Source organism: Acanthochromis polyacanthus, chromosome 13 (genome assembly GCF_021347895.1).
Source record: "Acanthochromis polyacanthus isolate Apoly-LR-REF ecotype Palm Island chromosome 13, KAUST_Apoly_ChrSc, whole genome shotgun sequence".
In the NCBI taxonomy this organism is placed as follows: domain Eukaryota; kingdom Metazoa; phylum Chordata; class Actinopteri; family Pomacentridae; genus Acanthochromis; species Acanthochromis polyacanthus.
This window is the reverse complement of record NC_067125.1, coordinates 26,825,048-26,897,136: the sequence shown is the minus strand read 5'-3', so window position 1 is coordinate 26,897,136 and position 72,089 is coordinate 26,825,048. Positions and strand designations below refer to the sequence as shown.

At 41.9% G+C, this 72,089-nt stretch overlaps 1 protein-coding gene across 2 annotated transcripts; it reads right to left on the bottom strand.

The window, feature by feature from the left end:
• Nucleotides 1-21,710: 21,710 nt before the first annotated feature.
• cdon (cell adhesion associated, oncogene regulated) lies at nucleotides 21,711-63,717 on the bottom strand. Of its 2 annotated transcripts, none has more exons than XM_022202775.2 (19): nucleotides 63,181-63,717; nucleotides 50,590-50,728; nucleotides 48,869-49,147; nucleotides 48,224-48,370; nucleotides 46,941-47,084; nucleotides 46,562-46,858; nucleotides 46,211-46,477; nucleotides 41,116-41,390; nucleotides 40,575-40,749; nucleotides 36,380-36,496; nucleotides 35,056-35,259; nucleotides 33,531-33,712; nucleotides 32,105-32,210; nucleotides 29,123-29,245; nucleotides 28,742-28,933; nucleotides 26,677-26,972; nucleotides 26,469-26,548; nucleotides 25,372-25,634; nucleotides 21,711-22,338 (listed from the first exon to the last, which is right to left on the bottom strand). In XM_022202775.2, exons 2-19 carry the CDS (start codon nucleotides 50,660-50,662, stop codon nucleotides 22,184-22,186), a joined length of 3,375 nt encoding a protein of 1,124 aa, XP_022058467.2. In that variant the 5' UTR covers nucleotides 50,663-50,728; nucleotides 63,181-63,717; the 3' UTR covers nucleotides 21,711-22,183. The 2 variants fall into 2 exon arrangements, with proteins under 2 accessions (XP_022058467.2, XP_051813637.1); XM_051957677.1 differs by lacking the exon at nucleotides 63,181-63,717 and adding an exon at nucleotides 50,949-51,093.
• Between the last annotated feature and the right edge of the window lie 8,372 nt (nucleotides 63,718-72,089).

Here is a 72,089-nt window from a genome sequence, read left to right as displayed (position 1 = left end):
TCCTCCTCCTCCCGCTTCATTTTAAGCGTCCCACAATGCATTTCGTCGAGACTGCTGGGCAGATGTGTTGCATATGAATTCTGGACGCAGAAATGTTGGAAAAATTTGGACACCGAACATAAAGCTGGCAAACAGTCCTTCAAATTGGATCGCTGGGTTGTTTTTTGTGACTTTGGTGTGCCTTAGAAAAGAGCTGTTAAAGAGGCAAACGGTTTATTCTACTGATCCAAGCAGAGAAGTCTTTGCCCCAACCCACATGACAGAGCAGCTGGCTGAGAGCGGCCTCATCTGGAACTGCCATCAGTCGCTTGTTAAATGCAGTGTGCGAGTGGGGCGGGAACGTGGCAGTATGCGGTCTCAGCCAATCCACAACCAGACACTGGGAACTGCAGGTCACACAGCAGCGTTTTTAGTGTGTGTGTGTGGGTGTATATGTGGGCTACAAGCTGGACCCGACCATGATATAGAATCTGAGCTCCCTCCTCTTTCCCTGAATCCTGTCTATGTAATTGATCCCAGACTGGACATTTGAGTTGCCAGCAGCGATTCATATCATTTTTATCTTTTAGACAAGCCCTGTACTGCTTCCAGATGGGGAAGGCACTCCGGGGTTCAAGTTTGTTTTTTGAAAAAAAAAGAAAGCTGTAATGCTTTAATGTCTTTACCTTACAAAAAGCACGCAGCAAGTGGAGAAAGCGACACCAGTGAGATGCAGCCGGCGGTAGAAATGTGTGCACTGGAGGTCATTTGGTGTTTACCTTTTTTGGTGTTTGCTCTCGTAGCCACTGTATGTATGTGACTGAAGCTTTGTGTCTGTGGTTTAACACTGTGGAAAGGCAGCTTGTGGAGAAACAGTATGGCTCCATGTCAGACATTTGTTCTGATTTCCTTTTATTCTTCATCTTCTAGAGCGCACTAGACATACAAACAAGATGTGGTTGTGCCTGTTCTCCAGTGTGCACGTCCAGATTTACTGCATAGATTCAAACACGGCATACATGAAAAATCTGACAGATCAAACATCTTTAGGTCAGTTTCTGACTGCATATAAATGGTAGAACCCAACTAAGAATAGCCAAGTCAATATATAGGAAGCTTGTAAAGCAGCTGAAGGGACAAGAAGACAGAAAGAAGCAGTTTCTAGTGGATGGTGGATTTTACTGTCGTCTAAAACATCGGCACAGGAAGTTACAAGAAGGAAGCCCAGGAGTATGTATGGGATGTATGGAAAAGCACTGTACTCTATTTAATGTGCAAGTAACTTTTTATAACGCAAATGTATTTCAAATAGTCGTAATCAATCATAACAATTAAACTACTGACTGGTGAAGTAAATAACTCTAAAGCATCCATGATGTTACAATGCAATGTTCTGTTGGGAAAATTTGAATTCTGTTTTTAATGTTGGTGTTATTTGTTGAGGCCTGAGCTGTTATGGCAGCAGGACGGGGACTTGCACAATAGTGGTTTTAATGTTGTGGCTGTAAAGGATTCACTGAAATGAGTGGGAAACGAAGTGTATTTCAGCTGTATAAATCTGTAGTTTCAGGTGTATAAAAGGAGGACTGGTTTTCTTATGGCCTTATTGTAGCAGAAAATAAAAAGTTAGTGGTTTAATGTAAGTCAGTAAGTGATGTAGACTTAGCACGTATAATATACTGCAGTAAATCAGACTTGCAGGTTCAGATTAAATTTTGTTAAATGACCACAGATACAGTAACAGAGAAAATTCACGTTTTCTTTTGTTGTCTACATACAGTGAAGTAAAAAAGTGTTTTCCCCTTTCTCAAATTCTTATTTTTTTTGCATATTTTCCTTACTTTAATGTTTAAGATCATCAAACAAATGTAAATATCCAAGATAACCCAAGTGAACACAAAATGCAGTTTTTAAATTACGATTTTATTTAGTAAGAAAAAAAACTATTCAAAGAATTCAAGAAGAGGGCAAATACTTTTTCACGGCACGGTGCGCAAGTCCTCTGAAATTAATTAATTCATTTCCCCTCTGTTCAGTTCAGTTATTCCAGTTCTTTTCCGTTCAATTAAACTCAGTTTAACTGAATTCAATTCACTGCAGTTTAACTCAAATTCTGTTCAGTTCACTTTAGTTCAGTTCAACTTAATTCAATTCCAATTCAGTATAAACGGCTTTATTGGCATAGAAGTTTCAAGAAGCAATATTTGACCAATGCACAATAATGCCATTTTAAACACTAATATAATATTAAAATAAATATATAACAGTTATACAGTATCTATTCTTTGCATGTGTGTGAGTAAGCTCTGTAGTTATGCCCTACCTCCTTCTCTTGGGAATATTTTTAATTCTGAGAGCCCATTAAGCTCTCAAGAGTCGAATTTGTGAAGGTAAATATTTCTCATTTCCTTGGATGCTTTACGTTGTAGGAGGAAGTGCATCTCAGTCTCACCCTCACCTGTCAAACACTCGCCACATATTCACTTTTCTTTGGTTGAAGTGAATTTTTTTGTTTAGTCCTGGCAGTTTGTGGTTTCTGAGTCTGGGCTTGTTTAGGATCCTTCTCGGGTTTCTATCTCTGTCAGCAGAGAGAGATTCTGCCAGCTCTTAATCCCTTTTTTTTTAGGGTCAGATTACATTCTAAGCTGCTTTGGCTTTTAGTTTCTCTTTCCAGGGATCTAAATATGTTTCTCGATGTCGCGTTGTAATTTGATTTGCTCTGATTTGTGCTGGAAGACGGATATGAGTGAGCGAACCTGGATCAGAAAAGATGATACCGCGTTCACAGAAGTGGTAATTTTATGGAAACATTAGTGTGCAAGTCGAGTTGTTGCTTGTTCTGGTGATTCATAGTTGAGTCAGCAGATAAATGGTGCTGAATTTACTGTCTATTGAAAGAGAATACAGGGATTCAATGAAATTATTATTCTAAAGGATCATTTTATAGTTTATAAAAGGTTATATTAAACATAGTGCCAACATACCATAAGAAAAAAACACAGTTTGACACACAGTTGCTTGATTATATCGATAAAATGCAGAATATTTAGTGTGATTCATTTTTTTAGGCCATGATAGCGACATGGTCCTAGTGATGGAAATGCCGGTTTTGTTTGTGGTCTTAACATCCATGAGAAACTGGATGGATTGGAGATAAAAAGCTTAATTTTATGGAGACTAGATGATTAATTACCTGCAGTTTCATTTTGTTCCTTTTCAGCAATAACTCAACAACTATAGGACTGACAGCCATGATAAAAAAAAAAAACACACAGATAACATCTTTCTTGGCAATAAATTCTCCAGATTTTAGCAGTCTGTTGAATTCTTCTCAAGCCGCTAAATGTGACTGATTTCATGAAGCAGTTTAGTCCGTTAAGGTTTTATTGTTTTCTCGCCTGAAGACGAATTGTTCCAGAAATTCACACAAACTCATAATCAGCGTTTCCATTTGATTTGTGCCTTTCATATATGAGGATGTAAGGAGCTCTAAACCTTACTGTTTATATATGAAAACATCTGTAAAATCTAAGACCAGCATCTCAGAAACTAATCCAAACTGCACTCTGACAGACCTCATGTGGGATCCTGACCAAAGCTGACAAACTCTGCAGTAAGAACTATCAGACTTCCTCTCTGGCTGCGATTTCTGCCAGTTTTGAATCAGGGAGCATCGTGCCAACCGGCATCATGCACGTTCACACCCCTGCTAGCGCAAATTAGTGGTACGCTCGTAAATTACACGCAGGATATATAGAGTTTTTTCAGAAGACAAAGGAGTTAAACCATGTTTGACAAGCCCATTACGCCAGCGGAAACAAAATACTAATTTTACTGTCATGTTAGAAGCCGTTTTTGAAGCTAATTTTTGGTTTCACAGAAACGTCTCAACTCTGACATGCCACAGCTCTGTGCTTCTGTTCAAAGATAATTTACTGTCGTACATCTGGTGATAAATTGGATAATCATACAAAGTGATCCCTAAACACCGCACTGTAACAAGTTTAAACAACAAGAAAAGGGTCACACTGTCAGTGTAATATGTCATCTGACTGTAAGGGAGGGGGGGAGAAGTTAGTATCTGCCTAAAGCAATTTAAACACCCACGTTTCTGTTCGTTTGTGAAAGTGTGCCACAGTTTAAGGTTTCTGAACTGTGTTTGCACCAACTTCCCACTGATTAAACTTAATTCTGAACAGGAAAAACAGGAAAATGTTACCAACTTTGAGTTAAAACACCACAGCGAACAAGTGTTTGTTTGTGGCTTGTTTTGTTTTTACAATTGAATGCAATTCAGATATAAAATGATGAATGTTTTACACTTACACTACTGTTCAGACGTTTGGGGTCACCCAGACAATTCCATGTTTTCCATGAAAACTTACACTTTTATTCATGTGCTAACATGTTTGCACAAGGGTTTTCTAATCATCAATGAGCCTTTCAACACCATTAGCTAACACAATGTAGCATTAGAACACAGGAGTGATGGTTGCTGGAAATGTTCCTCTGTACCCCTATGGAGATATTCCATTAAAAATCAGCCGTTTCCAGCTAGAATAGTCATTTACCACATTAGCAATGTCTAGACTGGATTTCTGATTACTTTAATGTTATCTTCATTGAAAAAAAACTGCTTTTCTTTCAGAAATAAGGACATTTCTCAGTGACACCAGACTTTTGAACAGCTGTGTATACAGTGCCTTTTAACCTTAGCTAAGTTCTGCAAAGCACTTGAAAATGCATTTCTTATTCAACTATTCACACACCAGTGGCGGCAGAGCTGTTAGCAAGACCATCAGTGGCAACTTGGGGTTTAGTTTCTTTTCCAAGGAAACTTCATCATATCGAGGTTACCGTGAGCCGAACCGTCAATATTTCAATTACCTGACAAGCTGTTCTACCACCTTAGCCAAGGCCACCTCCCCAAATAGAAGCAAATTGGCAGAAAATTAAGTAATGTGCCACTTTGAATTCATTTAATAATAATAATAAATTTTATTTAAAGCGCCTTTCAAGGAACTCAAGGACACTTTACAAAGGCATAAAAATCGACAACAATAACTAAAAACTATACACAATAAAAATATCAATAACAAGAATAAAACAAAGAACAACAAAGAGGTATAATTTAGTTGATGTTTTTTAGTCAAATACAGTTTAGCAGGTAGAAATATAAGATGTCATCAAAATGCGTAAGTGCATTGCACGTACGTATCTCTATAGTTGTTGATCAAACTCATAAAAAACCATCTCTGTGCATTAAAACTGTATATTTATACTTTTTTCCCATGAAAATAATCCCTTCAGGCCTTAAAATGGATTTGGTGTAACTACACCGCTGCTCTTTACACTCCTCACCTACAGTTCTGCACAAACACTGGAAAACTACTTTATGCTGCACAATGGCGAGTCATAGAATTGTAGTAATGCAGAGAAATACATGTTCAGACCAAAAACCATTTCTATTTGTGATATATTAAACTCTGCAAGTCTGAATCCAAGTCAATCTCAAGTCATATAGAGCCTTTAAATTTATGATCAACACATAAAATCTATAAAGTATTGCAGTAGTTCTGTCTGTATTAAAGGAAAATAAATACACTGTTTGCTTCTGTACTGATTATGACATTAAAGTACTTGTGGCAACTTGAAGACAGGAGTGTAAAAGTGTCATAGCATTGAGGGGTTTTATGTGCTGAACGATTTCTTGACCTTTGCTTCCTGGAGTCTCCACCTGTTGTCTGGTGACAGCACAGCCACAAGACTTCAGGAAGTTACTGCACAGTGCCGGGAGAATATTTCAGCACATATGACCCACGTGAAACTGCTCTTTTTTATTACACTTTAGCTTTCCGGGAGCTGGTTTGCAGCTTCTGTCTGTTAGCTGATTATCCTTTTTATTAGTGTTTATGCTAAGCTAAGGTGATCCGTAACTGGAGCTTAAAGAGGTACTGATCTTGTCATCAAACATTCCACAAGAAAGAAAACCGCAAAAAATCTCAAACCATCCCTTTAAGACTTCTAACAACAATCTTTTTGCATCCTGCACCAGTTCTTGTTCACAAGATTGTTGGAATTAGATTTTACCCAAAACAAAGCTAAATACAAGGTATTTGTGACAAAAAGCAAAAGTGAAAGATCAGTTTTTTAATCACATTCATCTGATTGTTTAGCATTTTGTCAAAATGTACAAATATCTGTTTTGTGACGTGTTAAGAGTTTCTCTAAACTTTTCACTGATTTTCCAACCACACAAACTCCTTAATGAAGTCCATCTTGTTGCCTCCTTTAGAAATAAACATCTTGATGATTTTTTTGTGCTGAATATCAAAACCTACTGCCTTAAGTATGGCAATAAAGGCTTTATGCAACATAATATGAGAAACCACAAAATAAAAGACCAAACCACTGTGTCATCCTCACTCTCCCCCGCCTGATGTGATATTCCAACTAAACGAATTAAAGTGGAGAAAGCGCAGCCAGAAGAGCCTAAAGCGCCGGATTATTGCATGTTTCTCTTGTTCTCCGGCCTCAGCTGCCAGGGGAGGCTCTGGAAAACAAAGAGGCCTATGACAGACCACCTGCTCAGAGAGGATTGTGGGTACGAGCTACTGTACACTAAACAGCTGAACCAGGAGCAGCGTGAGCGTCCTGTCGGGGGAGGAAGGGAGGCTAATCCGGGCGAAGGGGGCTTGTGGAAGTGGTTGCAGAGGTCATGGCTGAATGTGGCGTATCTGGATCCTGATGGACAGTGGTCAAGTCTTCGCTCAGTACATAAATACTCCACGCTACATTAGCCACCAAAGCCTTTCCACATGTTGTTTGCAGAAGGCCTGCGTGGTGCTTAAAGCCCGATCCCCATCTGGGTCTTTCCAGGTCAGCTCGTCCAGGACTCACGGACGTGCATTCGGCTGCACTAGACTGCAGAGAACACTCCACTCTGTAGTCCTGTGTTTTACATACCCAACCAGCTCCACTCAGACCAGCACACTGCAAAAAAACGACCACAATCAGACCTTGTTTGGCAGCTGACCGAGTCTGTATTCTTGAGTCAGCGGAGCCAAACTACTCCTGTTCGATCCAGTGTTTCTTCTCCTGTTACAGGACTCTGAGTGTAAACATCTTTAAACAGGGCAGAATAAGCAGCTCTTTCCGCTGGTCTCAAGAGAACGACACTTGATTCGAGTAAATCGTTTACACAAGTTGATTTTAATTGGGAACAAGTTAAATAATCTTACCCCAGTGACAGATTTTTCTTCTTGCTTTCTGAGAAAAACAAGATGTCAAAACTGAGCATCAGACTGCAACATTAAAAACTTAAAACACTAAAAACTACAATATTATGATTAGTTTCGGGGACATACAGAGTGTATTCAGAGCTATATGCTGCAGTTTTGATAACTGTGCTCAGTGCAGAGACCTCAGTTGGAATATTTTGAGCATTATTTATAGAAAAACAAGATGTCAGCACCAGACATCAAAATATAGGATGTGCTATGAGGTAGGTTTTGTGCAGAGTTAATGCCAAAACTCCATCAAAACTACAACATTTTAGATATTTGTGACCAGTTTTGGGGTTAAAAAGAATGTATACCGTGGTGTGTGCTCTAGATTTCATGCTTCCATGTGTCCAATGCAAATGCCTTCATTGTAATATTATGAGTATATTTTACAGTAAAACAATATGTCAACACTAAAAATCTAACTACAGGACATGCTATGAAAACACTTTTGTGTAGTTTTTAAGCCAAAAAATACATTAATTAGACTATGAGCAATTATATCTACTTGAACGGCATTACAAAGGAGAACAAGTCTTAAAAATCAGGATGTTTTTGGTGAGTTTTGGGGACATCTACGCCCGCTTCAGCAAAGAGTGACCCTGTGGTTTGACATGCGCAACTTTGACTTCCGACAAGGTCAAAGTTCATTTACACCGAAGACTTTTTTATTTATTTATCTATCTATTTTATTAAATATTGTAATTTGAAATCTACATTAATGTAAGCACTTTTTATTTAAAAAAAACAGCAACTATAAGTTTTTTGAGTTAGGCTATGAGCAATGGTATCTACTTGAACGCCGTCAAAATGCAAAACAAGTAATAACTTAAAAAATTGGTTTTATTTGTAGCAATATGCAACATTGTAGAATGTTTTTGCAGTAGGGAAAAACAGATTGTAAGTCGTGGAGTGTGCTTTAATTTTAATAATTAAATTTTAATAAGCATATTTTATAGAAAAACAAGATATCAGCACTAAAAATGAAGCTACAGGGCATGCTATGACAAAGGTTTTGTGTATTGTTTAGCCAAAACTACTTTAACTTGACTATAGGAGCAAATCTCAAAGTCTTGAATCTTGAAAAAGGAGTTCAAGTCGTAAAATTTGAAGGTTTTCGTCAGCAATATGCAACATTTAGAAGGTTTTTGAGAAGTTTAATGTACAAATGAATGAATGCTATGGTGTGTGCTTTAGTTTTAATACTTGTGTTCCATGCAAATGTTTTAATTGTAATATTTTGAGCATTATTTATAGAAAAACAAGATGTCAACACTAAAAATCAAATTACAGGATGTAGTACGATATAAATTTTGTGCCATGCTAATGCCAAAAATACAATAATTTGACTATGAGCAATTATATCTACTTGCACGGCATTTAAAAAGGAGAACTAGTCCTAAAAATCAGGATGTTTTTGGGGAAAAACAGAACGTATACTGTGGTGTGTGCTCTGGTTTTGATATTGCAAATGGCTTAATTCTAATATTTTGTGCATTATTTACAGCATAAGAAGACGTCAGCACTAAACACCAAACTACAGGATATGCTATGATGTACATTTTGTGTAGTGCTAACGCCAAAATTACTCTAGTTTGACTATAAGAGCTAATAGATTGATTTGAACGTCATTAAAAAGGAGAACAAGTAATGAAAATTTGTAGATTCTTTCAGGCAATATGCAACATTTAGAAGGTTTTTGACACATTTTAGGGGCATATGAATGTATGCTGTGGTGTGTGCTTTAGTTTGAGTACGTGTTTTCAATACAAATGCCTTAATTGTAATATTTTGAGCATAATTTATGGAAAAACAAGACGTCAACACTAAACATCAAACTACAGGATCTGCTATGATGTAAGTTTTGTGCAGTGCTAATGCCAAAAGTACATCATCCATGCATCCATTCTCTATACACCGCTTTATCCTCACTAGGGTCGCGGGGGGTGCTGGAACCTATCCCAGCTGACTCGGGCGAAGGCAGGGGACACACTGGACAGGTCACCAGTCTGTCTCAGGGCTACATATACAGACAAACAATCACACTCACATTCACACCTACGGACAATTTAGAGTAAGTGCTAACCACTACGCCACTGTGCAGCCAAAAGTACATCAGTTAGAGCAAATATACCTTCTACCTGTGCTCTGGTTTTGATAATTGTGCCCAATGCGGATACCTTGATTGTAATATTCTCAGCATTATTTCAATATCTTCCATGAGTCCAGAGCTTTAGTAAGCAATCTTTCATATTTTTTTTACAAATCTGGACCTGGATATGTGCAAGACAACAAATGCACGGCAACACAACGTCTGTGGACTTTCTTTAAAACAATATTTTGTGCTGCTGGACCCCCGGGGCTGGGTTGAGGAGAAGGGCCTCTTCCTGCTGCCCTCGTCCCAAGGCCACTCAGCTGTGCTCTGCTCAGTCATTCAGGTTTCGGCCCAACAGGGAGCCCTCTGTGGCATGGTGAGGTCCTCAGGCTGTGTGATGAGAAGTGAGCCGGGAGGGAAATGGAGGTCACGGCGGGGAGGTGGGCCTCCATGTTTTACGAGCACGGGCCCGTGCACTGCTTTGCTTACCGCCTCTTTACTGCCTGCCTGGCAGATAAACGATGATAGAGCAGAAATACACGGTAGGCTGGCTAATATATGTCGGCCTGTCGAGCAGAGTAGTACAACAGATTCGCTCCACCTCCTCGCTGTGTGGTCCGTGACACAACTGTCAACTGAAGAGAAAGCAGGGAGGAGGAGGAGGAAGCGCACAGCTGCAGCCAGCATGAGATGTATGGCAAGTCTGAGGAACAGAGGACAGCTAAACTTACAAATAAGAGGAAGTAAACATTGTTGGATGCGAGACAGCTTGGAAAAAACAAACACAGTGGCTCTACAGCGCTTTCTGTCAAGGAGGAAAATGAAAGAAAATCAGAATCTCATTAGATGTAAGTGGAAACACACATCCTCACTGTAAGCCGGCACAGACTATTTTTCTCATCCAGAGACTGAATCATCTTCTGCTCAGCTTTAGTAACACATTCCAGTGCAGGTGGTCCTCAGAAATGAGAGGTTAGCTTCGCTTTCAACAATGCCAGTGGTAATGACTGATCTAATCACAGGGCATGCTCGAGGAACCCACCTGTTTTGCCAGCTTCGCTCTCACATAAAGCGCAGTCTTGCCAAGAGCTCACAGTCTGGGCGGGTGGCACATGTTGGGGTGGCAGTAATGTGCTGAGCAGATTCCTATATAGTCTCAGCTATCTGGGGCTGATTGTGTTCTGTCATCTGCTGCCAAGAACAAAAAAGAAAAGGAAAAAAAGAAGTTGCTGGAGCTTGGGCCGGCCGGATCCGCTCGATGGGGCACTGCACCTGAAAGCTTTTACAGGCTAAGCAGGTCCAGATAAGATGTTCCCTTTTGTCCCTAACTCTCCCTCCACCCCCAACACCATCCAAAACATTTTGTTTTTCAAACGGCTCACATTTTCCAGTCGCCTGGTCGTCTTCCTTCCCATTTGTTCATAAAAAGAAAGAGAGTTGCAAGCAGCCAGGCAGCAAATCAGGCAGGCAGCCAACAGATGTGGCAGGCCCTTGTGTGCAGGACTGCAGTGCTTAGAAAGGATGTGCTTCACCAGTAAAGAAATTTGGTCAGCTCCAGCTCCAGCAGAACAGTACTTACTGGTCCCATTAATGACATATCTCACTCCTCCTCTCCTTTGTCCATCCATGATATTATAGCAGCTGCACTGTGGTTGTGTTAACAGTCTAGCTGCACTGGCAAGGACTTAAATTTCTAGTGTGCATAATAATTTTATTACTTTTCCAAGATCTGATTATAGTAATCAGATGTGATATAGATTCTCCTCCTCCTGTAGTCCAAGGTTGTCTTACTCAGTGATTCCCAAAGCTTGTAAAGATGTCTATTTTCCTTTTCCTTAACTGGAAGTTGCCCAGGTGTTGTCATGTCACCTTGACCCCATTATAACAGGTATTCCATTTGTTTCCTGAAGTTTTTATGGTAAGAAAACACTATTTTTGTTAAAAAAGAATATTCATAATTCCTCCACCAAACTATGTCTTCAGTACTGTCTGGTTGTCTGTTTGCAAGATTACACAAAAACTACACAGCCGAATATTATGAAACTTGGTGGAGAGGTAGGACACATGCAGAGGAAGAATCCATGGCACTTTGGTGCAAATCTAAATAATTATCTTTTAAATTGAGAAATTGTGGCATTGATTTTTGGAGGAGGACTGCACTCTCAAAGAGAAATTTCTACTTTGCAACTATTCTTCTTGCAAAAGTTGCAAGAACTTTTCAAGTAAAGTAAAAGTAAAAACTTTTGAACTTGCACTGGAGTCCAGTCTCTCAGAGAATAGATTATAAATACTTAAAGCTCCAAATAGTTTAGGCCAGTTTATCAGTGACCTCCTTTTTACCATATGAACCATCCAGATTGCTCAGGTGCTCTGGTACGGTCTGCTCTCTATCCCCAGAGTCACAACCAAAAATGAAGAAAGCAGTTTCAGTTTTTACGCTCCACATATCTGGAACAAGTTTTCCTCAAAACTACATGTCTGCTGAAATTCTCAGCTCCTTTAAATCAAGGTTAAGGACTTCTTTATTTACTGTTGCCTTTGATTAATGACTGTCTTAATCCCAGCACTGCACTGTAACTTTTAAAGTGATTGTATTTTATCTCTCTTTAATCTTAGTTTTTAATTCCTTTGTTTTTTATTATCAGAACATTTTATGTAGATTTGATTGCTTAAATTATGTTTTATTTTCTATGTAATGCATGTTTTAATGACTATGTGTTTAAATCATCTTTGTAATTATTTGCCATTGTGCATGAATTATGCTATATAATAAATTTACTTGTCTTGCCTTCTTCCGTCCAAATTTCGTCTAAACTATTCACCTGACTATATGCTGAAATATAATACAGTTTTTATGGTACTTTATATCATACAACTTAAATCAACTCATAGTCTAACAATATACAGTATGTCGCCCTGTAATTAAGTCACTGCACCTCTACAAACTTTCCCAAACTGCACTAAAAACCATTTTATCACACTTCTAGGATACTGGCCACGCAGTTAACCTAAAACTCTTCCAACAATCAAACCATCAAGTAAAAAGTCTCTAATTTTGCTAACTCCTTGTAAACTTTGTGCTTTCTGCAGGGAAACAGGCCATCGTGCTTTCTCTTTGACCTCCACGCAAAAACATCTGGATGCTCGCATGTGATGCTCATACGCAAATCACATAGAGCCCCTCAAAATCTAGTTCGCATTACATCTTAATGCCTTTTGGAATCGCACATAATCTTCTCATCTTAGCTATCCCTAGTAAAGAAAATTAGAGGCGACCACACTCGGCTAATTCGTCTTTACAACGCTGAATCTCTCTGAATGTCAATATTTCTCTCGTCTGACGACTCTTGGCTATTTTGTCCGAAGCGTCGTTGCTCAACGTGTTTACATCCTTTTAACTTCGTCTGGCCAGTCCACCGTGCCCTCAGAAACCATGTTGTTTATGCTGCAGTTTTATCACATCTGTTTGTCTTCCAGCAATGTTCTAAATATAGTCTCCCCTCCACAAAAAAAAACGACGAAGCCCTTACTAATTAGAGCCTTCTCCTCAGTCTGGGGCTGCTTCCAGTGAGAGCAGGTTTATGGACTTCTTCCTTGCAGTGCTGAGCTTCAACCTCCACCGTTGCAGGCCCAAACATCAGCCTCTGGGAGTTTTTACTGGACGCTGCACTAATGAAGCTCACTGTTTGTCTGCTCCTAAATCTACTCAGGCTTTTATTTGGCTTTTGCATGATTGCGCTACTTCAACAACTGAATTATTTAAAAACACATCCATTTTTAGGCATTTCCATGCGTCTAAACACGGAGATGACACCACACTGAGTCATAAAAGAGCTAGTTATCAGTAGGAGCATGAGTCACCAGTGATTTTTATTCAGTTTGCATTCCCCTCGCGGGGTAAATAATAACTGGCGTGTGTTCGCTCTGGAGCCTCTGCACCAATTTTCCGACCTCGCCGGGCCCTCGTTTTCATTCGGGAGTGATGGAATTTCTAAAAAGGCTATCTCCACCGGTTTATTCAATAATATATGAAGCGATGGCATCATACTGACACCCTACACCTCTTCGCTCTCAGGTCCAGCCATTAGCCCAGTCATGAGCGGAGAGACAGGCGAAATGGAGCGAGGCCGGGGAGGTGGAAGCGTTGATGAATAATTTAAGGTGTAGTTTGAAAAGAAATCTCCCCCGTCAGTCCTCCAGCCTCTACTCAGTCACTCTCGGCGTGTACAGCAGACTGGACGCAGCATCAGCGGCTGCTTTAAATAGTCTCCTCACTTGAGATTTCCACTCGAAGCTTGGTGTCACTGCTGGGAGTCTGAGGATGATGATTCCCGTTTCCTGTTTGCTCCTCTGCTGGCTGACGCTTCCTCTGCAAGGTAAGGAGTTGAGGCAAGTAGACTTTTCCCTCTTGATCACACACTGCTGTCGTTATTTCGTCAGACTGCTGCCAGAGGGAGAGTCATATAATTTGATGCATCAAATAGGCCACAGGCAGATAAACTATGAGCGTTTAATTATGTGTTTGTCGCCCTCAAGAGCTGACGCAGTCCGTTTCCAGCGAACTGTGAGGTCTTTAAAAAGTTTTTTTGAGGGCGCTTACTGATAAATATAAATCTGTCACCAGTGAGGCTGTTCAGAAAACAACACAAGAGGGTTTTTTTTCTTTCCATGCAGTTATAGTAACTGGTTCTTGTTACAGGTCTGGAGATATTTGACCCCGAGGAGGTGGAATACATTCATTTCAATGCTACTGGAACGGTGGGAGGCTCGGTCACTCTGGATTGTGGCTCCGTTCTGCCCACCATCTTCATCTGGGGCTTCACCAAACCAGGAAATGATAACAACATGGCCGTGGCCTACAACTACGGACAAGGCCCGATGCTCCAGGCTCTGTCCACAAGTCTGGGCAACATGCAGGTTCCCGTTAACTTGTCCACTCTGGTGATAGAAGAGCTTCAGAGGGAAGCGGCCGGGACGTACACCTGCCAGGCTCTGTACAACACCACCGAAGAGGCCAGGATAACGTTTTACTTCACCAAGCTGGATGTGGAGGACGACTGATGATGCAATCTTCATCTGAAAACTGTGTTCCCTTAAGATTCATGATCACAATGTTTGTATCTTCGCAACATCTGCTTTAAAGAGTTGGTTTATCCCAATTTCTACCAAAAAGATTTTGATATCTAGTGGCGCTATTTTGGTCTCATTTACTCAGGAGCTGAGTTATCTCACTGCCATTACAAACAATAAAGATAAAGACAATTTCATCAACAAAAAAATTACATTTCAAAGGGAGACTGCTCCAGTTGTGCACGGCAAAATCTCTTCATTCTACATTTGAAGTCTTTCCAACCTCTGAAAATGTATAATTTGAATCTGGAGTTTTGTAAAATCTGGGAAAGCCTGACTCTGGGTTCAAGAGAACAAATTTCAACAAAAAGTCTGTCGATGTAGAGTTTGCAGGCATGTGGTCTTTTCTGACTTAGAGCTTGAAAGCTGTTCAGTTTCTTTGATGTAAGGATGATGACTGTTTAATTTCATTAGAATCTTCACCTACAAAACTGCTTTATTTACATTAATGGCCATCTGCCTTGAAGAATTGGCATTTCTAGCAGTTTTGGTTTCATTGACTCTGACGCTGACTTATCTGACTCCCATCACAACACAATGAATATACACAGAATTGTCAATCAAAAAACTACATTTAAAGGAAAACTTCACCAATTTTGCACAAAAAAAATCATTTTATTCGTCATAGTAAGTCTGATATGAATGTGGAGTTTTATAAGGTGTGAGAAAACCTTGACTTGGGGTTCAAGATTAGAAATTTCTACAAAAGTTTGTGTCAGTGTGGAATTTGAAAGAAGTTAATGAATGTGTTTTATACTGAAGGCAAAAAAAAATTAATTGTTTCTAAGACATGTCCCTCACAAGTCCTTTAACCGCAAAAATACAGTCTTCTAATTTGGGAGAAACATTGTTGTGAGGTTTGTTTTTTTGCAACAGACTGGATGAAAATGTGTCACAGCTTGCAAATGGCCTTCTTTGACTTAGAGAAAAAGTTAAAAATGTTGTAATTGTGACAAAATTGTAAAAATTTTGCACATTGTGCACAAAAAGTTTGGAAGCTGTTCAACAGGTGACAGTTTCTTGATATGAATGACTGATGATGACTGTTTGTTGCATCATCTCATCACCAAAAAACTGTTTCATGACCATATACACACGTGGACAAAATTGTTGGTACCCCTCAGTTAAAGAAGAAAAACCCACAATTCTCACTGAAATCACTTGAAACTCACAAAAGTAACAATAAATAAAAATTATTGAAAATTAAATAATCAAAAACAGCCATTACTTTTGAATTGTTGATTAACATAATTATTTAAAAAAACAAAACTAATGAAACAGGCCTGGACAAAAATGATGGTACCTCTATAAAAGATTGAAACTATTGACCAGAGTGACATGATTAACTCAGGTGTGTCATTTAATTGACATCACAGGTGTTTCCAAACTCATAATCAGTCAGTCTGCCTATTTAAAGGGAGGACAAGTAGTCACCTGCTGTTTGGTGATAAAGGTGTGTACCACACTGAACATGGACAACAGAAAGAGTGAAGGAGAGAATTTGTCCCAGGACATCCGAAAAAAAATTATAGACAAACATCTTAAAGGTAAAGGCTATAAGACCATCTCTAAACAGCTTGAAGTTCCTTGTGACAACAGTGGCTCATATTATTCAGAAGTTCAAGACCCACGGGACAGTAGCCAACCTCCCTGGACGTGGCCGCAAGAGGAAAATTGATGACAAATTGAAGAGACGGATCGTTGGATTGTATCCAAAGAGCCAGAGCAACCTCCAAAGAAATTAAAGGTGAACTCCAAGGCCAAGGTACATCAGTGTCAGATCGCACCATTCGTCGTTGTTTGAGCTAAAGTGGACTTCATGGGAGACGACCAAGGAGGACACCACTGCTGAAAAAACTCATAAAAAAGCCAGACTGGAATTTGCAAAAATGCATGTTGACAAGCCACAAAGCTTCTGGGAGAATGTCCTTTGGACAGATGAGACCAAACTGGAGCTTTTTGGTAAGGCACATCAACTCTATGTTCATAGACTCAAAAACCAAGCATACGAAGAAAAGAACACTGTCCCTACGGTGAAACATGGAGGAGGCTCAGTAATGTTTGGGGCTGCTTTGCTGCATCTGGCACAGGGTGTCTTGAAAGTGTGCAAGGTACCATGAAATCTGAAGACTATCAAGGCATTCTGGAGAGAAACGTGCTGCCTAGTGTCAGAAAGCTTGGTCTCAGTCGCAGGTCATGGGTCTTCCAACAGGACAACGATCCAAAACACACAGCCAAAAACACCCAAGAATGGCTGAGAGAAAGCGTTGGACTATTCTAAAGTGGCCTTCTATGAGCCCACATCTGAATCCCATTTGAACATATGTGGAAGGAGCTGAAACATGCCATTTGGAGAAGACACCCATCAAACCTGAGACAACTGGAGCTGTTTGCTCATGAGGAGTGGGTCAAAATACCTGTTGACAGCTGCAGAACGGCTCATTGACAAATACAGAATCATTTAATTGCAGTGATTGCCTCAAAAGGTTGTGCAACAAAATATTAAGTTATGGGTACCATCATTTTTGTCCAGCCCTATTTCATTAGTTTGTTTTTTTAAATAATTATGTTAATCAACAATTCAAAAGTGATGGCTGATTTGATTATTTAATTTTCAATAAATTTTTATTTATTGTTACTTTTGTGAGTTTCAAGTGATTCAGTGAGAATTGTGGGTTTTTCCTTCTTTAACTGAGGGTACCAACAATTTTGTCCACGTGTGTATGTGTATCTTCTACAACATCTGCTTTGAAGAGTTGATTCATTGAAATGATTCTGTATTATTACTACTGGCATCAGTTTTAGTCTCATTTACTCAGAAGCTGATTAGTCTTGCTCACACAACAATACAGTGAAGATACGGAAAATTGCTCTATTAAAATTACATTTAAAGGAAAACTGCACTGATATTACACCATAAATCCTTTAATTCATCACAGTAAGTCTCCTCAACCTGTGAAATAAACTGATATGAATGTGAGTTTTGTTAAAGTTTAAGAAAACCTTGACCCAGGGTTCAAGATTAGGAATTTCTTTCAAAAAGTCTGTGTTGGTGTGGAGTTAAGAGCTTTTGCATTTGGAGCTTGATTCATAATGAGGACTGGAAATCAAGTTATTATGAGGATTTTTTCCCAAAATATATCCCTTGTAAGTCCTATAACTGTGTGAAACTTGAACAAAATTCTCATAACTGTCTTTTTTATTGGAGACAAACATAGTTGTGGGAAGTTATCTTTGCAACTACACTGGATATAAATATAAACACGGCATGCAAATGAGATTTTCTGACTCAGACATGACACATTTTAAAACTTTTTTTCTGTGTTGTTACTTTAAGAAAAGGTTTAAATGTCAAATATCGTGCACAAAAGGTATCTGGTGACAAAGTCTCAACCACTGACTAAATCCACATGTCATCAGGTGAGGCTTTAAAGGATCAGATAGTGTGACCAGACGCTCCTTTGACCAGAGACTATAAAAGTCCGCCTTAAAACACAGCTTTATTCAAATGACACACCGCCACAGATGACAAGTGAAAGATGAGAATCCGCTGCTGGCATTTAAATGTCCACAACTCCACCATTCACCGTCACAGAAACTATTTCAAAGAGCTTCGTATTTACATGTCTGACAACATGATCCTGTCTCCTAAAATGTCTGCCAACTTCACCGAGCCCTTTAGAAAGACGGGACTTTTTTGAAACAGCGTCGACAAACTCACTGACTCTCTTTGTTGAGATGTGTTACTCATTACTGACTCTCTATCTGCCCTTTATCATTTCCAGTGAAGTCATACTCGGCCATTTCATGATTCCCATGCTGCTGTAAAGATGCCGTGTCTTGGAAGGACAAATACCGACTCCTCTCGGGTGAAAAGAAAGGACAGAATTTTAATAAAGCATCACAAGCTGCGTTCGGATTGTTGTTCTGCACACTACCTAATGGAGAATGATGTGCTACGGATACCCAAACTAACTTGTTTTGAGAGCGCAACACACACTGAAACACTTTGATCAGTGGAAGACTATTGTCTCCTGCAATCTTTGTAGCCGTATAAACTTACGGAGCGTGACACCGAGCAGACCTGAGGTTGCGGTTTCCATTTCAAATGCCTCTTGATCATTCGAACCACGTGGAATTTGGGCTTCATTAGGCAGGAATAATTTGTACGTTTGTTTTCCATTGGAATAAATTGTTCATTAGGAGTTTCTGTTGAATTCTAACAACCGTCCTGCTGCGCTGTTTTTTTGCTTTAACTGCAGTCGACTCTGCTCATTATCTGACTCCTGTGTGGTGTCAGTTTTAACATCCTGGTGCATCCAGAGGACACTCAGCTCGAGGCCACACGCTCTTTTTCTTTTCTCTCCGATTAATTTCTAGGGAACATTTTGACTCTTTTGAACTGGCAGAGGCCTTGACAGGAGCCTGTGCATATAAAACGGGTGTCCTCTTAAATAATTAATCCTAAAATAAATGTATCATTGCCCCTGGTGTGGTCAGAGAATGAAAATAACTCTTCTGACTTGATCAGTTCTGAAGCTTTGCTCGTTATTGATCCAGAACAGCCCGATCACACTGAAATTCAGATTTTCAGAGGAAATAAAGACCGTTTTGTGGATGCATCTTGGACAAAGATGAGACCTTTTCTTTCCCGATTGCAGCCAACAGGTGCAGCCATCAAAAGCAGCTGTTTCACCAGCATGAAAACCTCAAATAACCGACTGCATCTTCAAGACCAAAAGCCTGATCACAAATGAAGAGCAGATATCCCCAAGGGGAAATTTGATTATTAGTTTTATTGCACATGAGCTCATCTTTTTTTTTTTTTTACGAGGCCCCACTGGAATTCATCTGGACTCCATCCAAGCAAAACATGCTTCACTTGTGGCTTGTGACATCTCAAGGATAAAAAAAATAAAAAATGGAGCCAGTTAACAGCACACTGCCCGATTCATAAGAATTGCATTCATTCAGAGTGTGCTGGGGAGAGGAAGAATGGTGGGCGGAGGGAAGAGGGACCAGCGTTAACAGGTCGGCTCTGCAGCAAGGGGGCAAAAATTCCAGGGCAGACAATGAGCTTTCTTGTTCCCATGGGCTCCTTAATGAAGGGGTGTAGCTGTGTGGGTAGAGGGTGCAGGGCCAGGCCGAGGGAGAGTGCCGACTGACAGACGTGGGAGATGGAGAAGCAGCTCATCTGGAGACAACCCTGCCCTTATCTTCTCATCGGCCCCAGCTGCATCTGTCAGCATCCCCTCTCCCTCCCATTTCTCTTTCATTTCCAGCTTCATTTCCGACCCATTGTTTTGCTCTCCTTTTCTTCCAAAACAGCATAATGGACCCTTGGATGAGGATAAACTTAATGACACCGTGCAGAGGATGGCTTCTTCTGTCAGGGCCATGAGTCACTTTTTGTTTGGGTTGAACACCTCAAGAAAAAACAAATCGTCCTAAAAAGCACTCGAGGCTTGGAGTCGGAGCGACTTCTGGGAAAGTAAAAGTCATGTGAATCTAACGAAAGCCGCCAGCCTTAATGGCACAACAGCGGCTAAAAATAACAGCCGGAAGAGGCCTGTGCCACGCCTCAGCAGCAAGGCGGGCAACTCCGGGTGCCAGGAATATCCCGTATACCATCCGGAGGAGGAGGAGATGCCAGGCGAGCCGGGGCCTGAGGACTGGCAGCCCGCTCTGGCACAAAACACAAGCAGACAGGCACCAAGCATGGAAAAGGCTGCACCACAGCCATCCTCAGTGAAGCCCAGCCAGCCCTGTCATCCGCCCACTGCAATCCTATCAAGTCCAATCAGCCGCCACACCATGGAGATTATTTTAAAACCAATAGAGGAGGTTGAAGTCTTTAGAAAATGGGTTTGGCTGACGCTGGGTGAAACCTGAGGAGTGTAGTACAAGTGTTTTGTTAATGGTATCTGCAGAACCGTCACACTGATACTCATCTAATATGCCTCAAAGCTACATCAGACAACTTTGCCTGTCAGTGGAAGTTTCTGGAAGCCAACAATTCAAGATTTCTAGATATCAGAAGCTTCCACTGACCTGTAACGTTTATTATAAGCTTAAACGGTTCAAATCACACAATATTTCATGGTTTGTTGCAATCTGCTTGTTAACCAACAGAACGGAGGTGTAAAAAACATTTGTGGTTCTTGAATTACTCAAGATTTTGCTCTACAATCTCATTACCACTGCATCTTTTTTTTTAAGATTAATCTCACTGAGACCATCTTTCTCTATAAAGTAAAACAGGGGTGTATTTAAAAAAACCCACTTCATTAATAGGGTGAACCTTTCTACAATTTAAAAGTTTTGTTGTTTTTTTTAACTGTTCTGCACAGATGAGGATTGCACTTAATTGCATAGACACTACCATTCAAAAAGTTGGAGTCACCCAGACAATTTCATGTTTTCCATTAAAACTCATGCTTTTATCCATGTGCTAACATAACTGCACAAGGGTTTTCTAATCATCAATGAGCTTTTCAACACCATTAGCTAACACAATGTAGCATTAGCTCGATTAATCATTTGCCACATTAACAATGTCTAGAATCTAGTTCTGATTAATTTAATGTTACCTTCATTGAAAACTGCCTTTCTTTCAAAAATGAGGACAGTTCTAAGTGAACCCAAACTTTTGAATGGTAGTGTACAGAATGACAAAGATAAACTGATTTAATATCGACTCAGTCTCTACATGAAGCTTTGGCTGCTGTTCAGGACATTTGTGTTTAGGTTTGCTTCTCATGGAGCTAACAGTTTGCACTTTTCAATCTCTGAGAATCAGGAAGTGTCCAGTTACTTGCATCAAGGATTCCTATGAGCGGTTCTGGGCACACCTAACTTTTCTGTTTTAATGTAACTCCTCCACTTCTCTAACAGATTGGGGCCAGTAGGTCACCGGCGCCCTTGAAAGCAACGGTGCATTTTGCGCAAAGCGATGAGCTATCAAGTATTCAGTGAAGCAAAGAGCAGCAGCCTGAACGCGAACAGTGAAGGGAGTGTTCACCCCGTTCAGGGGTCACTGCAGTGGAACAGCCCATCGCTGAGCCACATCAAAGGCCTGCCAGAAATATCGATGGGGTTTGGATCGAGGCTGGGAAATTCACGATGGCAATCATTCATCGGGCGCTGCACACCAAGGCACATAGGGAAGACGTTTGGGGGGGGGGGGGGGGGGGGGGGAGAGAGAGAAAAAAAAAGTTGTTGACTCTCCCATATCTTCTCTTTATATTATTACAAAACTTTACAGACAATTGCTAATCTCCACCCTCAAGTGGAACACAGAGGGACAAAAACAACAAAAAATAGAAAGTATTTCTCATCCAAAAGGCATAAATAATATAAAAGACAAACTTTTTTCTTTAAAACAGATACATTCATATGAAATAATATTTTACTACTACAAAAAAATAAATAAGTCATCTAAAGAGTTTTTTTTGATCTTTTATGAGAGTCTTCCCTCCAGAGGGATTCAGTTTGTGTCTTTGTGTTTCGCTCCATCTGGCTGTGCTCTCGGGCTCTTTCATCCTCCCCTCGTCGCTCGTCTCATCTCGGTCCATCGACAGCTCTGTGTCCTCGTCACCGTCACGTGCAGTGTCTCTGACTATCTCCGTCCTCCTCTCTGCCTGCTTTCTGTTTCCCGTCCTCGCTGTGGGAGGCTGTGCTGGTGTGTGGGCTGCGCTCAGGCCTCCTGCGGGCCGGCCTGGATCAGCTCTCCTGCCAGGCTGCCGCTGGAGATCCACCCAGGCTTCTCGTCACAGTCCAAGTCTGGCAGCGAAGGGCTCTCCCAGCACACCACAGGCCTCTCAGTGTCCTCGCTCTCCGGCTCCTCCTCAGCTGCACAGAAAGACGAGCACAGTCCTCGGTTAGTACTTCATATTAAAAAAGACAAGCACAGAAACTTGAGAGGCCCACAGTGTAATTTGTGGGCGATGCTGCATAGTTTGTCTGCACAGAACATAATGATTGGTAATGATATAACAAAACAAAAAAAACTGCTGGTAGGACATGAAGCAGAACAACTGTAAGAGTTCAGTTTAACAATAGGGCTGAACCATGACTGTCTGGAAGCAAATGTTCTCACTTAACATTTGGGTTGATATTTTGGGAAATAGGCTTATTCACTTTCTGTCTTGTTAGAGGAAAAGATCAAAACAACTCTTGCTTTTCCCACGAAGGCTGGGGGAAAAAAATGTTTTTCTGGCTGGTTCTGAAGGTAAAAAAAAACAAAAAAAAACAAAAATGCAACTAGGGAAGCTGGTAAGGTGCAGTTTTGGGGCTACTTTTAACTTAACCCTCCAAACTCCGGGCTCTTTTTTACTCACTGTGGGCTCATATTTCACAACATAAAAGCCCTGCACCTCTATGGGAACAGCACAACCATGACAAGAAATACACACGTGGACAAAATTGTTGGTACCCCTCAGTTAAAGAAGGAAAAACCCACAATTCTCACTGAAATCACTTGAAACTCACAAAAGTAACAATAAATAAAAATTTATTGAAAATTAAATAATCAAAATCAGCCATTACTTTTGAATTGTTGATTAACATAATTATTTAAAAACAAACTAATGAAATAGGGCTGGACAAAAATGATGGTACCCATAACTTAATATTTTGTTGCACAACCTTTTGAGGCAATCACTGCAATTAAATGATTTCTGTATTTGTCAATGAGCGTTCTGCAGCTGTCAACAGGTATTTTGACCCACTCCTCATGAGCAAACAGCTCCAGTTGTCTCAGGTTTGATGGGTGTCTTCTCCAAATGGCATGTTTCAGCTCCTTCCACATATGTTCAATGGGATTCAGATGTGGGCTCATAGAAGGCCACTTTAGAATAGTCCAACGCTTTTCTCTCAGCCATTCTTGGGTGTTTTTGGCTGTGTGTTTTGGATCGTTGTCCTGTTGGAAGACCCATGACCTGCAACTGAGACCAAGCTTTCTGACACTAGGCAGCACATTTCTCTCCAGAATGCCTTGATAGTCTTCAGATTTCATCGTACCTTGCACACTTTCAAGACACCCTGTGCCAGATGCAGCAAAGCAGCCCCAAAACATTACTGAGCCTCCTCCATGCTTCACCGTAGGGACAGTGTTCTTTTCTTCGTATGCTTGCTTTTTGAGTCTATGAACATAGAGTTGATGTGCCTTACCAAAAAGCTCCAGTTTGGTCTCATCTGTCCAAAGGACATTCTCCCAGAAGCTTTGTGGCTTGTCAACATGCATTTTTGCAAATTCCAGTCTGGCTTTTTTATGAGTTTTTTCAGCAGTGGTGTCCTCCTTGGTCGTCTCCCATGAAGTCCACTTTGGCTCAAACAACGACGAATGGTGCGATCTGACACTGATGTACCTTGGCCTTGGAGTTCACCTTTAATTTCTTTGGAGGTTGCTCGGGGCTCTTTGGATACAATTCCAACGATCCGTCTCTTCAATTTGTCATCAATTTTCCTCTTGCGGCCACGTCCAGGGAGGTTGGCTACTGTCCCGTGGGTCTTGAACTTCTGAATAATATGAGCCACTGTTGTCACAGGAACTTCAAGCTGTTTAGAGATGGTCTTATAGCCTTTACCTTTAAGATGTTTGTCTATCATTTTTTTTCGGATGTCCTGGGACAATTCTCTCCTTCGCTTTCTGTTGTCCATGTTCAGTGTGGTACACACCTTTTCACCAAACAGCAGGGTGACTACTTGTCTCCCTTTAAATAGGCAGACTGACTGATTATGAGTTTGGAAACACCTGTGATGTCAATTAAATGACACACCTGAGTTAATCATGTCACTCTGGTCAAATAGTTTTCAATCTTTTATAGAGGTACCATCATTTTTGTCCAGGCCTGTTTCATTAGTTTGTTTTTTTAAATAATTATGTTAATCAACAATTCAAAAGTACTGGCTGTTTTTGATTATTTAATTTTCAATAAATTTTTATTTATTGTTACTTTTGTGAGTTTCAAGTGATTTCAGTGAGAATTGTGGGTTTTTCCTTCTTTAACTGAGGGGTACCAACAATTTTGTCCACGTGTGTACAGAGAACTTAAAACTGTCTTATCATATCAAAAATCATTATTAAAGTTGAATTTCTGCAAATATATATTTCACAAAAACTGAAAAAAGTGCCCACTGCAAAAAATGTGGCTCTTGATATTATATTTTACTCCTTAAATTTCAGGCTCCCATAACAATCTCCAACCTGCTTTTCATCGAAAAAGTCTCTGAATTTTTACCCCCTGACTGTTGGTCACAGCAAAATCAGTAATAGCTCTCCAATTCCGCCAAAGACTGCAAAATTATTTGCATTTTACAGAATCTCGTTGACCAAAATGGTATATTTTTTGCCAATTTTTAAATGAAGCACATAGAAAAATGTGTTTTCAACACCATTAGCTAACACAATGTAGCATTAGAACACAGGAATGATGGTTGCTGGAAATGTTCCTCTGTACCCCTATGGAGATACTCCATTAAAAATCAGCCGTTTCCAGATATTTACCACATTAGCAATGTCTCAACTGTATATCCAATTAATTTAATGTTATTTTCATTGAAAAAAAAAAGCTTTTCTTTCAAAAATAAAGACAGTTCCAAGTGACCCCAAACAATTTGTTTATAAGTTGCTATAAAGTTTGTGAGTCAATCTGCAGTTATCAAATATTAAAATGTGGTGTCACAATGAAAAAAAAAAAATCACATCCAAACATGATTTGCTATTGTGTGAGATTATCTGAAACAAACAAGAAGTCTCATTGCGTAACTGGGGCCAAAAAGGCACAGAGGAGTTGTAGTGTCCTGCGGTTACGAGAAAAAAAAAAAAAAAGACAAAATACTTGGAAAAAGCTTGTGGGCATTTGCTATAAGAATGTGTCTCACCAGTGTCGTCCGCTGTAGAGTTTGCATTGTTCCTGATCAGACAGCAGGAATGTTGCGAGGGCGACGACTCCGTGTGTTCGTCCGGCTGGTAGCCCACGTCGGCCTCCTGGTCGCTGGATCTCGTTTGGCTGTCGGAGCCGCGGCACGAAGAGGAAACCTGGCCAAGAGGAACCATCTCCAGCCCGTCCTGCTGGCACGATGCCACACGATGCATTAAAGGCAGAGTGCCGCTGGAGAAGGTGCCGTTGGTCTTGTTGTAACATCTGCTCGGACACAGATGGAAAGAAATTCGTTTATAAGGTGCCCGTGCGTTGGTAAGTGCTCGCCCTCATACCGCGCCGGTTCTTCCTCGCTGTGGCTTTTCCTCCAGACCCCAGAACCCTTGCGTTAATACTAACAGTGTACCAAACAATGACAGCTCCGACACAACTCACAGCTGCAGACCAGAGATTAAACGTCCACACTCGCAGCCTCTAAGTGACTGTGACACATTGTGGTTTTGCTCTTCAGTGAAACTCCCAAAAACAGACAGTTGCACGCAGCGCAGCTTCTCCGCTGTTTCCTTCCAGCTCCCCTCCTTCGGTGCACGACTGAATTTTGTGGCCACGCCCCCTCTTTTCCCAGCAGCCGGAGGTAAATAAACAGTGGGCTCATTAGGTCTGCTGGCTGGGTGCACACAGGGTAAACTGTGATGCTGGGGACCCTTAAGTACATAAACAGGACTAGCAGGAGGGCAAATGTGTGTGTTTGGGCCTCACAGGGGGCTCCAAAGCACCGCTGAAAGTTACAGCAGCGGGGAAAATTTAATATTCTCAGTCCAGCTTTTCTTTGCAATAACCATTTTTTTTTGTTTATTGTTTGCCAGCAGAAAATATCCCCATTAAGAAGCATGCTGCCTTCACCTGGATTTTATGTTCCCCACACTGATCATTATGGTTTTACTGCACATAAACTGACAGATGTGATTATTCCACTGACTTTTTTTTTGTACCTGACAACACATTCAAAGACTTTTTAAATAGAAAACAGAAACAACCAATCCAAAATACCAAAAAAAGCATTAAGAAATAGTTTATTTTATCGTGATATTCTCCTACCTGTTGTTGTTGCAGAGGTTCTGACAGCTCATACAATCAGAAGACTCCGTTTGTGGTAGAGCCGTGTACATACCTCCACCCTGAGAAAAGAGCACAAGCGCCAGATTTAGCCACACTACTAGCAAACCCCACGGTGCCTCATTTAGTACATGCTCAGCATGAATCAAGCTCGGAACAAGCATCGAGGTCTGGACTGCTTTCTGCTCACGTTATGATGGTGGTGAGGGTGCGAGTGTTCGCAGTCCCGGGCGCCGTGGGGCAGCGTGCCATCGTGGCCGTGTGGGTGGCCAGGTGAGAAGAGGCCGCCGGAGCCGTTGAGCAGCGCCAAGCCGTTGGGGAGCTTGTGGTGGAGGTGGTGGCAGCCCTGGGGCAACATCTGCCCGCCGTGCCCGTAGCCGCCGTGGATGCCCCCGTTGATGCGGCTGCTCCCTGACAGCGTCGTGTACTCCAGCATGTGGCCGTTCATCTCCGCCGGCTGGTACAGGTAGCCGGGAGGGTCATACTCTGCAAAGATGGAGGTCAGTGTAAGAGTCTGAGCTAGTCTAGGTTTAAAAAGGATTTACTGCATGAAGGAAAATAAAGTAATTATTAACTGAGCTGATCACAAACCAAAGTACTTAAAACGGACCAAAAGTTTATCACTGAATGACTTCCTGGACTTAATACTGCTTATGCAATTATCAGATATTGTGTTTTTGATTTTGTACTATTCAGCACTCATACGGACTTATACTATGATATGGAATACAGGGGGGTCTTCGGTTTACGACATCCTACATTACATTGGAACTGGTTACGTGAAACTAGTTGGCAAGCAGAACACTTTCTTCACATTCGCTGGTTGTATACCACCTTGAATTGTGCGCCACTCGCTAACTTGTATGGCGGAAAATGACTCATACATGCATAAAAGTCATTCATGTTTACATTTTCGCCAGATTTACAACCCCCTGTATACTCTTATAGTGTTGGAAGTTTTGTTAAACCGCTGAACTCCAAGACAGGTTTGAAAGACACATCACTTTTCACAAATAGCTAAAATTATACAATTTGCAAGAGCCTGAACCTATAAAAAAAAAAAAAAAAAGAATGTATTGTCAGATTGTCAACTTTCCTGCAGTCCTTAAACTACACATCTTTGACATGTTCCAATGGAAATCTGAACCAAATCTGTGCTTACACTTGTGATATTTCACCAAAATCACTCTACTCTTTAACTCTCATTTAAAATGTTGTGAAAAATCAGCTGTTAAATCCAAATACATTCTATAAAAATCATAAATTCTAAGCTCCTCGGTATAACTGGTGACTTAGCTATGACCAAAACGACTTTGTTCTGCATGTGCCATTAGGAAATTCACCAAAAATATAGTGTTTGCAGTAATAAGATTCTGCAAAAACAAAATTTTCTGTGGTCTGTGAAACAATAACTCCACCAACTGTCACGTGGGAAAAATTCAGGTTTTTTTTTTTGGCTGACCTAGGTTGAACTGCAGGCTGTTCACATACAAAATAGAGAGGAGACAAGTATGGAAACAAATTCTAAATGTAAACAGTTAAATATTTATAGCATGTGGAGCCTTTTCCTGTTTTCCAGCGCTGATGACACCCGTGGGCACTTGCAAAAAATGGTGCACATGTTTCTGGGTATTTTTAAATGTTTACAAAATGAACAATCTAGAAATGCTGCTTTTGCTTCTTCATTTTCTATGATATAGTGGTATCCATAGCGGTGCAGGATTTAACACTTCAGTGAAAAATGAGCCCCCAGTGAGGAAAAACGTGACAGGAGCAAAAAAAAAACAAAAAACACTGTAGTTTAGGAGGTTAAATGAAAGAAAAATTGTAAGAATCTCAGGTGTCACATAGTCGCTGTTTTATGAATTTCAAACCCTGCTGTCTCCAGTGAATTATTTATGAGCCTCATCCACAGAGAAAGTGGGCACCTGAGAGTTTCAGCTTTTCTCCGAAATCTTTAAATCGCAAAACTCCGGCTATTCACAGACCCGAATGGTCTGCTAAAAAGGTCCAGCGAACAATGGCCAATGCTTTTGCAAGCACTGTGGGATCTGTATATGCACTTGGAACGAACACTTGGAATATGCTTCATAAGCTGTCCCGGGGCCAATCGACGTTAAAAATGAGGCTGCTCGAACTGAGTTAACTTTTGTGCGCTTGCTGCAAAACTTGGAGGATGCACAACTTCTTTTTTTTTTTTTAACAGACACAAAATCTCACAGTTTAACGCGAGCTCGGTCTACGTGTGAACTCACTGTGCATGTTGCTCTGCTGGCGGTTCCTCCACAGACACATGGCGATGAAGGCCAGCAGGATGAGCACCATGACTCCCAGGACGCAGCCCACGATCAGGTACAGCAGACCCCCTGGTGGGCTGGGAGGCTCCTGGGGGTGGGGGCCCGACGGGGTGATGGGGTGCTGGCTGGGCGACCCCGGAGGCTGACGCGCTGCAGCGGAGGAGGGGGATTCACATCAAAGACAAAAAAAAAAAAACAGCGCCAGACCGTAAAACGTGAGCCATTGTTGCTGCGCCCATAAAAACCCTGCGCATTTACGTTGTGCAATTTTGGCGATCATTAAAATTACAGGCTTCGCAGGAACACGCCTGGATAAAGTAGAGGGTTCTTCTTTCTCACCTCTGGTCTCGCAGATCATGACGTTACTGTACTCGCTCTCTCCCCCGTCGTTAAAGCACTGCATTTTGATATCATAGGAGGTCTCGGGCTGCAGGTATCCGATCATGTGCCAGTTTTTTCCACCTGAGAAGGCAAATAAAAAATAAAAAAAAGCAGGACAAAGGTGAGAAACTACCTCCAAATCCTGTGTAAGCTCACAACCAGTCAGTGTTTCTTTTCTTATCATCCTTCTCCTCATGCCTCTCACTTTTTTTCCTCTTTCCAGGAGGTCATGTTCTTTCACGCTCTCCCCCCTCCACTCTTTCTCCGTCAGTCCCACGAGGGCCCAGACAGTTGCTTTACTCTAGTCGAGCTCCATATATGGCAGCTTCGTGTTTGTCCTGGCTCCCCTCCAGTATTCCCACTCCAACACACTATCGCAGCGCTCCCAAATCACAGATGAGACGACAGCCTCCAACATGGAAATGCTACATTTCCAACAAATGGGGTGAAACAAGCTGCCGTGTCTCGCTGCGTTTTGTTTGATATCGAGCGTAATAAATCACTGCATGTGTCCGGCACCTCTGCACCCGAAGTGGATGTTAAAATCGTGTAAGTCGGGAGAAAAATGAAAGAAAGAAACCTGCAGCTAAAGTTAACATGCTCAGCACCAGAAGCTGAAGTTTGTGGTCAATCGGGGATTTTAAATATGCAGTTTTCATGTGTCGGTTAGTTTAAAGGGTCAAAACCGGCTCAGTGTCAAAAGACAAAAGTTAGTAGTTTGTCAGATTTGTCAGTTTTGTCTTTTTATTTGCAAGTTCTTATGTATTTGAGAAATTTCATTTAAAAATGAACACGAAAAAACAAGAAAGTTAAAATTCCTGCAAGTATTGCATCTGTAAAACTATTATATTGATCCTCCACTGAAGCTTGGAACCATGTTGACAATTTCAGGACATTGTAAAGAGAAAAAAAGAGAAAATTGAATCAAAAGTTTAGATTCCTCCAAATATCCATCCATCCATTCTCTATACACCGCTTTATCCTCACTAGGGTCGTGGGGGGTGCTGGAGCCTATCCTCCAAATATGCCAGCCACAAAAGTATTACACTGGTCTTCCACTGAGGCTTGGGCATCTTTTTGACAATTTAAGGACATTTTCAGGAGATAAAAATAGATAATTCTGCTAAATATTGGTGCATTTTTGTTTGAATTTATAGTTCAAGTGCCAAACTTACATCTTTAAAAGCTCTGAAACAGCCCAGTTCTAAAACTTAGAAGTTTTATCTTGTTTTATGCAAGTTCTACTGGAAAGTTTATATTCCTCCAAGTATAGCATCCACACAAAGTATAATACTGGTCCTCTATTGCAACTTGGGCATCTGAATGACAATTTTTGTACTGAGGAGAGAAAAATTAAATAGCTCTTGTAAATATTTGACAGTACGAATGCCAAAATAAATTTTTAACAGGATCAAGAACAGCTCAGTGTTATAACTTAGCAGTTACTGGTTTGTCAGATTTGTCGTTTTCTCTCATTTTTATTTTATGCAAGTTCCAAAACTACAACTTTTTGGAAACTTTAATTTAAAACTGAACAAAAAATAAGAAAGTTGCAGATAAATTTTGTATTCCTCCAAATATAGCATCTATAAAAAGTACTATATTGATCCTCTACTAAAGCTTGGGCATCATATTGACAATTGTTGGAGTTTTGAGATTCTGGATAATTCTGGTAAATACCAGTGAGTCGGTGTCTTATTTTAAAGCACGAGTGTCAAAAGTTACATTTTTCACGGATCACAGACTGCTCAGTGCCAAAATTTTGCAACTGGTGGTTTGTCAGATATGTTGGTTTTGTCATATTTATGCGAGTTCTATTGCTAGAACTCATACTTTTGTAAATGTGCATTTAAAATATGAACAAAAAATGACTAGCTTAGAAGTATAGGAGCCACATAAACTATTCTACTAGTGCTCTACTCAAGTTTGGGCACCATATTGACAATTTCAGGACATTTAAGAGAAAGAAATGAGTTAATTCTGGTAAATATTGTTACAGTCTGTGTTTTATTTGATAGCACAAGTGGCAAAGTTATGATTTCAATTTTAAGTGGCTGCAAAACTGGACTTGGTGAAAAGTTTTCATATGTCTATTGAACATATTACAGCATTTTTAGCAGCATATACAATATATTAAGCCCTTATTAATCAGACAGTGGTGGGATTTGCAAATGTGAACAAAACAAAAAAAAATTAAGAAACATCAGTAGAAAAATAATGTGCATATTTATATGTGTATATTCACATTGTACAAAGTCCTCTGGATGTGGAAAATAACACTATTGTGCATACCAATGATGCTGTACAGATGCTCTACGAGTAGAAATACTGACATTGCACAGATTTTTAGAAACATTGCACATTTAAAGTACAATATGAAACGATAACTTTTTGAAATCTTGGAAATTGTTCACTTTAGCTACAACCTCTAAAATCCTTCCCTTTTCTGACTGAATTCAGGACATTTTAAGGTAAACCTATTGGTATTTTTGTTGTTTTTGAGTTCCTTATCTTTAAATTTCTGCCCACTGTCGTGCCTGACGTTTGTCCCTGGCAGTGAGGACTCTGTTGAGAGCTCAGATGTTGAAGCGCTGGGAGTGAACGGTCGCCCCTCCTTCCCTTCCTGTACCAGGCTCAACTGTTAGCATTCCACCCGGCAACCTGAGCCCCTCTGCTCCGGCCGGGCTCATATTACAGCTCTGAGCCCATTAGCTGGCAACCATTTATTAAAAACAGATTTCAGAGAGCCCTGCTGCCCGGGGAGAGTGCTCTCTATAAATCAAAGGGCAGAAATGCCCCCTCTTCACTTCACCCCGAGTATCCATTACACCCCCAGCTCCCAGTTTATCTGCACAGCGTGAGCTAACGTCCACGACGGGACGAGGCTGTCGACAAACACTCCACACGCTCAATCTGCTCTGCGTTAAAATGAGCTCCTACCTTCCACTATGTCTTTTTTGTAGTCGCTGTCGTTGTCGCTGTCTGTGGGCCGGTAGTAGATGTAGAAACCCTGGATCGGAGTGTTGTTGTTACTCGAGGGGCTGTACTGTAAGGGGATGGAAAAAGAAAAAAAAAGATTAGACTACAGCAATCTGGTGGGCAATTATGATACAAAGAGAGGAAATTTTCCAGCAAACTAATGGCGGGTCTTGTTATCGGCAGATGTACAAGACTGCGAGCGAGATCGTGATTGCACCGCGTGTCTGAAGTTCAGGAAATAATGAGTCTGAGGTTAAGTAAATGTGGGGAACTATCTGCGTCCATCTGCAGCGAGGAAGAGGGGCGGCTTTGAAGGCAGCAGGAATCAGGACGCAGACGGAGGAGGCCTCTTATCCTGCAGAGCTGTAATCAGCGCAGCGGCTCGATTAAAGGCCTGATTGAGTCTTGGCTGCAAAAGAAGCAGCAGCAGCTTAAATGCAGGTGAGCCAGACACAAAAGATGCTTCATCGCACAGATTATTCCACTGGCAGGTCATACGCAGGGTCAAGAAGTTACGGTACCTTTGATTCATGTGTGCTTTACATGCAGATTTCAGTTTGAGTCTGCATTACTTCAACTTTTTCTGCCATTTTAAGCAATTTCCAAAGCAGTGATCGAGCTGAAACAATCAAGTGAGCAATCAATTAGTGGTCAACTGTAGATTTTTAATGTTTAGGGAAGTATTTAGGAGAAAAAGTGTAAATTCTCTCATTTCAGCTTCTTTAATGTGAATATTTTCTGGTACTATTTTTCAGCCGTGGACAAAAAGACATTTCAGGATATTTTTGGGGGGTTTTGGTAAACACAGAGCATCATTTATCAATATTTTCCAACATTTTATACACCAAACTACTAATCAATTAACCAGGAAGAATGAAAATAATCTTTAGTTGCAGTCCTAGAAAATAAAATTCAAGTTTTGTGGTTAGAAAACACAAGAAAAAGAACAGAAATGACCCTGAGCACCATTTTTCACTATTTTCTGACATTTTACAGGCCAAACAATGACTCTTTTAACCAAGAACAATGAACAAATATTTCTTAGTTGCAGCCCTGCACAATGATATTCAACTTTTGTGGTGAGAGCAGAATTTTTATGCCACTGCAATGAAAAGACAATACACAAAAAATGAAACAAGCATCCAGATGATCAAATAAGGTTGTAAACAAGCTAAATGTTAGCAATAATCAAATATTGTACAATAAAACTACAGTAAATCAACATTTAAGCAAAAACTGTTGCTGGTCAACTGTAATAAATAGTTCCAACAGCCAGTTTAGTTACTTTACTGTTTGTTTTAGTTGTTAAAACTCAAATTAAGATTATGTAAAACCTGAATTATCATCTGACTGCTTGATTTTTGTGAATGTACAGCGTCAAACTCACAGTCCAGCGCAGCATGATCTGCGTGTCGCTGATGGCGTCGGTGGATGAGATGTGAGGTCCGACCACCGGACGGTCGGCGATTCGAGGGCTGGCGTGAGGAACCTGGTAGGGCTTCGATGGGATGCTGTGAGGACTCTCACCGTACATGTTCATGGCCACCACACGAAACTTGTAGGCAGATCCTGAGAGAGGAAAATAAAGAGAGCAGGAGAGTTACAGTACAGTGGTGCTGAGTAGGGACTGACTCATGAGTTTTTCAGGGCAGGTATCGATCACTGGTAATCAAGAAAGGTTGATAACCAACATTCAAACTGTTATAAATTAAATGTAATGTTTTAATAGCTTGTGACAACAGATAATCTGTCGTACATATCTAGAGTTCTTCATTAATAACAGTGACTATAATTGAATATGTAAAATAGAAATAGGAGTGATTAAATTAGGATGCTTTCCTCTGGTTATCAACCGAGATTGATAAGTTAGTTTCCTGCCCTTCTTCTTTATCTTCTTAATATTTCTCTGGTCTGTCACTTTTATTATTCATATCTTAAAGCATTATCAATTATTGTTTTCCAGATTCTGCTTCAGCTTAATCTGTGGCTACCTTCTAGCTTAGCTGCTAGCTGTTAGCATAGCATTAGCCACTGTGAGACAAGCTAATTTCTTGTGGCAACTGCTTGTGTTTCTTGTTCAGTTTTTACAGTCTGTGCTTGAGAGACATTTCTGAGATCCACTCAAAAAGCTGCCAAAATGACACCACACTATGACATAGAGGCAGAAACCATAAAAACAGACAGAATCATTGTATCTTCGGCCTTCTGATGGTCCTTGAACTACTCATCTGTGACATGCCAATCTATTGGAGAATCTAACATAACCTGAGCTTGGAATTTCATCAAAATCACATTAACTTACATGTCTTATTTAGAAGATAGTAAAAGAAGAAGTGTTTATTTTAATTAGATTCTACAAAAAGATTAAATTCTAAACTCCTCAGTATAATTGAGAAGCCATAACTGACTCAGCTATGACCAAAAGTTATGTGACAAATATTTAAAGGCACGTATGAAAAGAAATTTGTAGTGTAAATAGTAAATACCTATAGTATGTACTGTATTTTTGTCTACTATTGGTATAACCTATGGGTGGTTGGAAAAAATATACATGTTGATACCATTTTTTTTTCTTCAAATTTTTGAAAAATAAAAGCAAACTTTGTTCTCTCTCTTTCCAGCCATTGCTTTGAAAATGATCCAACAGTGAGCAAAAATAAAACCGCCTGGAGTTCAGAGGACCTGCGTCATTATCGGCAACAGAGTCGAGTGTTTGCTCAGCGAATGATTCACTCTTGTATGCAATAGTAAAACACTGGTCTGGTGTAAGAAAAACAAACACAGGAGAGGTTAGCCAACTTTTAGACCTAGTCATATAACGTCTGGTGATGAGACGCCTTCACCTGGGCCGAACAGTCATGTTTTGATTCACTGGATTGCGCAGAAAAGTTTGGAATGACGTGAAAACTCACCAGGCTCCAGATTGCGAACTTCCACGGACAGTTTTAGAGGCGAGATGTTGTCCGCCGCTACCACCCACTCTGCACTGCGGCCACGTTTGTACTCCACCCGGAAAGCCGTGATCGGAGAGCCGCCATTGGCTCTCGGGATCCAGGTGACGTACGCCGAACTCTCAGTCGCCATGGAGATGGTCGGGCGATCGGGAGCCTCAGGGACTGAGACGGAAAGAAATAAAGTAAATTCAATGAGAACCATGAAAACTGGCCGCCATCATCACCGCACTGGATTAATCTTTAACCCCCCTGTTGTCCTCATTTACAGGAACCAAAAAACATTGTTTCCTTGTCTGAAAAAAAATCCAAAAATTCAGCAAAAAAAAAATAATAATAATAATAATTCTTGAGAAAGAAAATTCCAAAATTCCTTAAGTTTCCCTCAAACGTTTTATTTAAAAATATTCCCCAAATTTGTCAATAAATAAAAATTTAAAAAATAAAAATTGTAAATATTTGCAAAAAATGCATAAAAATTTTCCCCAAAACTCCTAAAAATATCTGAAGTGATTCCATATATACAAGTAAAAGTTCTACTATTTTCTCTAAGAACATTCAGAAAAAAATAAAAAATCAACCAAAATCCAGCGGATTTCGCTGGATTTTGGTTGATTTTTTTTCTGAATGTTCTTAAAGAAACATTATTTTTAACATTTCTTTTTTTCACCACCAAAAAATGTTCAAAAAAATTCCCATTTCAAGTTTTCACTATGAAAATAATTTTTTTTCCATATTTTCAAACTTTAAAATGGGTCAGTTTGACTCGCAGGATGACACAAGGGTTAAGGTGAAAGATAAAAAGCAAAGAATTCACGTCACAGAGAAGCCATGCAGCGAAGTGTATACTTACTGCCTGGGCTCTTAATCACAAAGTTAGAGGAGCAGCAGAGAGTAAGAAGAGAGAAAAGAGGGTTAGTGAGAAGACTAATGAGAGTCTCAGCAAAGTCAGTTTGTTTGTAATTTGGCTAAAGCACACGGCATCTGACCCTGAAGCTGTGTGCAATCTCACAGCTTTCTGCTTACAGCATCTTTCTTCCACTGAGTCATTACAGCGTGTCAGCTATCGTTTCACTGTTTGTACTCCGATGCACAAAGAAACAAAACAGACCACATCTAAGCGCCGAACTCTGAGATCTCCTCAGCGCAGCCCGGTCATGAACTCCTTCGCCGACTGACGATCTGCGTGACACAAAGCTCCATGATCTCCTCACAAACATCCCACTAGCATTGCCTGCGGCGTCCGGCGGCTGCAGCAACAGTCGGCGATTGTGCGAACACCTACCTCTGTCATGTATGACGACTCCGAAGTGGGTGTTGGGGGTTTTGTCCTCGGGGGCTTTGGGCGGCATCGAGATGACGGGAGGCTTGGACGGATTCTTGTTGGAGGAGGTGCTTTTTTCTGAAAAAGAGAGGGAAAGGAGAAGCAGGAAGTCAGAAAACAAGACCATGAGTTCCACCAAAAGCAGCTTGAGATGTAAAATTTCAGGTTCCTTCTGGCGAATTTGAAGCCACGACTAAACTGTTTGAGTGTGTCTAACATAAAAACAGAAACTCAAAACCTTAATGCAGGGTTGAAAGAGTAGTTTTCTTTTAAAAAATACATAATTTAACAGCCCCAGCAACTGCAAAAACCTTTTCCTGCCCTTGATCATTTCATGTTTGAAAGCTGGTTCTGTCAAACAAGCTACAAATTGTCCTATTTCATCACAATAAACCTCATCCAGACTGCACTGAATTGTTTATCTTAAATTAGTTAAGTTAAGCTCCCTACTTTAACACCAAAAGGGCATTTGCTACATTATTACACTATTTTACATGCTTTTTGAATGGTTTTAGTTCCTAAAGTGTACATTACTCAGGTAAAAATCACACCATAAATCCCACTATAGGGTCCAAACCCCATATTAAAACTTGTTAGTCACATTTAAAACACTAATTTCAGTCTTTTTTTCCAACTGGAAAGCACTTTTGTGCACGAAAATTGCTGGTTCTGTCTAGAAAAACGAACTAAAATAAGCTCCAAATTCTTATGTTTCATCAAAATAAACTTCATCCACACTGCACTGAATTGTTTCTTACTTAAATTAGTTTAAATTTGTTAAGATATGCTCCCTAATTAATAATACTGAAGGGTCTTTTGCAACATTATTACACTATTATACATGCTTTTTGAATGTTTGTAGTTCCTAAAATATGCATTACTCAGTTAAAATCACATCAGAAATACCACTATTAGTTCTTAACTCCTATATGTAAGCTTGTTAGGCACATTTAAAACACTAATTCCAGTCTTTCATCTAACTGGAAAGCACTTTTGCACATTAAAATTGCTGGTTCTGTCTAGAAAAATGAACTATAACTAGCTCCAAATTGCTATATTTCATCAAAACCCTCATCCGGACTGCACTGAATTGTTTCTTATTTACACACGTGGACAAAATTGTTGGTACCCCTCAGTTAAAGAAGGAAAAACCCACAATTCTCACTGAAATCACTTGAAACTCACAAAAGTAACAATAAATAAAAATTTATTGAAAATTAAATAATCAAAATCAGCCATCACTTTTGAATTGTTGATTAACATAATTATTTAAAAAAACAAACTAATGAAATAGGGCTGGACAAAAATGATGGTACCCATAACTTAATATTTTGTTGCACAACCTTTTGAGGCAATCACTGCAATTAAACGATTTCTGTATTTGTCAATGAGCGTTCTGCAGCTGTCAACAGGTATTTTGGCCCACTCCTCATGAGCAAACAGCTCCAGTTGTCTCAGGTTTGATGGGTGTCTTCTCCAAATGGCATGTTTCAGCTCCTTCCACATATGTTCAATGGGATTCAGATCTGGGCTCATAGAAGGCCACTTTAGAATAGTCCACGCTTTTCTCTCAGCCATTCTTGGGTGTTTTTGGCTGTGTGTTTTGGATCGTTGTCCTGTTGGAAGACCCATGACCTGCGACTGAGACCAAGCTTTCTGACACTAGGCAGCACATTTCTCTCCAGAATGCCTTGATAGTCTTCAGATTTCATCGTACCTTGCACACTTTCAAGACACCCTGTGCCAGATGCAGCAAAGCAGCCCCAAAACATTACTGAGCCTCCTCCATGTTTCACCGTAGGGACAGTGTTCTTTTCTTCGTATGCTTGCTTTTTGAGTCTATCAACATAGAGTTGATGTGCCTTACCAAAAAGCTCCAGTTTGGTCTCATCTGTCCAAAGGACATTCTCCCAGAAGCTTTGTGGCTTGTCAACATGCATTTTTGCAAATTCCAGTCTGGCTTTTTTATGAGTTTTTTTCAGCAGTGGTGTCCTCCTTGGTCGTCTCCCATGAAGTCCACTTTGGCTCAAACAACGACGAATGGTGCGATCTGACACTGATGTACCTTGGCCTTGGAGTTCACCTTTAATTTCTTTGGAGGTTGCTCTGGGCTCTTTGGATACAATTCCAACGATCCGTCTCTTCAATTTGTCATCAATTTTCCTCTTGCGGCCACGTCCAGGGAGGTTGGCTACTGTCCCGTGGGTCTTGAACTTCTGAATAATATGAGCCACTGTTGTCACAGGAACTTCAATCTGTTTAGAGATGGTCTTATAGCCTTTACCTTTAAGATGTTTGTCTATCATTTTTTTTCGGATGTCCTGGGACAATTCTCTCCTTCGCTTTCTGTTGTCCATGTTCAGTGTGGTACACACCTTTTCACCAAACAGCAGGGTGACTACTTGTCTCCCTTTAAATAGGCAGACTGACTGATTATGAGTTTGGAAACACCTGTGATGTCAATTAAATGACACACCTGAGTTAATCATGTCACTCTGGTCAAATAGTTTTCAATCTTTTATAGAGGTACCATCATTTTTGTCCAGGCCTGTTTCATTAGTTTGTTTTTTAAATAATTGTTAATCAACAATTCAAAAGTACTGGCTGTTTTGATTATTTAATTTTCAATAATTTTTATTTATTGTTACTTTTGTGAGTTTCAAGTGATTTCAGTGAGAATTGTGGGTTTTTCCTTCTTTAACTGAGGGGTACCAACAATTTTGTCCACGTGTGTAAATTAGCTCAAATTAGCAAAGTTAAACTCCCTAATTAATAACACCGAAGGGTTTTTTGCTGCATTATTACACCATTTTACATGTTCTTTTGAAGGGTTTTAGTTCCTAAAATGTACATTACTCGGGCAAAATCACACCAGAAATCCCACTATTGGGCCTAAACTCCTATATTTAAACTTGATAGGCACATTTAAACACTAATTTCAGTCTTTTAACTGGAAAGCACTTTTGCACACCAAAAATTGCTTAAAAACTGGGATTTAACTCGAGCAACATAGTCTAGCTTTTCCTGAACAAGGCTGTAGCTACTAATGAGGATTTAAAAAAAAAAAAAAAAATCATGTCTTTGTTGCCATTTCTGATTATTTGTTTATGCCTTTTATTGGTCGACTTTGGATCATATATGAAAAATGTACTTGTATCTCTCATTTCTCCACCAAATTGTATTCCTGGCTGCAGGAAACGGAGGCAAGTTTTACAGAAAACAGCAAAATTAAACAGTTTGCACACAAAACACACATTCCTTTGTATTTCTTACAGCGGTGGTGTTGTTCTGGTGCAATCTCGAGCCACATCTGGACATAAGAGTCTGATTTCTGGACTGGTTGGCATTTTTTTGGTCCAGGATCATTTTGTAAAACAACCACCCTCAGGATACAATCATATCCGTGGTTTTGGCAGCGGTTTTCACATATTTCTGGCCAAGGGGAACATTTTGTCAACACTACTGCGGTGCAACAACTATTGTTAGTTTTTTGGGGGACATTTGCGGTCATTCTTATTTTTGATTTGCCTCAAAAACGCACAAAAGAAAAGAAGCACAGTCATTTGCTATGACCGATACCGATCATTATGACTGTGACTCAGGAAGTAGTTATTTAGGGGAACAATCTATTATCAGATACAGTATGTGGCTGCAGATAGTAATAATTTATTCTTCTTTAGCACATAAAAAGTGTGAATTGAGCCAAAAATGAGCTTGGCTGGAAGTTTTTCTTCTATAAATCACAAACATAATGTGATTCTGTGGATTTATTCTGGAGGTAGAAACGCAAATATCACCACAAAAAGAACTGCAGTACTTTTTCTTATGCATTTTGAATGTTTTTCAGCTTCTTCTATGATAAAGTTCTTCCTGAATATCTGCAAAATATTGAATCCAGCAACGAACAGACATTCTTTAAGTCAGAGGAGCGGACACAGAAAAACTGACATTTACTGTTGAGGTTTTAGGCAGCTGAGAAATTTCCTCTATTTTTTGTAAATCTGGTGGAGAAGAGGTTAAAGTGGTGTCTTCCAGTGGTCAGTTATTCCCAAGAATATGATGAGAAACACTTAAAAGACTAATACAGACAGGAATTTGAGGGTTTAAGTGGTGTTTGGGTGTTTATTTTCCTTTATGACTTGGTGGTTCGGCTGACCTTTCCCGGTGCGGAAGGTGAGCATGGCCGGTTGACCCTCGCCAGCTGAACTTCGAGCCACCATCAGCACCTCGTAGAGACTCGAGGACTCGAGCTCGGACAGCCGCAGAGTTTTCTCGCTGCCGGGGACTCGAACCGTGTGCCAGTTTCCCACCACCGTTCCCATTTCATCGACCTGACATAAAGACAAACATAAATATATGACAAGGGAGCAAAACAAAATCATCTGTTCCGCTCCATAGTCCCTCCACGGTTCGGAGTCTTTCCGAGGCTGAACGGAAGAAACAATGCCTCTGAGATTTCTGTCACAATTTCCAACTCCGGCAAAAAGGAGTCCGGCTGCCAACAAGGTCTTAACTTGTACGGCTGCAGTTTTATAGTCAGAGTGAGGCGATTACTGAAGCAAACACAGGGTTTTAAAGAGGAAATGACCAACTATTCAGTCAGTATAAATTACATTCGCCGGTTCTCAGCTGTTTTACGTCAGCGAAAGGTTTTTGTGGTGGAGAAAGAAACCATGGCGGCATGTATTTCTACTCACCTTACGGTATTTGACAAAGTAGGCGTTTATGGGGCTTCCTCCGTCTCGTCCAGCCCTCCACTCCAGGTCGTAGATGTCGGGTTTGTGAGTCTGAGGGGGGCTGGTGATGATCGGCGCCTCGGGAGTCGGATGGTCGCTGCTCCTGTCGGCCGGCAGGTTGACGGCGCCGCCTTCGTCTTCGGTGAGGAAGCGCTCGTGGCCCTCGTCGCTCTGGATGGGGTGAAGCGACGGCGACGCCTCCAGCAGAACGCCGGCAGTGGAGCTCAGCTGTGGATCTGTTAGTGACAATATCAAAGATTATGAAATTATAAGCTGGGCTTCACAGATCAGTCAGACAACAGAGCAAAAACTAAAATCAATCAACACTCTTGTTTAGGTCAAAGAAAATGACATTTACCCTTTGAAACTCAACTGCTTTAAAGGACAACATTTCTTTAAAAAAAATGTTAAAAAAAATACACCATTTAATCAGAGCCAGAAATTGTGAAAACAAAAAAATTATCAGATTTTTATCTTTCAGTCAGTCCTCATACACATCTTCTTTAATGTCTAATTCTGTCTAGAAAAATAAATGACTAAGCTTAAAATGTGATATTTAATTGAAATAAGCACATACTATATTCAATATGTCTCATTCAAAATGAGCCAAAATTAACACTTTGCAGCACTTATTGTGAATAAATAAATAAGAATGCAAAAAAAAAAAAAAATTGGCCCAAGATTTTTCAGGTGAACTGCAGGCAGTGTTTACACACAATATAAAGGAATAAAATGAATAAAAACAGTGAACAGAGGAGCAAGTTGTTGGATGATACATTCAGCACAGTGAAACATCTTTGTAGAGTTTGTAGAGGTGGTAAAAACAAACTGAACCAGTCAAATAGCCTCTATAGGATGTGGAGTCATTTTTTCTAGTATTGGCAACACCTGATTGTGGCGTCCGAAAGAAACGTCATTTTGGGCGATATGCAAATAAACATACTAGATTTTGGGCATAACAACCAATTAGACTTCAGTTCAAACGCATGCTACATCATAAATAATGCTGTTCTCATTCCATTTTTCTGTATAGAACTGATCAATCATCATGAACACTGCAAGAAAAATAGATTTTAGTTAATCTGCTGCATACAAGAGGTTTTAACATTTCAGTAAGAGGTTGCGACTTCAAAAAAACGCATCATTTTTGGCAACACGCAAATAAACATACAAGATTTTGAGCATCACAACCAGTTAGACAAATGCATGCTACATCATAAATAGTGTCGTTTTCATTCCAATACCATGCATATAACTGATAAATCATCATGAACACTGCAAGAAAAAAAAACACATTTTAGTCAACAAACTGCTGCATAAGTGCTCACTGTTACACTTTGCCATTATACTTTTATTTGTGAATATCTAGTTTCTTTAGCGGACCTACGTTGAGTTCTGTGAACCTGTCACTGCTGAAAATTCAACGTAATAAAAACTGAAGCAACACGACCACAATGTTACTCAGTCAGTCACGTGAAGAGAGGGCAGCCAGTGCAGCAAAGTTTTCCATTTGCAAACAGCATTTTAATCTCCATTTTAAAAAAAAAGATCTCTGCAGCACTACATCAAATCACACAGTGTTTTTTTCATCAGCTCCCTGCCAGGGCCGGAGCACTCCACCTGGGCAAATCATGGGAGCTGAGAGCCTTATTATGGCTGACACCGGTTTGGCAGAGCCGAGGCCGCTCGACTTTGAGCCACACCGCTGAGGTCAAGCAGCACCAGAGCTGAATAGTAAAACCTAAACAAGTGAATGAGGAGGTGAACGTAGTGCGGGTTCGCTCTGCAGGGTCCCGGGTCCAGTTTCAGGCCCTGTTTTTGATGTGTGCGGCACCGGTTCACTTTGTAAAACAAACAGGCCTGGAGCTGGTAACACTAGACCTGATCCTGGGACGGCGGCCAGCTGCCACACATTCCACACACCAACCATTAAAATACCGGAGAGAATCAGACCTCGGCGCTACATCCCTTCCTCCTCCTACTCTGACTCACAGCTCGACCGGCAGCCAGGACTCCAATACGTCGATACGGGAGGAGGAGGCAATTAAGGACACGGAGACCTCGGCATCCTGATATACGACCGGTGAGTGCTGCCGCACCTGGGCAGAGATGCCAGGTCTTTCCCAGAAAAAAGCTCAGTCCATTAGAGAGGAGCACCTTGGAGTAAATGTGATGGTAAATCACCAGGGATTACCAGCACAGACAGGAGCCTCAATTTGGACGGAGCTGAGCTTATTGGAGGATTTGTGGGCGTATTTTTTATACTTCTGACAGTCTGGGCAAGGAAATAGCTTCTTGCCGAGAGGATTTCTGCAAATAAAAGATGCTTTTTTGGAATTATTTGATTTTAAAAGATAAAAATAAGAGTCTTGCTGCAGTTTCAGGGCTGCACAATGTGTGTCGATATGGAAAAAAAAATAAAACAGACAACCGCATGACAGAAAACACACCACATCTCCTCTCCCAGTTGACACATGAAAGCTGGATGTTGTCATGGCGACGGACACAAACAAAAAACAGATTTCAGAAAGTGATGAATTATAATCAGACTACACGGTTCAGCGATACATTCGATAAGCGGCCAGTGCCTGGTACCTGAATAAAAACCTGAACACAAACTGACCGCAGAGTGTTTACGTCCTGCTTATCGGCTGTTTTAAAACGTGACCCGAAGTGAAAGATATTCATTTTTCTTCTTGCGGAAAAGAAGTGTTTTTGCGGTGAACCCGCCTGATCCCGTCTGATTCGTCCTCCCTACACGTAGCTGCATTAATCATGCTGCAGATACAGGGCCAAGCTGAGGAATGGGGCCTTGGCGTTGGAGCGTCTGGGGATTGAGGAGGAGAAGAAGAAGAAAGGGGGAGACTGGTGGAGGAGGAGGAGGGAGGAGGGCTGTGATGTGTTAATAAATAAAAGGCAGTTGTGTATGATGTTGACAGCTGGGTGGTCTGGTCCTCGTCATAGCCCTCCATGGCTACTCCTTACATTCCAGCGTCCGGGGGCTTATCCCCGACGGTGTGCACAAAGCTCACTCTCACGCTCAGGCTCAGTTCAAGGCTCAGGAGGAGGGCGGCCTTGGCCGAGCCTCCCCTACCAGCCCTCAGAGAAGCACATTTACACTCACAAAGCAAGGACTCCCTGCAGATACTGTATGCGCAGGCCCACAGAGATCGCATCTGGCAGGATGTCTTAACCCTTTGCAACACTACCAGGAGTTCTTGTGACAATCACGGTGGCTTTTCTACAAGTTTGGTATCTCTTCATCCCTGCGAGGCCTCGAACCGTGACACAAACACAAGCTGGATGGAAAAGTCAGACCCAAACGCACAAAACTTTGGCTCTTAAAGACATCTTCTGCCCCAAAAATATCTATACACAGGCAGACTTTCTTCGCCAAAGGAGTCTTAAAAGATCAAAAATGAGTCCTTCAAAGTTCTATTTTTTGCAAATCTGAAGCTACCAGTTCCTCAACACAGTGAACAAATAACTACAACATATCCAGAACATTAATCTTAAGGAACAAAAGAAACCACAGAAAAAGATTTTTTAATAGATAAATGAAAAGAGTTGCTTAGTTTTGCCAAACATAAGAACCAAAAATGTCTTTTCTTTAGCAATAAAAGTTTAATTTAATTTTCTGTATTGTTTTCACCCTAAAAATTGAAACGAGTCACATCTACAAAACTTTGTGTCCATTGATCTCATCTCTACCTGACATTCTAAACCCTGGCTGGAGAGGCTGACATCTATTTTATTGGCCAGAGGAGTCTTAAAAGATCACAATTTTGTTTTATTTTTGGCTAATCTGAAGCTAGAAATGTATGAACATGCCGAAAAACCTAACCACAGCACATCTAGAGCAGCATTGGCATCAATTAAAGGACTAAAGTGACTACATAAAAGAAAGGTTTTTGATGAATTAATGAATATATTTGCTTAGTTCCGCAAACATATGAACCTAAAAAGATGGTTCCTGACCAAAAATATATTTACTTTCATATTCATGGTTTGGAAAAAAACAAACAAAAAAACAAACATGGTTTGAGAGGCTGACATATTTTTTAAGTCCAAAAAATCTTCAAAGATCACAAATTAGTCCTTTAAAGTTTTATTTCTGGCTAATCTGGAGCCAGAAATTCCATCGACGCCCTTAAAACATAACTATGGCACATCCAGAGCAACACTAGCAATAATTTTAAAGTTGCATTTCTGGCCGAACTAAAAAAAAATTACAGAAGATTTTTTGACAGATTAATAAAGAGAGCTGCTTAGTTTTGCCAAGCATATGAACCAGAAAAGACGTCTCCGGGCCAAAAATAACTTACTTTAATATCGAAGGCTGAATGAATTTTCTGTATTGTTTTTATTACAACTCTCATAACCATGGTTTGAAATGCTGACACATTTTTTAGTCATACAGACCCATGTGGCTGTTATTTTCTCTACTTGACTTTCCAAACCTTGTTTTTGAGAGGCCAACATATTTTGTTAGCCAAAGAAGTCTTAAAAGTCTTGGAATTAGCTGATCTGAAGCTAGAAATTCCTCAACATGCTAAAAAAAAAACAACAGAACTATAAACACAATCAGAGCAACATTAGCTTCAATTAGAAGTTGTGTTTCTGGCTAAAGTAAAGAAACTACAGAAAATCCACCATCTGACTATCGATCTCGTCTCTACTCAACTTTCCAAACCATGTTTTGAGAGGCTGACACTTTTTTTAGCCAAATAAGACTTAAAAGACCACAAATTAGTCATTCAAAGTTATATTTCTGGCTGATCTGAAGCTGCAAGTTCATCAACATGCTGAAAAACAAACTAAACTACAGAAAACAAAGATTTTTAACAGATCAATGAATGGTTTTTGCGAAATATATGAACCGGAAAAGACGTTTCCTGCCCAAAAATATTTTTGCTTTCCATTATTTGTTCCAAGTATTTGGAGAATGAAGCACTTGGCAGGGTTGATGGTTTTTAGACTGATTCAAGCTGACTTTAGCCCCAATATGAACCCAAATAACAAACCGAGAGATGTGAGATAGCCGAGGCGTACAAACCTGACTGAGCTGTGAGCGTCCCGTACGACTGTGCCGAGCTGATCCCGTTGTCCAGCAGACACTGATACACTCCCTCATCCTGCGGCGTCACATCTGGAATGACAAGTGAGGATCCAGAGATCTGGAAGCGGTGCGACGGGCTGATGGGGTCGGCGTTGAACAGCCAGGTGATGTTCGGTGAAGGGTTTCCTTTTGCTACGCAAGTAAACTGAGCCGAAGAGCCGGGAGAGACGAGCTGGTTGCCGAGGTCCGAAACAGATACAGGCTCTGTGGAGGAGAAGATGAAGCATTAGCCTCAAAGTGAAGACCAGCGGTAAACCATACAACCTCTATTTCTGGTGCTTTTCTTACCGAGAACATTCACAGTATAGTTGGCGCTGACCACGGCCCCCCTCTCGGTCTCGGCAGAGCAGGTGTAGCTGCCTTCATCGCTCCTCGTCACCTTAACAAACACCAGGTTGTTGTGCTGTCGCTGGTGTGAAGGCCCCAGAGTGACCTCCTTACCGTTCTTAAACCACCTCGCTGTTGGCGCAGGACTACCGGACACGATACACTCCAACATCAGCGGCTGAGACTGCTGTACCGAAATCGTCATCGGGGAGGCTGGATAAACTATCCGCACCGAGGAGGAGGAGGAGGGGGCTGAATCTGAACAAATAATGAACCACGTTAGTGACAGAAAATACAGCTGATATGCAAAAACTTCAGTATCTTAAATTATCCGACTTACTTTTGACCAGCAGCTTAGTACCATGAGGCTGAACGATGGTTTCCCCGGTAACAGGGTTGACTGCACCACACTTATACATCCCCTGATGCCGGGCTGAAACAGAGACAATCTGAAGATTCCCAGATGGAAGAACTAAATAGTCACCTGAAAACAAAAAGGAAATATTTTAGTTACAACACAGACAACTTCAGCAGTATCTAGGCAGTGCATGTGAATTACATTATAAACAAAAAAAATAAAAATACATTTTATCATGGAAATTCAATGAACAACCAATTTATAGATAAAATAATTAAACAGAAATGTCTGATTTTGGCAAATCAGCATGTGCAGCTTTTTAATTTCCAACATAATAGGTTTAATTTTAGCCCAATTTTCACATTGTACCTACAATTTTTTCACCTCTTTTTGTAAATACTTGCATTTCTTGCACCTTATTTCTATTCCTGTTTCTTTGACCAGCATAATTTTCACTATAATTTCACTGTCTTTTGTACATTATTTTCTTATCAGTCTTAAATGCAGCATGTGTGAGCTACGGGACACCTTGAATTTCCCCAAGTGGATGAATAAAGTCTCTATCCATCTCTGTTTGGCTATTGTCTCAAAATATATAGAATTGCATCACCAAACGACTTGACTTGTGACTGACAGTGTCAACTTGTTCAAACTCGTAAATCGATATTGTATTGACAAATACTTAAAGAGCTTGATATTGAGTTTCCCCCTTTTCTTCTTAGATGACCAGTGTTACCCAGGAACATACTCAATGTTTCTTTAGATTCAAAACAAAGATTCTTTGATTTTTATTATATAAAATCAATGATGCCACATTTCATGTAAATAATTGAATAGAGATATTTTGGAATCTTAAAACTTGGACATTAGCACTACAATCTAAAACCTCTTCTTTTTACTGTAGTTTTGTTTCTTTGAAGGAGGTTTGGATGCAGAGAGTTTATTTATAATAACCAATCCAATGGTAAGCCACAGTTTTTCCATAAGGTCAACAATCAAAATACAAAAAACAAAAAAAGACAAAAAAAGAAAGGCACAATTTTTTTGCCAGTTCTTCCCAAACAGTCCCTGGGCCAGATGAGATATACAATCCCTCCAGTGAGTCTCCTCCCAGCTCATCTGGCCTTAAAACACCTCAACATCCCCCATAGGAGGAACTAGAAAATGTGGCTGGGAAGAGAGGGATCTGGAAAGACCGGTTTCATCTTCTGTTTCTGCAAACATAGATGAACAGATGCACCGTTATTCGCCCTTTTCAAACCCACCTGTTGACGCTTCCATCCAGTCCCCTCGTACTTTCAGTCTCGGAAGCGCTGCAGGGACGCTGCGCGGTACAGGACACTCTATAAGGACGGTGCTGCCTTCCTGTGCTGATAATGACCGCCGTCTGCCATCTTCATATTCTGATATTTCTGCATGGATCCAGAAAAAGAAGAGTCGCTCAATTAAACTCTGCAGAGCATCAGACATTCAACATGTTGTGAGTATCAGCGAACATGATCGGAACTACTTGAGTCGAGCTGTTTGTGTTGGATCGCCGACTTTGTTTATTGTTGCAGCGAGTGATTCTATTCGTGCCTGACGCGGCTTCAGATTGGGGTCAAACTCTTAGCGCAGTGTCCAAGAACAAGCAGCATCCCAGCAGGAACATAACAGTGTACACACAGGAAAGCCCGAGGCTCATTAAGGATACCGGTCAAGAGGCATCTGGACGGCTGCCCGAGCAAAAAACTCCTACTGCTTCCTTCCACGTCGGCCACTCAGCAGCAGGCAGCCGAGGACAAGCATTCTTTCTAAGTGCTCAACACTCACAAAATGGCCTTCCTCTTTCTCGGGGACATTTCCTCTCTTTCTTTAACACTCTGCTTTGAAGTGAGTAGAACAGAAGTGTGCTTTTGCTGGATCTCTACCTGCTATGGCCACACGTGCGAGGCGGCTGGCAATGGCCGAGCCATCGTCTGAGCGAGCGACGCACTGGTAGACGCCGGCGTGGACGGAGGCCAGGGAGGAGATGGTGATGGAGCCCCGGCTGAGCTCCACGTCAGGCAGCGTGTTGGCATCTAAAGGGAGGCCTCTGAAGCGCCAGGAAACCACCGCCGACGGAGGAGTTACTGAGCATCGAAGACGAGCTACGGAACCTCGACTCTGCACCAAGGAGGCAGGTTCAGAGCGGAAAGAAGGATATTGAGCTGGAGAGGAAAGAAAACAGGTTTAAAAATCACAGATTCTCATTAGATCTTTGCTTCCACCTTCAACACAACAAATGCATGCGACTCCAAGGTGAATTAAACTCAACCAAAATTTGTTGGGGGTTTTAGTATTTTGAGTGAACCAACACTATAAATGTGCAACATTTAAAGCTCAAAGTGGTTTTTACTAGATTGTATTCACCGTGCACCTAAACTTTGGGGAATTCAGACTTTCAATTTCATCCTTTTACTTCCAGCTGCTCTTCTTTCAGTCGTTTTAACACTTAAATGCACCAATTAATATTCTATTGTTATCCAAGTCTATTTATATGCCGACATCTTTTATTTTCTCACTTTAAATAATGTTTTTTCATGAATTTTCTGTATTGCTGCCGTTTAGCAAATTCAAAAGACCTACTTTTGACAAAGCATGTGGCCAGTGTTTTAATCTTTACTTCACCTTTGAAACCTTGTTTTGAGAGGGTTACACACTGTTTTAGCTAAAGGAGTCTTAAAAGATAAATTAGAACTTTAAAGTTTGGTTTTTTTTGCTAATCTGACGCTTGAAATTCATCAACAAGCTGAAAAAAGAACTCCAAGACATCCAAAGCAACATTAGCCTCAATTAGAAGTTGTTTATATGGCTTCCTAATGAACATAAATTAAATATTCAAGCTCTTTTTTGCTCTGTTTCAAGCTCAAATATTTCTTAAGAATAATATCTGTTCCTTTACCTGCTATAATTACTCCTTTCTACCTCAGAGGTTAGGTAGTATACATTAAGTTTACCATTTCATCTTATTGTTACGTGACTTTCTATTTTTCTCATGTTTTGAAAGAAATTTCTTCGATAATGTCCCTTTATTTATTGCACAGCCTTCTCTCACAGTCACTTTGCATTCCAGTGCACATAAAAACTCTTGAATCCTGATTACTGTGGTTTGAAACTGATAAAACCTGCATGAATAAATGCTGCACAGAGATGCAAAGTTGGTGCAATCATCACCATAAGCCACACCTTCCACATACACTACTATTCAGAAGTTTGGGATCACCCAGGCAATTTCATGTTTTCCATGAAAACTCACACTTTTATTCATGTGCTAACATAACTGCACAAGGGTTTTCTAATCATCAGTTAGCTTTTCAACACCATTAGCTAACACAATGCAGCATTAGAACACAGGAGTGCTGGTTGGTGGAAAAGTTTCTCTGTACCCCTATGGAGATATTTCATTAAAATTCAGCCATTTCCAGTTAGAACAATCATTTCCCACATAAACAATGTCTAGACTGGATTTCTGATTAAGGTAATGTTATCTTCAATTAAAAAAAAAAATGACATTAAGTGAACCCAAACTTTTTAACAGCAGCGTCTGCACATGAACACAATGATCTGTGGTTAAAACAAACTGCAAGCTGTAAGCAGAAAAGCTACTTACATGAGCAGCTGATGAGCAGGGACTGGCTGAGACACAGCACAGTGGACAGGAGGACCCTTAGGCCACTGTCCATGGTGCACTTTGGCCCCTGCCAGCGGCCTTGATGCCCAGTTCGGACGCCCTCGTCTGGTCGGCAAACCTGCAACACAAAAACAAGTCCGCAGACACGTCAAACTAAAGCTCTGAGTGGAAGAAACGCCTCGGAAAGAGACGTAAATTAACAGCAAAGCAAGCCGGAGGAGGGAGTTCGAAAAAAAATCTATTAGTTTCCAAATGAATCCTGAACGACAATCCTCCTAATCTTCCCGACACATCCTCTTTACACACTCCTTGATCTCTGCCTCCCACCCTCTCCTCACCCACTCCAGGGTCTCCACAGAGGCAGGAATGTCGTCCAGCCTCTCTCCCGCTAATGGAGTAGCTGTGGAGAGACTGTCGCCTCACTCTTAATATCACTCTCTTGTCACACTGTGCTGCTTCCTCATAGGTTCACTGTAGCCTGAAGTGCAGGCCAGACACACACGGGGAGACAAGAGAGGAGACAGAAAAGGAGTGGAGGGCACGTAATTAGGAGCATTCCTTCTATCCTTTTCAACCCGACCCCCTCCCAGTGCGGCACCTCCTCCTCCTTTTACTGAGAGTAATCCGGGCAGGCTTTGATCCCAGGTTCCTGGTTGGTAACCGGGGTTTGAGCCTGAGGCCGGAGGGACAATGACCGTCCAGCTGCGATATTCACACTGGAGGCTTCGGTGGCTCGCAGACATTAGCGGAAGGGCCGACCGAGGCTGACGGGTGGGTCAAATTAAAAGGCCTGGGTGGGATCGGTGGAGCTGAACAGGTTTCTAACCCTCATTCTCCAACTTGAACACTGTTTCATGTGCGCCACAATCGAGCAGGTCAGCCCGGTTAGCCTCCTCTCCAGGCGAGAAAGCGAAAAGCTGTGAGGAACAGCTCCGACTGTGAACGTTTACTCTCATTATGAGCAAATCTTTTCATTTCTTACGCCGCTAGAACTAACCGAATCAAGAAGCAAACACACGGATCTGTAGCTCTTCATGTAATTAGTATAATGATGTGTTTGGAAGACATGGAGGGAAGTCTGTACGTTTGTAATCGCAGTCAGCTTTTCTCAACGTACTGTAATTAATGTGTCAAGCTTTCACTGTGAGGTTTCAGAAAAATAACAGAAGTGGAAAACCATCTTCCTCTGAGAAAAGGCTACTGTACTACTGTAATTTTAAGATAAATCCACCAAAGCCATTACAAAAAGTAAAGCAAATGCTGTTTTGTTTTGTTTTTTAGCATCAGCCACACAGGTAAGTGCTGATTTTTGAATATTTTACTGTTTTTCTCCATCTTGCTGCAAGAAAAGGCAGTTCTCAAGTCAAACTAGAGTTTTACTGCAATGCTAATACTTAAAAATGTCAAAATTGAATGCTTTTTGGGTTAAATTGGGGAGGGGGAGAGAGAGAGAGAGAGAGAGAGAGAGAGAGAGAGAGAGAGAGAGAGAGAGAAATAAACTCTTCCAGCTTCTGGCTCACGCCCCCTTCTCACCCCGAGGTCAAAGGTCAGGGAGGAGCAGAGGGAGAGGATGAACCAGCGGGTGTCTGGTGGCCCTGGACCAGCCCCTAAAGGTCACCACCAGCTCCCAGCGCTTCACTCACACACTGCGTAAAAGCACTTAAAAGCAACATTAAAAGCCGGTAAAGACAATGGTGCAGCTTGATTCTGACTCCAACCAGGATTTCCTAGCGTGCTACAGCGCATATAAGGTGTACGTTTTGCATTTCAGCCTCCGGTTTAAGTGTGTGCATGCTCATTCAGGCACATCAAACCCACATCTTTGCAGGCTGGCGTTTCTCCATCCCACGAGTTCCAACAGGCCCTCCACACTGCCCCCATGTCATCAGTGGAAACTATCTTTCTCTCCCTGCCGGAATAATGATATATAATTACAATAATAACAACAGTGCTGCAACAATGCACAACCAAGCAAGCAGGGCTATGCTGGCTCACAGTCTGATGGGAAAACGGAGCCGATTCTGCTTCCCTCTGCATCTACTTTTCTTACTCTCTCACGGTTATTTAAATCGAACGGTTGTCCCAGAAGATGCACCGGTTGGGCACTAAAGTTCCGACTGGATGCCCTTCTGTAAACACACACACACAGCTGCCTATCTGGTGCATCGATCTGGCGCAACGAGGAAACACAAGGGCATCATTCCTGCTTCTTATCCGTTTGGCTTTCCTCTGACATCCGCCACCATGAAAACCCATCTCAGTGGAGACAGACACTGTGAGGATATCTTGCATCCTTCATCGCAGGAGACTCGCCCCGATGCTGGCAGCACACCGGCGGCATGGAAAAGGCAAGTCCTGTTTCCTCTCTGCAGAAGATGCCCAGACAAAAGCTGGAGTGGCCCTTTGACAGAGGGGGAAGTCCCTGTCAAATGAAGTCTGATCAGCCTGTGGCCAGTCCACTCCCTCACTGCTCTGCTTCTCAAAGCTCCAGATTTTACTACTTTAAAGGGGGGGGGGGGATGTGTGTTCCAGATTTCTCCCTCCGATCCCAAATCTGATCTTGTGTTACCCTCTGGTTTTGCACTTATGTTGTAGATGCATGGCCATTCTGAAAGCATGATCTCCCAGCTATAAATTGAAGAGACATCCTGCATTAAAAAAAAAGAAAAAGAAAAACCAACTCTGTGCTGTTGAAAGTCGATACGCAGACGTAAGGACGGTTTATGAAAATAAATGAGGTGGATGTCAGCGAGTTCAAGTGGAAAAGTTCCTATTTTTTCGGGTGTGGGGGTTGACCCATGTGTGTTTGGGGAAATGTTTGACTGACACCTGGCTTAGCAGTGTGAAAGCAAGAAAACACATCAGTCTTCTTGGTCTTCCGCGGCGTTTTTCTGCTTCATCTGTCACGCTGCCTTCCGGAGGAATCCTGAGTGGAGATGTTCTGTCGAGGGGCAGCGCCTTTATTTATCCATCTGGGGAGTAATACAAGACTCCGACACAGGAATAGAACCATCCATCCCCTTGTAGGACAAGAGGGATTCCTGGTGATGACACAGGAGAAAATAAACACACTGACAGGCTGCCCTCAGGGAAGGGAAAGGGATTAGAGTTCCCGGGCGGTTAGCACCTGCACTTCTTTTTTGGCTTCCTCTTTGCAGGAACTACTTAAAGCCCCATCTGCCCCCATGTGGGGCTGGGCCCATATCATTGTCATATTGGGTAAACAGGGACAAAAGCAACGCGGCCAGGCATCAAAGAGCTGGAGGGCAGAGAAGGAACAGGTCACAACTGGTGCCGCCGACTGAGGCTTCACAAGACTGCACAGCTGAGTGAAAGCCAGCAGCAAACATCATGAAGCAGCTGAAGGAGTTTGATAAACAGCGGCTGATCCTGAATCAATAGGAGAATGGTACAAATCCAACTATTTGAAAAGTTTATCTTGGGGGGGGGGGGAAATTAAAAAAAAAAAAGGGAGAGCAGGGTACTTGAACGGAGCTTCCAGTTGGAGATTGAGATGTCAAAAAGTAAGAGATCAGTGGGGTGTAAGAGAGAGCAAGTCTTTTCTGGTATGATGGTATAATCTGACCTGTGCGCTGAAGCTGATTCACATGCTATACCCCAAACCTGTCTGCACTCGCCCCACATCTCCCTGACAGAGGATCTGCAGCGCACACATTCCTCAACTCCACAGAGGAAAAGAAAGAGACAGAAAGAGACACACACACATAAGCAAGAGATGGGAGATAAATTCAAAAAACTGGATGATGAGAGGCAATGAGAGGAGGGGGGAGAAAACTATGGAGAGAAAGGCTCTGTGGGAGAGGAGGTAAAAGGAGACGGGGGTAAAAAGAGGTGAAACATTCACTGGGAGGTGAAAAGTTGCCAAGCCTCTTTCTTTCTCCTCCCTCTTTTATTTGGCTCAAAGATAGAGACATACAGATAATGGCATCCACGTATGTGCCAAAAACTGACTGATGATTCAGCCCGACTACATTCAGTAAACTTGGGAAGAACCTTTTCCGACGGAGGAGACTCTAAGGGACCATTATGGGCTTCTTCTATTGGTTCGGGCGAGTCCTGCGAGGCAGCCTGGGGCCACAGAGAAAAACTAATGAGTGGAAACACTGGCCTAACTTTGTCTGATTAAAGACTGAGATGTTATTAAAAAAAAGTGGGACAGAAGGGGGAAGAAAGAGACATGATTTGGAATGAACTCTGGGAATTAGTAGGAAAAGGAAGGGGGTGCTTTTTTTGTTGTTGTATTGCATTCAAGGTTGATCCATCATGCAAAGTCTGTTCAATAAATCATTAAAAGTGGAGATAAAGTTGATGCATCGTCAGGAGAACGGAGCATCACTAGCCCAGGAGGGTGACAACGGAGGCAGGTTCAGGTCCAGATTACACGTCTGTGGTGTGGGATCAGACTGCAGGAGGAGTGAAAGGAGAAGAGGCCTCCGGGGATCAGACAGTCACATCCCACAAAGCCCTGTTTACCAAGGACACACAGCCCACCTCCTCCTCCCCACAACGCCTCCAAACCCTCCCGAAGTGCCAGGGCCGGGACCTGGGAGACAGCGCTAATTCTACCCTCGGGCTTGTTGGCCAAGGACACAAACAGAGTTTGAAAAAAAAAAAAAAAAAAGGGGGGAGGAGGTGGGGGAGAAAGATTGAGACGGAGCGGGAGAGAGAGTGGGGACTGAATGGTACAGTATGCAAGACCCATCTTAATTGGCGATTGTTCTGCAACGTCTTGTTTTTCCTGGGAATCTGTGAGGGGGGGTACAGGAGGGCGAGGGAGGTACGGTTGTTTCCCAAGGTCCTGAACAGCAGGATTAACCACGGGGGCGAAACTCAATAGCAGCCTCGGACACTGGAAACAGATCCCCGGGTATCGCCACCATACATGGCCACCTCGAGACCTTTTGCAAAGCGCATGTAACTAACAACCCTTGGCCATTGTCTGAGCTCTCTGGGCCCTTCCAGCTGATTTCACAGGCCTTTCAGCCCGCACGGGGGCGGAGGGGGGCAACGTTTGCTCAGACGAAAAGGTAATTCTGATGGAAAGGAGGAATGCACAAGAAGGCCCTCTCTGCCCGCAGGGTGTGTTATAACACTGATCTCCAACATGTGCCAAGAGTCTGATTCATCACGGCAAGTGAGAGGGGAGCTGGGATTGTGCAGCCGTGGCACCAGGGCAGGAGGCCACAGATTCACATTCCTCAATATCAGTCCTGATTAGAGAGATGATGAGAAAACGGGCTGATGCAGGGGAGGGGAAAAATATGATCGAGTCTGGCCGAACGTCTTGAAAACGTCCATCTTGTTCGATGCTATCTGTGTTTTTAAAACGCTGTTGTGTGGGCTGTGAATTACGGGCATACGGTGATCTGATCCAGCTGCCCCCACCTCGTCTGCCGACTCTCCCCAAACTTCTCCTGGATTCCATCACCGCCCGAGTCTCTACGGCAACGAACCGGCAAAGACGCAGACAACAGTTTCTGTTCAGTCTCCTCCAGATAGATCCCTGGCTGCCGACCAAAAGCACTTTCAAATTAAAACATACGTTAAATAATGTCATTTCAAGCATGCGCAGCGAAAAAAACAAAATGACAACATGTCTAAATAGATACTAACTAGAGTATTACAAAGTCTGCGTTTAAAAAAATGGGGGCGAAAACTCAACTGGGTCTTCTTTGTTTGTCACTTGAGAGGCGTGAGAAAGAAAGTACACACAGCGCATTTTCATTTCTCAGAATGATGAATTGACTCAGAGTATAATAGAGTGATGGCTGTATATTCACTGGGAAGGATTTATGGGAGAGAAAGCCTCGCTTGCGACAACCTGAACTCCACAGAACGAAAACAAACACATGTAAAAAGGTTAAAATATAATTAGTCTTCTTCCCCAATTCCACAAATCTCTTCCAAAAAGCCAAACAAACAAACCAGCTCCCTTATACGTACAAGTCTGAGGAGGCCAAAGATAAATACACACTCCCAAACAGAGTGTGTAAATGCTTTATTTAGTTTGTCTAAATGTTTATCCATGTCTCCTTGTAACACATCCTCGCTTGTTGTGCGGCAATCGAGTGATCGCAAAACAAACTCGGCGGTGATACATCAACACACGCGTCGTCTGAGTTTCCACTTCTGGCTCGCGGTCAAACTGTAAAAACCTCGACGAGTAAAAACGCTCAGGGTCGCGGCTGCTTTTTTGCAGCAGCGCCGGAGGTGAGAAGAGCCTTTGGAAGATGACGTAGCGCCGCTCGGATGGTGCCAAGAGAAACACAAGCATCATGACAACACCAAAACACAGAGAAAATACAGCAACCAAGCTAACTCAGGGCATTCTTTGCTTAGGTTGGTGTTTGCTACTGTGTGAAAGTGCCACAAAGTCATGACAGTGATTTATTTCACTTGATTAAAGTCAGTCAAACCAGAGACGTGTTTTCATCCATCGCCAGGCAGAACTACACCCGCAGGATCTTAAAACATCTGCAGAACAATGCAGAAGGCCATTTTATCCCTTCCACTTACATTCCTGCACTCACTTTGAATATCTTTTATAAATAGGGGGTTCCACTGCTCCCTAAAGGCCCACATCTTGGAGAAGGGAAGGCCCAAAATGGCACCCATAACCACAGGCCCGGAGGCAGCAGCAGCAGCACCCACACTGCCTTACACTCTGATCTGGGAGAAAAACAGCCCTTCAAACAAGAAGCCTGTTAGTCAGCTGAAGGGGAGTGCCAGCCGCTAGTTTTGCCTTAATATAGTCTTGCTGATCCCTGCGCTGGCTTTTCAACAGCGCACACATTCTGGTCCGCAGAAAACCCATGTCAGATGTGACTTATTGGTTCAGCATTTGAAATAGAAAGCTGTGGTCACTCGTAGTTTCAAGTAGAAGAAGAAGAAGGGGAAGGAGGAGGAACTTTTGGGGCCTGAGCCGAGGTGATGGACGAATGCAGGCGTATCCAGGAGGGTCGGTTACAGGAAGGGAGAAAGAAATGAAATCCTGCAAACAGGAAGACGCTGAGGATGCAAAAAGAAAAGAAAAAATTCCCCCTCGCATGTTCTAAAATACTTGAGTTGTCAGCAAGGGTCCGGTTCACAAGTTCACTCCCTGAAATCTTCCCTGGGGCTGAGGAATCATTCGGAAAATGACAAGAGACAAGACTGGAGAACAATGGGGTTCATCGCAGATTTGCAGGAGGAAAACTGTTGCTTTTTTGTCTTGTATAACATCACTTTAATCCCTTTTTATTCTGTCACACATGTGGTGCTCTGCATCATGTTAACGACACAAATACTGCCAAAAAAAGACACTCCCTGAAATGATTAGGATCCCATAAATAAAAAGGCATCCAGAGAAAGTAACTGCAGTGTGCAACAAGTAGCTCTTTTTTTGTTTTGTTTTTAAATCAAGTATAAGATCTGACCTACATACCATTTTCCTGCATCCTACTGTGTCACACTTTGGGCTCCTGACCGTCTACTTCGAGGCGTTTTCATTATCTGCAGGCTCCTGGCCGGCATGTTTTCCCCTCAAAGCTCCATGTGTGGTATTGGTTTACATTCCCTTATCATATCGAGGACGTATATATTTAGTGGAGGCCTGTATTTCCATTACAGCAACGGGAAAGCTAACAGTCCTGGGAGGAGAAGCAGGCTCCTCTCTGCAGCCTGCACAGCTTCATCACGCTGCTTTTCGGTGGCTGGCTGGAAACATCTGTTTCTGCTGCTCCCAAAAACTGTTTGTTTGTCTTAACAATTACGCCCCGATGTTTCTCATTTCATTTCTCAAATCTCTCGAAAGTCATTATCCAGTTTCAGGTCCTTCAAGGTTCTGAATTTGCAAGAAACTCGACACGGGCATCTGTTGAAAGGCGTCGTATACACTCCGGGCTACAGTCGGCTCACCTTTGACATTTCAGAAGAAGTCGTAGCGGAGGAAGCATGCGGCTTATCTGTAACCTCCTGGACTAGCATGCTTTGGGTAGCCGGTGTAAGGCTGTTTGGATCATCTGTCAGAGTCGGGTAGAGGGGTGAGAATGGAAGAAATGAGCAGAGGGCGGGGAGTGGGGGGATCCCACTGAGAGAAATATGTGTTGTGCAGTTAAAATAATGACAGTGTGAGCTCAGAGGAGATAAGAAGTGCTGATAAAGACAGCTTTGCATAAACACAAGTGACACCTCCAGCTACTGCGCTCGCTTCAATGTACCGGAGTCCACTCACAGTTTGTCCTGAGAGGAGGAAAGTGAAGTCTTCTTTCTTTCCCCCCCCTTGTTGGCGCTGCAGCTGCAGGGTGCACTCACCAACCCAGCAGTGGCACCGTTTTCTGCGACCTGCCCATCTTTTCCCAGCGACCCGCCGCTCATGGCTGCTGGGTGTTGTCAATCAGCACCCCCCCCTTGAACATGGGGGCTCTTTGGCTCGCTGCCCAAAACTCCCCTCTGTCCATCTAATGGGAGCCTGGGTCTGTCCTTGACGAATGGGAGCTGAAGCCAGAGTTAGAAAATGGGAAAAACGCCGCAGCATGACTCAATCCCTGAGCAATGAGAGGAGAAAGGAGGCCTGTGTGTCAGGAGTTCAAAACCCAACACAGGTTTTACTTTGGGAAATTCTGCTTTTCATACTAAGGAGCTGAAATGGATTAGCAATCAAGAGACTTACAAGACTTTAATTCCAGAAAGTCAAAATATTGTGAGGATGATGAAAAATAACACGGCCACTCGACTTTTCCCCCCTCCTCGTTTTATCACTCTCGAAACATTTTTCTTGGGCAAAAGGTTGATCCTTCAGTGCAATAATACGACAGATTGTAGCGCGAAACCAAATAAACAAGCAAACCGCGTTGTGATTTGGGTTTTAGGTTCGTTTCCTCTCGCTCCGGGGCCAGAGCTGAGGTCTGCTGCCTGGGCATGGAGGAAAGTTAGAATGTGGGTGGCGCCCAAAATATACTTTAGTCACCCACTTACACACCCTCTTCCCACCGCACTCACCTCAGACAGACCTTCAGCCACTTATCCATCACTGAAACTCTTTACCAGCTGAAAATATCACTGCAGCCTCATCAATAACTCAATTTATGGTCAATCTATGAAGAGAAAAAAACGGAGAAAATGCAGATTGCAGCTTTGCAGAGCCCAAATTAACAGGAAAAAGCATGTAAAAAGCTAAAATTAGGTAGAGTTGGATAGTTTTTCTTTTCGTTTGTGACTTAAAATTGTCTGTCAATCACCTAATGAACCAATCAGACGAGTGCTAACCAAAAAAACCCTGCTTTACTCAACTGAAAAAAGGGGAAAATGCAGATTTCAGCATTGCCGAGCCCAAACTAGCAGAAAAGAAATCGTATATAATGCTAAAATTAGGTATCGTTGCCTAGTTTTTCTTTGCATTAATGACATAAGTTGTCAGTCAATCACGAAATCGGCCAATCAGACGAGCAGTAAATATAAACAACTGCTTCATTCCAATGAAAAAAAGATGAAAATGCAGATTTCAGTTTGGTAGAGCCCAAAATAACAGAAAAAAGGCACATAAAGAGCTAAAATAAGATATTTTTGGGAAGTATTTCTTTACATTAATGGCATAAATTGTCAACCAATAAAACAAGTACAAAAAGAAATGCTTCATTCAACTTAAAAAAAAGGTGAAAATTGAGATTTTAGTCTTGAAAACCCCAAACTAACAGGAAAAAAGCACATATAAAGCCTAAACTAGATATTTTTGAGAAGTTTTCTTGACATTAATGACTTAAATTGTCTGTTAATCACTTAACTGACGAATCAGATGAGTACTAACGAAAAAACTGCTTCATTCAACAACAAAAACAAGGTGAAAATGTACATTTCATTCTTCCAGAGCATGAAATACCAGAAAAAAAGGGGTTTCAAAAGCTGAAAGAAGATACTGTTGACTAGTTCCTCTTTTAATTTATAACCTACATTGCCTGTAAATCAACCGTTGCTTCACTTTAATACCAAAACTGCAAGATTTTAAACATACACATAGGCTCATTTCTGTGTTTTACCTTTAATAAAACCTCACTGCTGCTATGGAAACCTGAGTTTTCCCTTCTGCTGCTACCTTCCAACCTCCATCCGTCATTGTTGGTGCCTGTGCGAATATAACACTGCATCAGAAAAATCAGGAGAGCCATTAGGAGTGCCGGGGCTGCTATCATTACACATGCTTACATTCAAATTGCCCACTTAACATAGCTCTCCTACAGCAACATGTGTTTATCATTAACCAGCACGCTAATGGCTCAAACATTATTCAAACTGGCTTAATGGCACGGCTGTGCTTTGTTCGGCTTCGTCTGATAAGAGCCGAGCCACTAATGGCTTATTAATTTCCCTAAAAAAAAAAAAAAAAAAAAAACACGTTTAAAAAATGATTCCGAGGCTCTGTCGTTGTCTGATTCGATCACAACACCCATATAGTTAATCTGGGGAAAAGAGCAAACTAAAAATACTCAAAAAGTCATTATGAAGGAGTTCTGTTGTGTGAAAGAGCACTTTTTGTGTTCTCCTATAAAAAAATGCCTTAAATTGATAGTAGGATGCCATTTTTTGATATTGCCATCATGTAGCAGAGATAACTGAGAGCAAAAGCATATTTCTGCTACTTAAAACATCAAGTTTGGTTATCAGGGTGTACAAATGCAAGAGTAGGAGCATATTTCTATGTGAGATTAGTAGTAAGAGCCAAAGGGGAGGAAAGCACTGAAGGAAATGCAGGAAATCACAGAGTCGATTAAGCTAATATGAGGCAAGTTGAAGCAAAACTGGCCACAGCTGACTGAAAACTTCTGGTACGAACTCGGAGCACAAAGAGCAAATCTCCTGCCTCTCTGTCAGAAAGCTCGACCCAATATCGGGCAGCACTGAAAGGATTTGAAAGCCATCGGAAGTGTCTTCTTGTCCCCCCACCGACGCAACAATGCACGAGCAACCGTTTGAACTTGAGAGCGTTTTATCTGGGAGCAGCCATGTGTGTCCCACCGACTGGATGTCATGCATTCGAGAGCCACTCCGGACTTTGTTCTCCATAACTTTTAAAGTGTGCAGTTTTTCCTCTGAGGGTCGCCCCCATGTAACAAAAGTCACCGTGAAGCTCTGACGATGAGGGTGAACATCAGACGGAGGAAATCAGGAACAAAAACACACGACATCACTATCATTTTTACTGTCACCTTTTCATTTCTGCAGAAAAACTCTCATTTTGGATTATGACTTTACATCTTTGGGGCGGTTTTTAGAAACGGGAGGCTAAACTAAACTGGATCCAGCTAAAAATGGATAGAAAAAGTTTAGCTCCCGCTTACACTTCTACAACCATCTCTCAGCTTAAATCTGTGACTTTTCTGACATTTCAGCCACTTCTGTTTTTTTGGAATCTTTCCCATCTCTCAAGAGATTAGAAGACACTGAAGGAGCAACATGTGAAACCAAGCAGAAAGGAACAAAGCAAAGACTGTCTGATGATCTTTATCTGGAGACTGCATTGGCACATGTGCATCTTTTTCTTTTCCGCTTAATGTTTTTCTTCTCCTTTGTGTAGCTCTAAAGCAGTAAATAAACGCCACCTTCACTCCGGCAGCAGCAGTGATTTGTGCACACGCCAAATTTGTGAGCAACACTAACACTGATTCACCAAACCAGCCTTTATGACACCCTCTGGGGATTTATCTGAAACAATAAAGGCTCTCTGTGGACAAGAAGGAAAAAAAGACTTCAAATATTAGTCTAAGCCACCGTGTTTCTACAGAGCCGTAAATATGGCTGCAAGTTGGCTCCTGAAGCGGATCTACTGTACAATAAAAGCACAACTTTAGAACAAACTCATGTGTCCATTTTCAGCTTTTATGAAGGTGGCAGGGATATATTTGCTACTTTCTTTCATCTTCCAAAAGCAGAAGAGCAGCCGCAGGCCATCTGGTTGCATGAAGTACCTTTCCAGAGCTGTTTACCAAACAAATATTTAGGCTTTTGTTGCGTTTCATTCAAATCAGAGACAACAGAGGAGAGTGTGGGTCACTATACAGGAATTTAGATGAGAGCTCAGCAGGAATCTGGATGCTTGTGGGTGCATTTTAGCAGGGAAAAAAAGTTGGATTTTGCAGGAAAATGGAGCTCCAAGGAGGAATCTTTCTTTCTTTTAGTGTACGAATGTGAATTTACCATCATATTCTGACACTTTAAACCAACATATAAAGAGAACTTCCAATAATCAGAGCTGTAACTGAGTATAAAAGTGGTGTCTGATGTGGAGTTAATTCATGGAAAGCCTCAGTATTCCTCTGCGTACTCGGGCGCCCCCGTTCACCACACAGCGGCTCATGTACTGCCACTCCGCGCCGCTGCTCTCCACAACACTAAGTTCACAAAACACGACAATGTTTGCGTAAAAGATCAAAACTCCACTGCGGAGCTTTCTGCCTCTCTTTCTTTTGTTATTTCCAGCTGCTCCAGTGCACAAACCGAGCTGCCTTTCCTCCCCCTAAGTAAAAAGAAACCCGCTCCCAGCCCGGGACTCCCCTCTCTCTGCCTCCCCCGTCTTACCTCTCTTCCAGGAGGGCAGAAGAAGCAGCGAGACGTCGGGAGATTCAGCAGCCAAACGCATTATTCTGATGGCAAATCCGTACGGGGCCCTCCATTAGAAACGGGCTCAAAGTGCGACACGACGGCAGGAACATGAACGCAGCCTGAGGAGGTGGAGAGAGAAGAGGGAGAGGACGGAGTTTTCAGACCCGCACAGCAGCGCAGGCTTCGGGGCCAAGGTGCGACGACTCCCCCCTTGGTCTCCACTCGAGCTGGAGTTGGTGAAGTTTGGAGTCCGTTTGGAAAGAAAAGTAACGTCCCGGCGGCTCGGTGCGTAAACACGCCGTCTCTCTCTGTGTGTGTATGTCTCTGTCTTTCTGTGAGTCTGTCTGTCCCGTTAAGTGTGACTTCTCCGGCTCTCTCCGTCTCCGTCTCTACCGCTGCCTCTTCCACACACGCATCTTTGAAGCCAGTGTCGAGTTGCTCAGCAAATCATGGCAGCGGCGAGAGGCTGGTCGTCAAACCAGGAATGTCCCAACCCCACAGCTCAATGCGGCTCCTGGAGAGGGGAGGGGAGGGAGGGAGCAGGGGGTGTTACCCATATAGACTGTGCATTAACAAGTTTTACAATCTAACAAGAAACTAACTTCCTCCTTCCTCCTCTGCGCACACGTGTGGACGCTTTTGTCGAAGATTGACGCACCTGAGCGCATTTATTTGGCTGCAGTGGAAGGAGAATCAGAGCCTCTCAAAACTAAACATTAGCTCTTTTTCTCCCCATTTTTCACCTAAAAATACACAGGAACACCGTTTACAGTGCAAAAATGTTGGCCAATAGGTTCACCAAGACAGAAAAATATATAAAGTTACAGAATTTCAATATTTAAAATCCAGATTCCATCAGTGAAAACTAATCCAAAGTAAGTATTCATGATCAAGCAAATGCACAGTTTACATAGGTGCCACTGTTTTGCTGGTGTTACAGAAATATTCCACCTGTTGAGATGATTTACTGAAGGCCACAGCTAATAAGCAATAATAGGTTTTTATTTCTGCTCCCTAATAAATTGTGATCTTGTGCCGGCTTGTAATCACTACAAGAAAAATCTCCCACACATGTAATACTAATTATATTTCCAGAAACACTAATCTAACTGTCATCAGTTCATAATAAGCCCAAAGAGGAGGAGGAGTCACATTTGTGTTATATTGAAAAGGGGTAATATTTCACACCAAATGACACAAATGAAGTGTAAACACAGAGTCCTGTTTTATATGTTGTTGTCTAAAAGGTGTCCACACGCTGAAGGCTCATTAAACGTTCCTCTGTGATAGTTTTATCTGCAGCAAGGCCTCAGAGCTATGAAGGAATCCCTCTTTATTTCCAGTGCAACACTCTGCTCCTGGCAGATGACGCCAGCTCTCACTGGGGCCGTTGAATTGAAAATGCTGAGGGGAGGGGGATGTTTGAACAGCTAATAGCTATGGCTCATTTCTGGCATCGGAGCTGCTGCTTTGGACGCCTGAATGTTGGTTGGCTGCAGTGGTTTCCTCATCACAAGGTGAGACGCCTCCTCAGAGGGGCAGAGCCATGGAACAGTCATCTGTTGTTCGCATGGGCATGAGTAAACAGCATAATCATCTTTGAGGCAGTAATTATGTGTTCCAGCGTTGGCAGGGCGGCGGCTGTGGTGGTGGAGGGCCCACCCTCCTTCAGACAGCAGGTGCAGCTCACCGTCTGACAGCTGACCCCAGTGGAAGGTGTGATCCAACCCTGCCAAGGCCGGGGTCGACCCGGTGAGGCCTTCAGGTGGTCAGAGCCGAGGCCAAGAGACCGGTGGGAGGGAAAATACGGAGGAGATGGTGGAGACGGAAGCCTCAACTCTGTTTTCACTCACAGGAGCTAGATACTTCTGATATATTTTAGTCTAACAGGCTTTAAATAACTTATTCTGGGTTTTACAGATCTTTAAAAATACCTCAGTTTGGTAACCAGATTGTAAGGAATCCCTTTTCTAAGTATGAACTTAACTAGGTCCTCAATCATCCATCCATTCTCTATACACCGCTTAATCCTCATTAGGGTCTCCAGGGCTGGAGTCTATCCCAGCAGACTCAGGTTGAAGGCAGGAGACACCCTGGAAAGGAAACCAGTCTATCACAGGGCTACACTGAGAGACAAACAGTCACACTCACATTCACTCCTACAGACAAGTTACAGTTACCAGTAAACCTCAGCATGTTTTTGGACTGTGGGAGCGGCAAAAACCCATGCATGTACAGGGAGAACATGCAAACTCCATGCAGAAAGATCCCAGGCCCAGATCGGGACATGAACCAGGGATCTTCTAGCTGCAAGGCGACGGTGCAAACCACTACTCCACTGTGCAGCCCCAGTGCTGAATCATACAGCAGGAATGTTTGTAGTGTTACAGCAGCAAAGGGGACAGTAGGAAACAGTAGAAACAGGAAAACATAGTAGGAATCAGTAGGAAAATGAAAATGAAACACAGAATATGCATAAGTACAGCAGATAATGTATGGATTATTTTATATGTGAACCCTCAGATGCTGCACAGATTCCTCTGGATGTGGAAAATCAGAATATTGCACATGTCTACACTACCGTTCAAAAGTTTGGGGTCACTTAGAAATGTCATTATTTTGGAAAGAAAAGGATTTTTTTCAATGAAGATAACAATGAATGAATCAGAAATACAGTCTAGACATTGTTAATGTGGTAAATGACTATCGTAGCTGGAAACGGCTGATTTTTAATGGAATATCTCCATAGGGGTACAGAGGAACATTTGCAGCAACCATCACGCTACATTGTGTTAGCTAATGCTGTTGAAAAGGTAATTGATGATTAGAAAACCCTTGTCCAGTTCTGTTAGCGCATGAATATAAGTGTGAGATTCCATAGGAAACATTAAATTGCCTGGATGACCCCAAACTTGAGAACGGTATGTTGGAAAACAGTGAAATTATTCTACCAAAAGATCACCCAGATTCTTCTAGATGTTCAAAGTAACAATATTGGCCACATCTTTATGTTGAAAAACTGTGAGATTGCTCGGATTCTTTCATGATATTGCACAGATTATTGTAAATGTACAACAAGTTGGTGTTGTACAGACTGTTACAATCCAAAAAAATTGATGTGAATATGTCTATATGTTGGAAAACAATGATACTGCACAGATTCTTCCATAGTAGCAAAATGCACAGATTCTTGTTTATGTAGAATAAACCAATATTGTATAGATTGTGGAGAAAAAAACTGTAAAACCACAGACTCAAAGAACTGATGTATATATGTGTCTATATGTTAGAAAAAACAGTGATATTGCACAGATTCTTATATATGTAGAAAAATACTGAGATTGTAAAGATTGATGAGAATAACTATGAGATATTAATGATGTGTTTTTTTGTGTAACTGCATTAGAGAAGGATTAGAAACTCTTCTGCACAGAAAACTAGACAGTTATGCTGTAAAATGAAAGTCTTACTTTGCTGATCCTCCTTAACTGAAGGGAAACAAAGTAGAAGAACTGAAGCAGTTTAAATAAATACTTCAAGTGACAACTGCTGTGGTCTAAAGTGCACTCTGCATTTGTAAACTTTGCTTGAATAAAGAGGTAAAGGGATTAGAGTAGTGATTATACAGTGCATTAAAGTAAACAGTTAAACATAATGTGTGTACAGAGTTCAGTGAATGAGTCCCTGTGGGTAAAAACTGTTTATCAGCCTAGTTGCTCTGGGGAAGAAGGGATTTCTCCTCCTAACTTTATATTCCTGCTCTATGCAGTAGTAATACATTATTAACCATTAATAACAGCTTATAAACTCCATGAACTACATCTCGTCAGACCCACTCTTCGCCCCCCTTCGCCTCCTTTCATGCAAGTGATTCGTTTTTCTTTCAGGCAGGTATTCAGCCGGCCAATAACAGCCTTCTGCTTGCCTCGGAGTCCCTCTCGGGGTCAGGAGCTGGTTGGAGATGGAGACGGAGGCTCTGGGTTCGGAGGCGGGGGGGTGATTGGACACAGTCGCATGTGAAAGGCCAGAGAGCGGCGAGTCCACAGGGAGCATTGGTCCACACACAAAGGGCCGTGGAGAGGCTCGGTGGGGGCTGGAGGGGGCGGCCGAGGCGGAGAGGCCACGCTGGGAACCAAAGCTGACAGCACAGACACTTCTCATCCACGGAGGGGTTCGGCTGTCTCTGGCCCCCTGGGGTCTGCGCTCACTTATCTGCGAGGAGCTGCCATATCCGCAGCGCTGAGCCTCCCATCGCCGAGAGCAGCAGCAGCAGAAACACTGAGCGCACAAAGCAGCGGTGACCTCCGGCCTATATTTAACTGATATGAGGCTTGTTTCCTCACTTCCTATCAGCCCTGATCAAATACCAATAGATTACAACACTTTGAGCCAATACCAGATTCCTGCAAGACACCAGCAGCTCACTCTTCGTGATAAAACACCGACTTTCCCGAGTGAGGTTACAAACTAGAGCTGCTAATCTGCAGGCTGGTGTTTGGAGTTGGTACATTAGGCTTGTTGTCCTTCGCTGTGAGGATAATAAGCCTCTGACCACTGTCAACAGAGTGTTTATGACCTGCTAAGCGGCGCTCAGTTGTGTTGACTCTGTCAGCAGGGGCCTGCAGGACGAATGACTCCCAGTGCTATTAAAAGGCACTTTCAGATAACAGGAGGACCGTCCCTCTGCCTTTCTACGGTTTATGGATCGGTCAGAGGGAGAAAACACCAAACCTGACCAACAATTTTATGAAATACCTCAAAAGCAGATGTTGTGGGTGAAATTTAGGGAGTAAAATGCAGCCAAAAGTCACTTGTTGCTGTGTTTTTAGAAGCTATGTAGGCATGGAGGTGGTTTTTCAGTGGGACTAAGCACCAGATCTGACAAGCAATTTCTCAAAATCTACTTAAAAGTTGATGTTGTGTGTAAAATTTAGAGACTAGAATGCTATTAAAGGTCACTTGTTGCTTTGTTTTTATCAAGTTTGTGGGCACATTTTTGAATGGGACAAAACACCCTGTATGGCAAACAGTTTACAATGTCGTGAGTGAAATTTAGAGACTAAAATGCAATAAAAAGTCACTTCTTGCCGTGTTTTTATCAACTACATAGGCATGGAGGTGGTTTTTCAGACAAAATACCAGATCTGACAAACTATTTACAAAATCTACTCCAAACTAGATGTTGTGGGCGAAATTTAGAGAGTAAAATGCAATAAAAAAGTTGTTTCTTGCTGTGTTTCAGACAAATTTAGACACTAAAATGCAGCTAAAAGCTACTTGTTGATATGTTTTTGTCAGCTATGAAGGGACAGAGCTGATTTTTCAGTGGGACATAACACCAGATTTGACATTTGACATAAATGATTGCTCAAAATATGCTCAAAAGCAGATGTGGTGGGTAAAATTTTGAGAGTAAAATGCAATTAAAAGTCACTTATGGTTGTGTTTTATAGGCTATGTAGACATGGAGGTAGTTTTTAGGGGGACAAAACACTAGATCTGACAATTTCTCAAAATCTACTCAAAAGCAGATGTGGTCAGTGTAATTTAGAGACTAAAATGGGATTAAAAGCTACTTGTTGCTGTGTTTTATAACATAACTGGGCAAGAGGATGTTTTTTCAGTGAGAGAAAACACCAAATCCAACCCGCAATTTTACAAGATAAGTCAAAAGCAGATGTCGTAGGTATAATTTAGAGTAAAATGCAATTAAAAGTCACTTGTTGCTGTGTTTTTATCAGCTAAGGAGCATGGAGTTGATTTTTCAAGAAGACAAAACACCAGATCCGACAACAATTTCACAAAATCTCTTCAAAAGTAGATGTTGTGGGTATAATTTAGAAAGTGAAATGCAATTAAAAGTCGCTTGTTGTGTTTTTTTCAGTGGGACAAAACACAAGATCTAGCAAACAATTTGTAAAAATCTGTTCATAAGTGGATGTTGTGGGTGGAATTTAAAAAGTAAAATGTAAAAGTCATTTGTTGCTGTGTTTTTGTAAGCACACGGAAGCACGGAGGCGGTTTTTCTAAGTAGCAAGGTCGAGGACATTTATTTGCAACTTTTTTATAAGACAAGGCAAACTTTGTGCGGGTGAGGAAATGTATACGAGAGTGAGAAAAATCACATTATTTTACAAGATAGACTGAACGGATTTCCCCTCAGAGGGTCGTATATCTCGCTCCTCGGACAGGTGTGTGCGTCTTTCTGTAGGTTTGTGTATGTGGTTGTGTGAATGTGGAAAGAAAAAAAAACAAGACAAGGCAGAAAGAGAAATTCGAAGGCACCCCTCTCCATCTGTTTTCTGCATCACCGTGGTGGGATCGTATTATCCGTCGTAGGGCTCTCTGGGAATTTCATCAGTCTGTAACATCTCACTTATTCACACATCTCCCCGGGCTTCAGCATGAACAGCGATCCTCAGGGTCCCTCATGACCCCGCACATCCTCTGACCGCCTTTTTTTACAGCCTTCTCCCGTCCGATATCGTGCCTCTGTGAGAGCTGCACGGGACATTAAACTGTCCGAACACACTGTTACTGTTTTGCATGAGTTGTCTGCAGCTCCGTAAAATATCCTCATGCACATAAACGGAGCTACTGGTGAAATTAAAGACAACGGGAAACCAAAATCTACCTTTAGAGCTGCTACAGTTAGCAAAAAACAGCTAAAGTATTCGCATCTGTAGCTCAAACACATGGTTTCTTGAGCCATGCATGTATCCGTCTCTCCTCTCCTGCTCCATCACTTCAGCTCGGATATATTTTTAAGCGATTTCCGAATCGTACCGACGTGCTGTTCCGGCCTCACCGCCAACATGTGAATCAGCACTGACATGCGCTTGTCATGATGAAGCGCTCATGACTCGGGTAGTGGGTATTTGGGGAATAGTGGAGCAGGAAGGAGGCTGAAGTGAAATATCATTCCTGTTTAACGCTGATGTTTCCTCTGGTCCCACAGGCTCATGGTGACCTTGTGATTTATGGCCGCAGCGTTTGGAGGAGCGGATCAGAATACCGCTGCCCTCGTAGCTGCACAAACATGTGTACAGCAGACTCAGGCGTGACCTCAGCTCTCACATGTACACGCCGGTTGGCTTTGAGCGCTCAGATCGGTGCAGATTTGGACTTTCTGATTGCAAGACTGAACAAAAACACAATTACTATCAAGTTTGCTACCATTTAGACCAGGGGTGTCAAATTCATTTGAGCTCAGGAGCCACATTCGGCCCAATCTGATCTCAAGTAACCAGTAAAATCAGAGCATAATAACCTAGAAATTAATCCAAATAATCTTTTGTTTTCTGCAAAAAGCATTTCCTGAAAATGTTTGCATTTTAGGAATTATCTTTTGCCAAAACATGAGCAATGTGAAATTTCTTAAGAAAAATACACTCAATTTTAACAACATAGTGCCTCAGTTTATCATTACACATTACAACTAACAGATCACAGTTTATCTGCAAAGGCACAGAACATCAGTCACAGGTAATCTGGAACTGAACAGTATAGTGTTTTACTGTCAAAACGACAAAAACAAGACAAAAGGACAAAAGCAAGAAACGCAATGACAAAATAATGAGGCAACAACATGAAAGAAAACAAAAAAATTAGACAAAGAGTTACCAACTGCCACAAAATTACACTAATGTCAAACGAGACAAAAAAATGACTAACGTGAGAAACAAATCACAAAAAATAGACAACGCAACAACACAAGTGAGACAAACTCCCCACAAAATGACAAAAATTATACAAAAAAACCCAGAATAAAGCAAAACACAAAATGACAAAAATAAGGCAAAAAAACACAAGAGAGACAAAAATTAAACACAAAACGAGAAACACAATGACAAAAACATGAGGCAAACGACAAAAACAAGAAAAAAATGTTACAAAAATGAGACACAAAATGACAAAAATGAGACAACACGAAACAAAACAAAAAAAGAGAAAAAGTTAGAAAGTGACAAAAACGAGACAAATGCACCTTAAACATGGATTCTGAAAGTAGATGCTGATCACACGCAATGTTGTGATGAAGCAGGAGGCACAAATGAGATGATGGTTGTACTTTAGGGAAGCCTTTGATGCACACTGGACACTGTAAAGAACTGAAACTGGATTTAAACTCATGGTTCTGATTCTGTGTCATGGACGGGGTGGTGAACCCGAGCAGGACCACACTAATGAGGTGGAAGCAGGGCGAGAGAATGGTTTATTGCAGGGATGGGGAAGTAGTGGAGGAGAGGGGAGTCAGGAGAGGGTTCAGGAGGGAGTGGTGAGGCAAAGTCCGGGGGAGGAGTGGCGAAGCTGGGGATGCGTGACCTGCGGAGGTTCCGGGGTGACCAGAGTGCAGCGGGTGGGGAGTGAGCCTGGGGCACCAGATGAGAAAGTCGGGCGCTGGGGTCCGGAGCGTGGAGACGGCAGGTGGTCCGGGAATGCAGGAGGGGAGTCAAGGAGGGGATCCGGAGAGGGATTCGAAGCGGGAGGAGAGCCAAGGTGGGAAGCCAGAGAGGAACACAGTGCAAGTGAAGGTGGGAAGCCAGAGAGGAACACAGTGCAGGTGAGGTCCAAGAGGGGAGCCAGAGGGGAACACGGACGGAGCAGGAGGGGATCCGGGCAGCTGGTCTTCTAGGAAGAAGAGGGAGGAGAAACACGTTAGTTGCATCCAAAAACACAGAGAGGATCAGTGGCTAGAGAGAAACTGACTGTGCAGTCAAGTTTGACAACCTGGCAGGGTGTGGGAGGATGAACCGGTCTTTTATTGCAGGGGAGTGTTTCAGCAAACGAGCCGCAGCTGCGCGGATTCTGGAGAGAGGACTAATTACCAAGTGGAGGCAGCCGTGCTAGCTCATGTATTTTAGGATCTACGAATGAACTAAAGA

Excerpts from the sequence above, each read along its gene's own strand:
- cdon (XM_022202775.2), bottom strand. The coding sequence starts at position 50,662 with ATGGACAGTGGCCTAAGGGTCCTCCTGTCCACTGTGCTGTGTCTCAGC. Across the intron at positions 49,148-50,589 it reads CCTGCTCATCAGCTGCTCAT|CTCAATATCCTTCTTTCCGC; the intron begins GTAAGTAGCTTT and ends TTTCCTCTCCAG. Across the intron at positions 35,260-36,379 it reads AGTCGTCATACATGACAGAG|TCCCTGAGGCTCCCGATCGC; the intron begins GTAGGTGTTCGC and ends TTTCCGTCTCAG.